At 42.1% G+C, this 72089-nt stretch overlaps 1 protein-coding gene and 1 long non-coding RNA gene across 2 annotated transcripts; one reads left to right on the plus strand and one right to left on the minus strand.

Annotated features, from left to right (window-relative positions):
• Nucleotides 1-45485: 45485 nt before the first annotated feature.
• LOC142445269 (uncharacterized) lies at nt 45486-55297 on the minus strand. Its single transcript, XR_012784002.1, has 3 exons — nt 52852-55297; nt 51476-51692; nt 45486-47168 (listed from the first exon to the last, which is right to left on the minus strand). It is a non-coding gene; the product is annotated as an uncharacterized LOC142445269 (long non-coding RNA).
• A 186-nt stretch (nt 55298-55483) lies between these two features.
• RAP2B (RAP2B, member of RAS oncogene family) lies at nt 55484-57981 on the plus strand. Its single transcript, XM_075546944.1, has one exon. The coding sequence runs from the start codon at nt 55966-55968 to the stop codon at nt 56515-56517; it is 552 nt and encodes a 183-aa protein (XP_075403059.1). The 5' UTR covers nt 55484-55965; the 3' UTR covers nt 56518-57981.
• The last annotated feature ends 14108 nt before the right edge of the window (nt 57982-72089 follow it).

Raw genomic sequence — 72089 nt, forward strand, 5'->3', positions numbered from 1 at the left:
CGAGTATATATACACGAGGGAGCTTAAAATTTTCCTGGAAAAGTGTACTGAAAAGATCATGGAAATTTCCCATGGATTTTCCGAAGCTGCCTCCTATGAGAGGAAGTTTTGTCACCTAGTAAGGATGTGATATCTTTTTCTCCAATCTTTGTTTAGACATTATTTAGAGGACTTTTCTTCTGTTGTGTTTTCTTTGAATCACTGTGTCTTAATTTGTTTTCCATTTACAAATTGTATGAATTTAGATATTCTAAGATCTGAATTTCAAAATGCACGTTAAAAATAAGACAGCAAATTTATACTCAACCTAACACCACATAATTTCAAAGCATGGCATCTCTATTCTAGAGCTTGTAGGCTATTTTTGTTAGTAGGAGGGATAAAAAGAAGCTGAGATAGATGTGCCTTTGTACATTAAATAGTTGAACTTTCAAGCTTCAATACACTCTGCTATACAGGGTATGGGTTTGTAGGCCTTCCTTTAATTGAATTGAAATCGGAGTTAATTACAGAACATTGTAACTTTGCTTGAGTATAGGTTTTCCATAACACTGACATGAGGAAAACTGTGGTTCTTTTCCTAATAGGTATGACATCTCATGGGAAACTTCATGGGACTGTTTTAGATGGCAATAACCTAGTTTTATAGATTTGTCAATCAGAGCATACAAAGAATAATATTTTCCCCCAAAACTGAAATAAACATCTCCACGCCCTTCTTATATCCTTCTGTGAATATGTTCTGGTAAGCTGAAATTATTACATATTTATGGATTTTATCTTTTTACAAATGTGGTAGTTACATAATCTCCTATCAACTTGAGGATATTAAGGGTGAAGGGGTGGGGCCTAGCTTGTCAATCAGGTCACAGCCTGACAAAGCTTCCTTGTGGGTGTGGCCTTCTCATGAGGGTTCTGGGAATGTCCTCTTTTTCTCCTGGGAGGCAGACCACACTCTCTGCTTCAACATTCCTGTTGAAAAGCCATATGGAGCCTCACTGATGGCAGCCAGAGTCCTGGAAAAGTATCCACTGCCATTTGATCCACCGGCTTTCCAGCTACTGGCCTGTGATCTTCCTGCATTCAGCATCATTGCATGTGCTGCCTGAGTCTGAAGAGGAATTCATGGGCTAATATTGAACTTGTAGGTTAATATTGAACTTATGGGCTTGATCTAGACTGGGCTGGGATGTTTTATTGATGCCTAATCTTGACATAAAGTTCTCTCTTACACATCTCTGACACATCTATGAGTGTCAATGAGTTTGTTTCTCTAGTCAACCTAGTCTAACACAATAAGCTGCAATTTCATGAAATTCATTTGAGAGAGACAATTTAATGCTGTTGTGGTTGTTAGGTGCCATTGAATCAGTTCCAACCTATAGCAACCCCATGGTCAATAGAACGAACACTGCATAGTCCTGTGCCATCCTCACAAGTGCTCCTATGCCTGAGACCTTGACACGGGCACTATGTCAATCCACCTCGTCACAGGTCTTACTTATTCCCCACTCCTCCACTTTACCAAACATGATGTCCTTCTCCAGCGACTTGTCTATCCTGAAAATACATCCAAAGCCTTTCCATCTTTGCCTCTTCTTCCAAAGGAAGCACTTCTTCCAAAACCCATCAGTTTGTCCTTTTAGCAGACCATGGTACTAGCAAACTTCTTCTCCAACACAATTCAAATGCATCAATTCTTCTTCAGTCTTCATGATTCAGTGTTCAACCTTACAATCATCGGAAGTGATTGATAAAACCATGTTTGGTGATCAGGTGCACCTTAGTCCTCAAAGCAGCATCCTCGCTCTTTAATACTCTAAGAGGTCTTGTGCAGCACATTTGCCTAATGCAATGTCCTTTGATTTCTTCACTGATGCTCTCATGAGCATGGACTGTAGATTCAAGCAAGATCAATCCTTAACAACTTCCACCTTTTCTCCACTGACCATGATGTTGCACATTGGTCCACTTTGAAGATTTGGGTTTTCTTGCGTTGAGTTATAACCCACACTGAAGACTGCAATCCTTGGTCTTCATCAGCAAGAGCTTCAATTTCACCTCACGTTGAGCAAATGAAGTCGTGTCACTGCAAGCCACAGGTTGTTAATGAGCCGTCCTCCAATCCTGATGCCACATTCTTCTCCATGTAATCCAGCTTCGCGGATGATTTGCTCCGCATCCATATTGAGCAAGAATGGTAAAAGGATCTAACTTGGGTGCACACTTTTCTTGATATTAAACCATGCAGTAGTCCCTTCTTCTGTCCCCACCACCACCTCTTGATCCATCACAACTTAATAGGCAAGTAAGTTCCTATAAGAAACAAAGAAGTTGTGCATTTGTTATCTTAATACTGTACATAAAATTAATAATCAAATGGGAATTTTCTAGATGGGGTTCATACTAGGCACAAAGTTTGTTCCATAAATATAGAAGCTGTTGACCGAAGTTATTGTTCAAAACTCCGTTCACTGAGACAGCTATTTGAACTGGCTTAGATTTCCTTGATCTTCACATTTCCTGCTCAGTCTCACATCTGACCCTCTTAAAATCCCACATTTTCTTGCGACTCTCCAGTCATGGAGACTCAATGAACGGGGCTTCAGATTCTCCTACGTACTGCCTTGGCTTCCCTGAGCTAGCTTTTTCCCCAGGCCCCTTTACTGGAGGTCATTTCTAGAACATTCCCCTGTCTTCACTCTCTTGTCACGTGATTTCTCTTAGGTCCCCACTCTTTGCCTTGATGCTCTCAGCTTGTTACTTATGTCCAAATTTCTCTTTCTTTTGATCAGACCTATATCATATTATTCAGTCCCTCATGGGCTCAAATGCTCTCTAAAACTTTATCCAAAATTAAGTGGGCTACACACTGAGCTATTACACACAGAACCTGTGTGTCCAAACCCACCAGTCACTCCATGAAAAAAAAAAAGATGAGCTTTTCTACTCACATCAAGACTACAGACTTTTAAAAAAACCAAAAAACAGGGGCAATTCTACCTGTCCTATAGTGTCAGAGTGAGTCTGAAGCAACTGCAATGCAGTGAATTTAAGTGGCCTACTAGTTCAGACCTGAGTACCCCTGGTGAAGAACTATGGAAGGAAGAAAAGCTGGTGTTTGAAGAACAGCAGATAAAATGTGAGGTGAGAGGAGAATGGAAGGATATAGGATTGAAGAAGTAACAGAAATCCAAAATTAGGGAGGTGGTAGAAATAGTTAAAAAGCCTGGGTGATGCAAAGGTTAATATACAAGCATAGGCTCACGTGCAAAAAAAAGTTCACTAGATGAACCTCAAATGTCAAGTCTGGAGATTGGCTTCTGAAGTACCAATCATTAGAAGCTCTATGGAATACAGGTCCACTCCGACAGACATGGGCTCTCCGGATGAGCCTAACTCAACAGCATGTGTGCAACAACAAAGGACATGATTAGGTCTTTGGATATTATTATAAATATGATACCTGTGAACAAATGAGATCAAGAGAGTGAGAAGTTCTGGTTACATATGAAATAATCTCTCTGCGTATTAGACGGGAAAAGCAGGAAAAGCAAAAATAGAAGCAGAGAGAACAGCTAGTGTGTTAGTCTGGGTTGAGTAAAGAAACAAATCCAGAGACCCTCATGTGCGTATAGGAGAGAACTTTATATCAAAAGAGTAATTTATATTAAGAAAATATCACAGCTCAGTCCAGATCAAGTCCATATGTCTGATATTAGCTCATATGTCCAATATCAGTCTATAAGTTCCTCTTCAACTCACGCAACACCTGCAATGATGCCAAATGCTGGGAGATCACAGGCCAGTGGGTGGAAAGTTTTGTGGATCCAGTGGAGGTGGAAGCATCTCAGCATTTGTGTGGGTCCCCAAGTGGCTCCTCCAGGTTCAGAGCTCTGGCTTCCATCAGCATACTTCCATGTGGCTTGTCAACAGGAATGTGTAGGAACACAAGTAATCTAAAATCGATGGAGAGGAGAGTGTGGGAGACCTGGTAGGGCTTGATCAAGGGCAACGTAACAGAGGAATTACTGAAACCCAAATGAAGTATGAACATGATAGTGGCACAAGTAGAACATAAAAGGAAATAGAGGAAAGAACTAGGAGGCAGTGGGAAGTTATACAGGTCTAAATACAGGCATGTACATATGTAAATATATTTATATATGATGTCAGGGAAATAGATCTATGTACATATATTTATAGGCTTAGTATTAAGGTAGCAGATGGACATTGGGACTCTACTCAAGTACTCCCTCAATGCAAGAACACTTTGTTCTATTAAACTGGTATTCCACGATGCTCACCTTGCCAAAACTATCACTTAAGTCAAAGTGAGTGCATAAGCAAATATGGTGAAGAAAGCTGATGGTTCCCGGCTATCAAAGATATAGCATATGGGGTCTTAAAGGCTTGAAGATCAACAAATGGCCATCTAGCTGAGAAGCAACAAAGCCCACATGGAAGAAGCACACCACCCTGTGTGACCATGAGGTGTTGATAGGATCAGCTATCAGGCATCAAAGACCAAGAAAAAAATATCATATCATTGTGAATGAGGTGGGGAGTACAGAGTGGGGACCCAAAGTCCATTGGTAGGCAATTGAACATCCCCTTATGTAAGGTTCGTGGGGAGGAGATGAGCCCGTCAGGGTGCAGTGTAGCAATGATGAAACACACAACTTTCCTCTAGTTCTTTAATGCTCTCCCCCTACTATCATTACCCCAATTTTACCTTACAACTCTGACTACACCAGAACATGTACACAGGTACAGATAAGAGCTGGAAAGACAGGGAATCCAGGACAGATAAATCCCTCAGGACCAATATGGAAAGTAGCTATACCAGGAGGGGAAGGGGAAGGTAGGGGAAGAAAGGGGGACCCATCACAATGATCTACCACCTATAATCCCCTCCCAAGGGGATGGACAACAGAAAAGTGGGTGAATGGAAACATTGGTCAATGTAAGACTTGAAAAAATAATAATATATAATTATCAAGTATTCATTAGGGAGGACAGGGAGGGAGGGAAAAATTGAGAAGCTGATACCAAGGGCTCAAGCAGAAAGCAAATGTTTTGAGAATGATGATGGCACCAAATGTACAAATGTGCTTGATACAATGGATGGATGGATGGATTATGGTAAGAGCTGTATGAACCCCGAATAAAATGATCTTAAATAAATAAAATTATTTGAAGGGGAAAAAATAATTAAAAACAAACAAAAAAAACAAAAACAAAACAGGAATGTGTAGCAGGGAAAAAGTGGGTCCGGCCTCTCATGAGTCACTTATCTTTGTCACACCTCCAAATGAGGTCATCAGGCTGTGACGTGATTGACAGGCTAAACAACCCCTTAGCTCAAGATTATATAACTGCCATAGCTAGGTTAGAGGCCATTAAATACTTTGGGGGCCCAAAACAATAAATTCATAATAAAAATAAAGGCCAACTCACAATTAGCTATTTAAACCATGAGTAAAGTTGTTGATGTCTAATGAAATGAAAATGACAGTTTCTGTAGTCTTCATTAAATAGAACAAGAAATCGGTGGTGGTTAATATGATTTCTTATTGATCCTTAGTTTTGCTGCTGGTAATTTGAAAGAAAGTTTTATTAAAAGAAAATTTTGAATTATCTGGATATTTATAAGATGTCTGATGGAAACTTCTGGATACAATCAAGGGTTTTAGAATAGTTTACTATTGTTGTTACTTTAAAATTCATGCCTTTGTTTGTTTCACCGTGAGGGTGTGAGGCTTCATATCAGCATTACCATTGTCTTCTTACCTACGCTGGAAATGCAGGAAAATGTGAGAAAAATGAAGGGATTTTTCTATGTTAAAAAATAATTGGATTTTACCTTACAAATCTGGCTAGACCAGAGGATGTACACTGGTACAGATAGGAACTGGAAACACAGCAAATCCAGGACAGATGGCCCCTTCAGGACCAGTGGTGAGAGTGGTGATACCGGGAGGGTGGAAGGATGGTGGGTTGGAAAGGGGGAACCAACTGCAAGGATCTACATGTAACCTCCTCCCTGGGGGACAGACAACAGAAAAGTGGATGAAGGGAGATGTCAGACAGTGTAAGACTTGACAAAATAATAATTTATAAATTATCAAGGGTTCCTGAGGGAGGAGGAGGAGGGGGGAAATGAGCTGATGCCAGAGGCTTACATGGAGAGCAAATGTTTTCAGAATGATGATGGTAACGAATGTACAAAGGTGCTTTACACAATTGATGTATGTATGGATTATGATAAGAGTTGTATGAGCCCCCTATAAAATGATTAAACATTAAAAAAAAGAATTGGAATAAAGTTGAGGGGTGAATACAGTCAGAGAATATTGTGTACATTATAAACACCAGCTACAATGAAGTTAACTGAATTGTAAAAGTAGAAGATAGGAAGATGGAGAAGTCAGCTAGGAACAGTGTGATTTTTTTTTAATGACTGCATAGTGGGTGATTCACACAGATGGTGAGTGGAGCACTGCTGCAATAGGACAAATACACACAATTTCCAATTTAGAGAATCCTTACACTTGTGAACGTATTGATTTCAGATGGGATTGTCTTTCATCTTTCAAAGGTAATAGAATCCTTTCTGGAAGTCTAAAGAACCAACATTCCAAGCTGAATTTATTTTACCTTAATTAACAGGGCCAGGGAGTCTCCTTCTCCGGAGTCTGACATGTTCCCATCACACTTCATGTGCTGGCTGCTCTGGAGTAGAATCTGACCCATAGCAACCCTACGTACAACAAAACAGTACACGGATTGGTTTGCGCATCAATCGTGAGGGTGGAGCCCTTCTTGCGGCCACTGTGTCATCCATCTTGTTGAGAGCCCATGATGTCCTTCTCCAGAGACTTGGTCTCTCCTGAAAACATGTCCAAAGTATGTGAGACGCACGCCACATACATGCTAGCAAAGGATGGTATTCCGAGATCCACTGTTAAATTCTGTCATGCTTTAATGTGTGAAGCGTTCTTATCCTTATGAAATAGAATGTTAAAAAACATATCATTCTCTATTAACAATTCTCACAGTAGTTCTCTGCATTATTTGATACTATATTCCAAAGTGTGTGTGTAAGTGTCTCTGTGTTTCTACGTGTGTACAGGAAATGGATATGCCATATTCTTTCTAGACAGAGGTATTATCATTCAAACAGCCTCTATCCATGATTTCACCAGCACTGCATTTCAGGACTCTGCTGCACCAGTTAAAGCTTGACTGCTAACCGCTTAAAGGCTCCTGATTCCACGCAGGAAGGAAGACCTGGTCATCTATCCAATGATCGCTTTGAGCAGTTCTACTGCAGCACACGGGGTTGCTGGAAGTTAGCGAGCCCAGCAGCACAGAACAACCACACTCTGCAAGTAAAGCCAATAAGGACAGTGGACTGAAAGGCATCACTATACGGGAATACTCCGTGAAAATGCCACATGTATTTTAAAGGGTTCTACTTCACACATTCCTCAACATAATTAATAATTCATGCTAAAGTGGGGAAAAGGGTAAATACACACTAGTAACATAGGTCCTGTAATGGTAAGAAAATTAATCTGTTTTCAAAATAGTAAATGAAAAATCTCCAATGTTTTTATCTTCCCTAGCCAGAAAAATTGTGCTAAAAGCATGCTAGCAGAATTATACTTAAACATCATTTTTTCAAACACGATTTTTACTGCAGTGTGGGCAGGGCCTTAAATACATTTCTCACTACGGCATCTATTTTTAATCGCAAATTCAACATGGGTTCTTTAAGTTGCAGCCTATTTACAAAGGCTCAGGTGAAACACTAAGTTTTACTAAGTATTCTATTTGTAACTTTTCTTTGCTGAAGGAATAACACAGAAACTCTCTTGAAAATGTGATAGAGATACATCTGGTGCGATTTTTTTTTCACCTGAAATAAAGCATACAGGGTTTCTTCCAGTTACATTGTACCTTCAAAAAATGATTTGTTCAAATCCTAAACCCCCCGAGCCTGGGTATGTCACCTTAATTAGAAATAGGTTCTTTGCCAATTTAATTAGAGCAATTAATATCAGGTCATTTAGAACCTTGATTATGGATCCAAGTCCTTCTCACTTTCAGTAAGCCAGGTTGCGTCACCTGCGTATCACAGGTTGTTAATAAGCCTTCCTCCAATCCTGATGCTGCTTTCTTCTTCATATAATCCAGCTTCCCTGACAATTTGCTCAGCAGACAGATTGTTTTTAAAAATTGTGAGAGGATACAACCCTGACACGCACCTTCCCTTGTTTTAATGCAGTATTCCTGTGTGAGTTCGCACAACTGCCCCTTGATCCTTGTGCAAGGTCTGCAGGAGCACAGCCCGGTGTTCTGGAAGTCCCATTGTTCTCATGGCTGCTCACAGTGTACTATCATATGCACAGTGGAATGCCTTGGCATGGCTGCGCTGGACAATGGCAAGGAGCAGCCAGAGGCTGAGATTCAGAAATGGACGTGTAGCAGAGGATCTCATCGCTGGTGTCAGGTGAATCTTGGCTGAAAGCAGAGGATATCATTCCCATGTTTACTTGTGTTTCATTAAGCCAAAATAGTTGGTAGTAGTTCATTATAGCCGTCTTGGGAAACAACAGATTATAATAAATTCACATTCAATTATATATTCAAACTTAACATATAAAGTTGAAACTAAGACATCATTTTTAAAATTCTTTAACATTATATGGGTTATTATTTTATTTTTAGTGTCTTGGTTTCTCTCTGGATGACAGGTTTGGGATTTGTTGTTCTTAAAATAAAATGCAATGTGTGGCCACTTGGGATTGTGCCGGGTGACAGGGCTTTTACTTTTATTCATCTTGACTTTTCAAAACATGATGAGACTTATTTGCAAGGTTCCAAGGTCACCCGTGGGACACAGGTACACCTGTTGCAGTACACGAAGATGTACCATTTTCTTCCTCCCCAGGGGCCAGTGCGGCGTTTGTGTAGTCTGCTGCTGTTTCCTCGGGGTGCTCAGGGTGAGTAGGATACACATTCTACAAGGAGACTTGTTGTAAATGTTTTCTCCAAAAGCTCCCCCTGTAATTATTTCTGCTTCATGTAAACCACAAAGCAACAAATAAAGGGAATTATTGATGAAATTCTGTGATTTACTTTAAAACGGGACCATGCAAACCAAGTCTTTAATGATGAAAGTAAGAATCGTTATTACCTTGGGGTGGAGTAAGTATCTGATCATCTTTGTTCTGGGTAGGAGTGGATTCTTATGTAAATTCCTGATTGGAATCTTATGTAAAATTCATCTTCATGTACACTTAAGGTGAGTGCCCTTTAAAATGCGTATGATATATATATGCTAATAAAAGTGTATGTGTGTGTTTGTGTGTGTGTGTCTGTGTGTGTGTAGAGATCCATGATATTTACCAACAAAGCTTTAGGCTTTTGGATGAAAACTAGACCCAATTTGATTGTTGAGACACATTATTCTGAAGCAATAGTCCATTGGTCAATTTTTATTCAAAGTCAAAAATAACATTTGACAGACAGTCTGTTATGTTTAAATGTAAGTTTGTTAATCGATAATAAGACAATCTATCTCTCAGACTCACGCTCTCACTGCCAGTGTGTCGATGTGGACTCACAGCGCCCCTACACTATGGTGGACCTAGACTGTAACTCTTTATGGGGAGAGAAAGCCTCGTCTTTCTCCCATAGAGCGCCTGGTGGTTTTGATCTGCTCACCACGTGGACATGCCACCATAGCTCCTCAATAAAGCCACGTATGTTCCCATGAAGTTTCTTCTCTGAGTTTCTTTAATGCATGTGGGGAAAAGTTAGACACATCATCTACACAAGATGGTAGCTTATGCTCTTCTTCTTCAGTCACCATTTTGTCTCCATCTTCCTTTCGTGGATGCTTTCTCTCCTCAGCAAGGGCAGCCATTTTTGTTCTGAGAAAGGACCAACCTTCTGTTGGACCACAGTGTAAATTTTCCGTGACTTCTCTGAGGTAAATGCATTAAGACTACACGGTCTATCTTTTACCATCGGCCTTTATAATGTTCACAAAGAGTCAACACAATTGCTTTTATTTTTTTCTGTTGTGCAATAACTAGACCAGGTATCAACTAGATGAAAAACATCCCTTTGGGGCAAATTTTGAAAGTCTCTAGGCAAAGAGTCAACATATATCCCCTTTAAATGTTTCTAGGTGGGTTTTTTTTAATCTCATAATCACATAGTTGACCTTGTTCTCTTGACCTTACGGCCTCTGAAATGTGCCGAGCATGCTTTATAAATTTCATGATCTCTCTCCCCAAACAAAGCAGGGTCTCCCATAACAATGATAGTAACTCTCCCTGAAGGATTTTGTAATCTTGATATTAGAGACAGTAAAAGCTGGGGTTGGGGGGTGGTTCAGAGGGATTAGTGGAAGGAGGGGAGGGGACTGTAGAATTCCTAATTCTGAGGTGACTATTGTGCTCCATGCTTTCATATAAGCGCGAATTGGGGGAAAGACACGCATTGACAAATAATCGATGCATATTTGGAATAGAATGCCGATGGTGCAAATGGTGAAATCAGTCTGCTGCAAACGGAACATTTGGCGGATTGCATCCACCCAGAGGCACTTTGTAAGAAAGACCCATTCAGCTACTTCCGAGAAGCAGTCCTAGAGAGTCCCAAAGGGTGCAGTTTCTACTCAGGTACCGGTGAGGGCCGCAGGAGGTGGAGTCCAGTGGCAAGTGGTTTTGTTCAATTACAACTATTACCTACATCTTATCACATTTAATCTTGCGTCTAAAAGTTCTGAGGGGGAGGATACAATTCCTTTAATCCTACCATCCTTCAAAAACAATACATTAAAAAAGACACATTACATAAAAGTTACTTCTCTACAGAAGTCTTTATGGAGAGCCCATTACAAATGGAGCTGCCATTCTGCTAACTTTCTGCCTCTGTGCAGAGGGCTTCTCCCAGATAATGGTCCAGCAGCAAAGAAAGACGTTCCTTTTTAGGGCTGATTAGCCCCCTTAATTAGAGGTTCGAGCTATCACCAGTATAACATGGTGTGTAAGAGTGTAGGCTTTGGCATCAGAGACCCAAGCCCTGGCAGCTCCTGGTTATGTGACCTTGGGGAGGTCACTTACCTAATCCTCACACCTACCCGAGAAGGATGATGAGAAGATTAAATGAGATAATGTATGTAAAGCACTTAGATAGCCTTCTAATTATTATCATTATCTAAAATTATGGGAATTATCTGTGCATTTTGCTAGTCTTTGGGGCAAAGTTTTCACATCTGCAAAATTAGGGGGTTGGGCGTTGTTTCTCAGGTTCTTTTCAGGACTAGCAGCCCACAGTTTTTCCAGCTGAGTTGCCTACCTAAGTCTTTTTTTATTTTTTTAAATAATAACGATTTGAATTTACACAGCACTCTTAACTTCAAAATCCTTTTAGATCTATTATCTCTCTCTTAATTTTCAGCATCACTCGGTGAGGTAAGTAGGTAGGGCAGGTAAGACTATCCTCATGTGACCGATGAAGAGGTACTAAGAGTTGTAACTTGCCTGAATGAGTAGTCTTCGCAGTCCAGCCTGAATTGTGGTATTCGTCAAGAATATCGAATATATTGTGGACTGCCAGACGACCACACGAATCTGTCTCAGAAGCAGCACAGTGAGACTCCGCCTTACAAGTGAGGGGCTGGGAATCTCCTGTGCCTTGGCCATGCCATCAGGAAGATCGGCCCCTGGAAAAGGACATCAAACTTGGTAAAACCAAAAAGAGGAAGCCCCGCAGCAAGACGAGTTGACACACAAGGCTTGAACAGGACGAGCCTGTTTGTTTGTCCTTCTTTCCTGCGTCTTCCTGCCTTCTGAGTTCTGTGATGGGGCAAATGCTGGTCTGTTGTTTCCCATGGTTGGTGATGGGCAGCGCTATGGTCTGACATGCGCATAGTCGCTGGGAGTCTACGGACTGGGAGTCAAAACGAGAGGAACCTGACTCAGAAGGATCATAGTCGGGGCTTTCCTCAAGGCAACACGCCCTGTTGCTTGCTCTATTTTGCTTCAGCCTCGGAAACAAGAAAAGTAGTTAATGAAGTAACCACAACCCTGAACAATGAAACAGAATGCAAACGACATGGGCGGTTCTGCTTGAAACCCACCGGAAATAAGATGCAGATGACATCAGATTGCTGACACCCACCTGGAAAGGTCAGTTTAGGATGCACCTTGACTGCCTCATGACACAAGATGATCTTCTGATGTGCATTGATAACAGTGCTGTCTTGTCTCTGCGCTGAATATAACTTTCAAACAACAGGATGTGAGTAATTACTCACTTCATCAGTTTCTTCCTTGCTGTTGATTGTTTCCAGTTTCAGGCAAGGGTTTTTTGCATGGCGTGATTAGCTTCTTCGCTACTTTAATCAGCTGGCCTGTTTGGAAATCAACAAGGAGAAAGCATGTCCAGAGGAAATAGAGGACAGATACACAATTGTTGAGCTCCGACTGATGGTTACCGTGGGGAACAGAGTTCAGTCTGGATTAGGTCAAGGAGATGAAGACAATGATTTCAGCAGTCTCCTTCTGCCTTGTTCCTCAACTCATGTTCTATTAAGGGCATGCCTTCTGCAAAAAAGTATTACTGAGTCAAAATGTTGATGAAATATGGACATTTAATTGGCGAGAATATCTGGCCACACCCTGGCTCACATGAAGAAAGATTTGTGACAAGAGGTACAGTGGGTTAAGCCTCATTACTTTTTTAGTTGAGTCATATAGTTCTTTATTTATTTAGTTAGTTCTCGACCAAGGTTGCTATACCCGTTTCACAATATTTATTTGGCATGTTCTTCAGTTGCTAAATTCCTGTGGATGATGAGACAGCTTCCCCCTACTACTCTTAGAAGTACAGTAAAGCACATTCCAGCTGAAATATCCTGCTAGCTAGCCGACAGTGTGCTGAATTCCAAATGAGAGTCTAAGAAAACTTTTAACTCTGACTTTGCCTGAACCTTCTGTGTTTTTCAGCGTGAGTTCCAAGAGATTGGAACTCTGGAAACCGAAGTTTGCGTTAAAATAAAATTACCAGCAACTTATTACCATCTTAGGACTCCTGGGTCAAAAAATCCAATGTTGAGAGATGAGGGCTTTTTCAAGAGGTTGTTCCCGGAAATGTCCTGACGACCACTTTATTTTAGGTAGTCAACCTCGTTTCCAAGTATTGATATAAAATGAAAAGTCTAAATATTGATATGAACCTATCAAGTTGTTGTTATTAGACCACAGAGAATTTTGGACAGACAAAACTAACAGTTATCCACCCTCAAAGTGTAAAAGGCAACGTTTCCTCCAGGGTCAATTTAGATAGCATATTAAATTTGGAGAAATCTAGGGGTTTTTTTTTGTTTTCTTTATGAGGAAAAGAAACTTTAGGCATATTTATATACAATAAAATAGTCCTTTATTGGAAAACAATCACTGCGAATGGCACGATTTACCCATTTTACACATAGCTTTCTTTATCTTAAAGGTAAACATTTACAAAGCAAATTCGTTTTCCATGTGACTGTTGATCCACATCTTGTTTCCTAAAATTAGTTGCAGTTCCCTCAAAGTAGCAGCTCCCTTCCCACTTCCTCCCAGGGCCGCCTGTTTCCATGTGTCCTTTCCTGCGTTTTGTTTTTGGGCAAGAATGGCCCTTTTGATTTCATAGGGCTGATTGTTCTGAAGAGTACATTCCTCAAGAGGGCTGCTGGTCTGTGTCTTGGATGCAAGGTAACCCCCGGGAGTGTGGTTGGCACTACGTGCATGTAGGAGTCTACCAGTGACGGTACTGCAAGTATTCAATGAATAAATCCTGCACTGTATTAGGCTGCTTTAGTGAAAGACAGCCACCCCCCCCCCAAAAAAAAGGAATACCCCTTCTAATAGTTTGGAGGTTTCCACTAAATCCCAATGACCAGGAAGGGGCATACAGAAGTTTCCAATTCCCTCCCTGGGTGCTTTGGCCTGTCTATAAACTTGCTGGGTTGTGGCTCACACTGCTTTCACAAACGTAGAGTTTAATAAGTGCTTGTGCGATCAAATCAGTTCACTGCATTAATGAGGGTGAACGATGGCAGAGAGCGTATGTCCTGTGACCTGACGGATTCGTTTTAGGAAAGGTGAAGCAGTAAAGTACTTTCAAAGATCAGACAGACCCTCTTATTTCAGTGTTGGCACAGCTGCGGCTTTCCTGTGGTTGAGAGCAGCCGCTGGAGGCTTCTCTTCCCTGCCTTCCTTCTCATGTGCAGTTTCCTGTTATTGTGTGATATCAGAGTCTCCTTGTGACAACTTTGCCAAGTGACTCAAATGTGCCTGCATGGATAGCGTACGCCTTTTGTTTTTATTTTACATTGAGATGCAAGTTATAAAATACAAATTGTCTTTTATGCTCAAGGTTTGTTAGCGTCACATACGGGAGGGAACTTTGAAAAGTTTGTGGAAACGTGGAATTACACGACAATGGAATTTCCCCATGAACTTTCTAAATGCTCCTCGTGTGTGTGTGTGTGTGTGTGTGTGTGTGTGTATAACATTTCCCCAGAATGTTTTTCCCTGAAAGTCTATAGACCTCCGTCTATAGCAAAACTGTCCCCACTACACACGGATGAGTATTTTCCATTTCTTGTATATATCACAATATCATTCAGAAAAGAATTTCCCTTCCAGGCAGTCAGCATATATGTCTGGGTGCCTATATACACCATTTCCTAGGAATGAAATGACTGGAACCTTACTCTCTTAACATTTTCCAACAAATATAAGGGATCTGTAGGGACAGAATTTTTTAAAAAAAGAATGAATTTGTAAAATCTTGGCACAGACAAAAGTAGTCTAAAATATTGGCCTTGCTAACGAAAAAGATGCAACTACAGTTGGCAATAAGAAAGCATTTCTGAATGAGAGTCTGGTTTTGTATTGATCTTACGACACCCTGTATAGTAAAGTTTAATAGATGACTGTAAAGTTTAAGAAAAGGGCCTTGTATACTTTGAAGCACGTGAGTACTTTTGTTTTCTTTCCAGTTTAGTGCCGAGTCTCCTGGGAGTTGAGTGAATTTAAAACTGTAGTTAATATTGTTTCCCGAGACTGCCTGAATAGTGTTTTTATTTGTTTCGGTTTGATTGTGTTGTTCCAGGAGGCTCTTTTTCGTTTTGTTTTACCTTCCATAGATGCTTAAAGTGCATTTTTATTAAGGCCAAAGTTAAAAATCATTATAGAAAATTGATTCAAGGAAATTATAGGAAAGAAGATATCATAAGAACATACAGTCCTTTCAAATATGTTTTCAAAGCTCTCTTGAAACTGACATCTGGCAACTGTTGCATTTTTAACATACTGAAAATGCAGTCCGTCTTCACACATTGCCATATGCTTTTCTCTGTATTCCTTCTAATGGACAACACTAACCTACCAAAAGTTATGCAGTAAGTGTTTTGATACCTGTTTAGTGTCTAGCAATTTTACTCAACAAAAGCAAGCAATGTAAACTTAAGAGAATTGCATTTTAATACTAATTTAAATAGTTGTTTTGTTCTCTTTCTTCTTCCCTTGCAAGATGGAAAGACCTGATATTCCAAATACCCCTCCTTCCCTAGTCTTCCCAAATCTTTAGGCAGGGGATGTACACTTGGCATTTCATTTGGAAGGCTGGAACCTGCAGGTCTGCAGGATCATTAAGGATGAATAATCAACCCATTTACTGTAGGTCTTTGATGACTGCCTCACGAAGTACACAAATAGGATTTGCATATGTGAAAACAGATGCATAAATACATAGCTGACTAGATAGACAGATTTAAAGGAATCACACATGCAATGGTGGGGAATGCTGGTAAACCCAGAATCTATAGGTCAGGCAGCATGCGGAACATTCCAGGAAGGCATCTATTTATTATTCAGCCTTGAGGCAGAATTGCTGCTCCCCTGGAAAACCTGTTTTTGGTCACAAGTTCTTCAACTAATTGAATGAGCTCCACTTCTAACATTGAGGCTAATCTCCCGTGCTTAGGGTCAATTGATTGTAAATGTTAATCACATTAGAAAATACCTTCAAAGCAACAGCTACATTGCTGTTAGACATGGCCCCTGGGTACCATATCCTAACTTGACTCAGAAACTTAAGCCCCACAAAATGGAAAACAGATTCATCCTGACATCAATACATACACATACACTCACGCACACACATATATGATATATATATATATATGTTTATAAGGTATGGTTAGTGTTTTTGTTTAGTTGTTTGTTTTCTTGTTGAGTGTGCAATTAAAAAATCAAATCTCAAGATAGAGTTTGGTAAGCTATACCTCTCCTTTTTACATCTGATTATCTAGGTCTCTCACAGACAATACCATCTCTCCACCTCATTCCCCAAAGTGAACCTTAATTCCTAACTTTATTTCCCTAAATGACATATCATATTTTAGTTGGATTGTATAAATCTCATCCCAAAAAGGGCTACCCCAATTCTATTGATGCCTAGATTCATTCTGCAAAGCTTTTTCCTGTAAAAAAAAAAAATAAGCCTATGCAAAAATTTCTTAAACTAGAAAAACAAATGTTTTTAAATTGCCTTTCTTTTTTAAGTAGTTTTATTAGCATATAGTTCACATATCATACAATTCAATAGTTCAATCATATTAAGGAGACTTACACAATCCCACCACATCAATGTAGGACCTTTTCTTCTTTCTTGTACTCATTGTTATTCGCTCCCCATATTACCCCCAACCTTCTTTGCCATACCACCAAGAAATTATATACCCAGTTACTATCTCTATAGATTTATCTCTCCTGGATTTCAAATAAAGAAAACCAGAAAAAAAGAGAAAAAAACTAACAACAATAACAAAGTAAAACAGAGGAAAATCATAACTGAAAATAAAACAGAAATATTAAAAACTAGAACAAATTTAAAATGGGTCAAAAGGGAGATCAAATGATAAGGTATTAGATTTTAACCTAACGACATCTGTAATAGTCCACTTTCCAATGTCCTCTACATGAGAGAAGGCTAGTCACAGGTTTGGTCTACTGTCAGAAAGCGTTGACCCAAGATTTAATTCACAGGTGTTTGACCCTCCCTGTAAAAAGAAGTAGAAGAAAAACACCCAACTAACAGTTACAAAATGGGTCAACAGGGAGATCAAAATAAAGAGATACATTTGACCCTAACTATATCTGCCATCACCGACTTTGCAGTGCTCTCTGACTGATACGGGGATATTCATGTCCCTCAACTATGATCAGAGGGAACTCACCAGAGGCTTAATCCATGTGTGGACCTGCAAATGGATTTGGGCTTCCATTGTCATTCATAGCCTTCTCCAAAGTAGGTGTTCACAAGTTAAGTTCTGATATCAGTCCCTTATTTGGATTTGGATTTTTTAAATTTACATTCCTTGGATCACAGAGTCTGGTGCGCTTCTTCCATGTGAACTTGGTTAACAGCTCACTGAAATAACTCTTTGAAGACAAGCTTTTACTAGCCAGACACTATTCGTTCTGATAGCTGAGCACCATCTAGTTTCTTGGTCACACTTTACTATAGCACCCATATCTTCAGTGATCTCCTCATGAAGACGAGCATCAAGCAAGGCCATGCCATAAGAAATAATGATTCTTAGATTGGGGCTGGAATTAAGTGTACACCCCAAAATCTACTCATATATCTATGGTTTGTATATGTCTCTGGTTCACCTGAGAGACATCATTGTCATTTTATATTAGGGAACATTATCAATCATCCTCCTGTGGCATAAGGTAATTCTTTTGATAGTGTCATTAATTTAGCCAGTGGTATAAAATTTAAAACATTGTTGAGAAAAGGAAATTGAACAGGTATAGGCCAACTGTGAATCACATTATATGAATTGTGGACTTGTACAGATTAAACTCTTAGGCGACAGAACCCTATTAATACAAACAAAGGGGGTTGGTGATAGGGCAAAATTTCAGTAATACTCATCCACAACGGCAGAACCACTACCAGATGCCGTAATACAGCAAAGAGGACATTAAAATAGTAAGTCTATGGCAGTCCCAAGCCAGCCACCATTCATTTTGCGCTCCAGGCAAGAGAACTAAACCAAAGTCCAGGCAAACACCTGGCGATATCGGTCATCAGCTCCTTCTCATACCAGGGAGTTTCAGTTGTAAGTCCGAGGGCTATAGTTGAATTTGAGGCAAAGTCTAGTTCACTTGGTGAGGTTTCCACATTCTTCGGGTGTGGCCTATGAAGGGTATCGTCGTCTCGAACTAACAGTTTCTTGCTGTCCTCTCTGATTAAAATGTCTACTTACTTTCTGACCTTGGAGCAGCAGACCTGCTGGCATCAGGGCTAAACCTTGGACTGCTACTAACCGCTGGAGGCTCCATGATCCTGTCAAGGAAAGCAAGCCTAGGGAGTCACTAGTCTATGCTGTTCTAAAGTGTCACCGAAGTGACATTGATGGGAGTGATTTTTTTTGCCTTAAGTTGTAATTTATCTGCCATGCAGTTATCATAAGATCTAAGAGAGGAATCAAGTTTGGTGCCAGAGAGGGCAGATACAGAGAAGGATAAAAATTAAGACGAGTGAGGAATGCAGGCGGTAAGAGAGTCGGCTTTAGAGAAACAGTGATTGATGAGATGTGTGAGGGAAGCAGAGACGTGAAGATCTCGTGAAGAGATACATAATCAAAAGGAGAAGTAGCGTGGAATTTAATAACCGAGGGATCAATAGAGTTTACCAGTCACAATGAGTCCATGGACTCATTGGCCAACCCAAATGTAATGAACAAACTGTTGAGTAGTGTGCCAGCTCAATGCTAAGCGTTGTGGTGTTGTATCGGTGTGAGGAACCTGTTTGCATCATGTCTTCTCTATCCTGTCTTTCCATATTGGTTACTTAAACAAATGTTGCCTTTCAAATAAGAAACCTGCCATTTAGAAATACTGCCACAGGTCTGTGTTTGTTGTTTAGGTTGTTCTTGACAAAGCTGCTGGTCAAAGCAGGCCTAGCTGATGCAGACTCAGGTCTCCTGAAAGGAATAGTTAGGGCCCCTTTCCTCTACAGAGTTTATGTATATCTATGGAACACCATTGGTTTAAGTTATTTTTCATATTTATTACCTATGAACCAACAGACTATCAATAGCACGGTATGAGCGTTTTAGGGACTATATCTTGTAAAAATAAATGTAAAGAAATGAACACGTACAAAAACCTTTCTATTTGTGCTGCTTCTTTGTGGGGTTAGGTTTCTGATAAATGCTGCCTTTTCAGTAGAAATCAAACCTATACATTAAAACAGTAGTAAGGCAGACTTGATTCTTTCTCATTACTTCACATTGCAGAACTCCTTACCTTCAAAGTTTACTCTTGTAACGCTAGAAATGTTGCCAGTGATAGTGATTCCATTGAGTAGATATAAGATCCACAACCACATGTTTAGTTAGTCATGGGCGCCCCATGACAAGGTTAAGAAAATTAGGGGTTACAGAACATTTATCAAGATTAAGTTCTGCTTAAATTATTTTGTGATTATTATTGGATTTTGGTTTTGTATGTTGTTCTCTATAAGAAATGTATAGGGAGAGAACAGTGCCTGGATTAATGGTTTCTTGGGGTTTTAACAGGAGAACTTGGAAGGAAGAAATATCACTGACATAGCAACTGGATAGGACAGGGTAGACATGCCCTTGTGAGTTTCCAAAACTGTGACTCTTTTTGGGAGTGGAACGCCCCCTCTTCCTCTCATGGGGGGAAACGTGGACTCATAATGAGTGTACTCATAATGAGTACAATAAGGAAGAAAATGTTCCAGAATTGACTGTGGTGATGCTTGCACAATACTTGTAAATATGTTTAAACTACAAAACTGTATGATATGTGAATTATGTCAGCAGATGTTAAGAGCAATCTTAAAGGGGAAAAAAACCTACAAAGGCTCAATGTAGCCACCCAGAGCTCTGCATTTGTGGAGAGAAGATAGAGTGTTTTTCTGTTGCTTTGACTTAATGAACAATGTGCACTAGCACCTTGGTGCTACCTCGCCTCCAAATACCTGACTCCTATCAAAAGCATCTCCTACCCTGTTTGTCAGGGGATGCATCTATCTACCTGTCACTCTTTCACCAATAAAGTAGCAATTCTGCCTCTGGTCTTAGATCTGATAAAGAGCGATGAGATTTTATATGACCTAACTAATTCTCACTTCTAATTCCAGGTGTTGAAGAAGTGGCACTAGAAGTTATGCTCTGTGGGGTGGGGGGGGGAGGGATAGAAAAGAAAAAAAAAGAATATAAAAGTCCCAGGGAAGAGGAGAAATGTAAATGAAGCTTAAGGAAAAATTTTTTTTTTACATTTTATTAGGGGCTCATACAACTCTTATCACAATGCATACATATACATACATCAATTGTTTAAAATCTTTTAGAGACAGGCCTAATGCGAAGAGGAAATACTGGAAGCTGACCCAACTTTCAGAAAGGACTTGAGAGACAGGCCCTGAAATTTAACCCCCAGACAGTAGGTGTGAGAATGAGAGCAGGTAATTGCTGATAGGATCGGTTGTTACAGGTTCTTCCTTCTAAAGCCTGACTCTTTGCCTGGGGCTGAGCCAGTACTAATCACTGAAGAGGTCTCTAAGGCTCTCCGGGAGTCCCTGGGTGATGCAAATGGTTAATGCCCTTGCAAGCTGCTGCTAACCAAAAGGTTTGAATTTACCCAGAGACACTGTCTCACCTAGGCTTTTATCTTTTAAAAGGAGAGCTATCCGGGCATGTAGTGCAGAAACCTGTTTATAGTGTATTGCAAGATAATCATGACAATGCATGTTAGTAAGAACACACAACCTTCATTTAGAACTGCAGACTCAGACGTAAGGACTACTTTCACAATGTTTGCTCAGTAGTTAAAACAGTGCAAATCTTTAGACATCAGGGTTATTGGTTTGTTTGTTTTTTAACCTTTAATGAGAGGTCAAAAGGCTTGACTATTAATCAAACTTGTTGGGAAAATGAATTTTTTTCTTTTTAATTTTGGCAAAGGACCCTCCCAGGAAGGGTCCGAGGCCTGTGGCACCAGAGAGAATCTCAGTTCTGTCTCTGTCGTCTGTCGTCCAATTAGTAGAAATTTAGAGCGTCTGTGTGAGTTTGTCAGCTCTGCCCCACAAGACAGGGGCCAGTGGAATGCCAAAGACTAGTTAATATGTTATGCCTGATCTCCAGGATGGAGAGCTTCTCTTCAAGCTTAGTCATGGGGGAGATTGTGGAGATTTGTCTGGTTTTCTGGTGTTAACACATGCCAGGTGAGTGTGAACTTTAAAGTTGTTTACCTTCCTTACCTACTTCACAAACTTCCATGTTTCTATGTCTAAGTTTGGAAATGTTCCAAACCAGCTCTCTTATGACTTAAAGGTTTCTAATGACTCGAGAGACAAAAGTAGATCGATTTCTAAGTTCTATTAGGAGTGCTTACACATAGGGATTTTGAAAGCTCACGGTGACTCCTACATTGTGGGGTCTGAAAGCATCGCTTGGAAGAGAGAGCTGGTGAAAAGGTGCGCCTTGAAAACGCCAGGGAGCACAGGTGTACTCTGACACACCTGGGAACTGTCGTGAGTCAGAAGCAACTCAAGAGCAACCGGTTTGGTTGATCACTGGAACTTTGACTCATTGACTTCCCCTCGTTTGCCCTCCACTCTGTCCAAGGCCAAACATCTTCCTGCCTTCTGTGGGGATTGGGGCAGAATATGTGGAGGTACACGTAGGTAAAACCATGCACGTGGCTTGGGATAACCTTTTGACATCATGGCATAATTTTAAAAAAATCATTTTATTGGGGGCTCATACAACTCTTATCACAATCCATACATAGATCAATTGTATAAAGCACATTTGTACATTCGTTGCCCTCATCATTCTCAAAACATTTGCTCATGACCTACTTTATGAGACTATTGTCTAGGATATACTGTATGGGACTCATGGAAAGGAATTCTTGCAGAGAACTCTGGCGAAACTGCCCTGCCCATTTCCTCTGACACAAAGCCTGGTCTGTACAGAAACCAGTGGGTAGGGAAATCGTGACTCGGCAGTACCAAGCGGAAACTGGAAAGGAGGAAACCCCCTGGCATGTTCTGTCAGGTCAGCAGTCAGCCCTGCTGTAAACAATAAGATTGCAATGTTGTGAGGTCATTCCAGGCTGACTCAGTCCTTTATCAGAACATCTCCTGGGACGTTTTTCATGAATGTCCGTTGAGCAAATAAAACAGCTTTACAATGATGCCATGTTTAATGTTATTTCTCTGTTTATCCAAGTGTTCTTTATTTTATTTCGTTTTCTTGAAGTGGATCCAGCCATAACAGAAACCAAACAAAGGAGGAGATGATGTGTCTGCCTCGCTTTATGTCCCGGGCAATCCTCTACATAGTCACTAGCTATAGAAACAGATCCTTGGGAAAGTTCGCTGAGAGAGAACAGACACAGCATTGAAGCAGAAGCACTTTCAAACTCCGTTTTCAAGGCCCTGAATGTATAAATGAGGAAAAAGAAAGCACAGCAGTACCAATCTTAGCTATCACTTTGGAGGAAGAACTTCAATTCACATGCAAGTCTTTTGTTTCGTTTCGTTTTTTGTTTTTTTTTTTGGTGGGGGGCGGGAGAGGGATGCTAAAAATGTGCACAACAAAGTATCTGCCAATTCAACATTTTTATGTGTACAATTCAGTAATACTGATTATATTCATTCTTGGATGAATTAAATGGTATGAACTTATCATCTTTATCCACTTCCAAATCACCATACCACAAATAGGCAAAACTAAGTGCCCACTGTCCCCCAGAGAAAGCTCACCCCCTTTCTGCTCTTACTGTTATTAGATGTGTATACAGTCAATTACAACTCATAATGACCCTCATTCACTGTGATCGACTTGATGTTGACTCACAGGGACCCTACAGGACAGGGTAGAACTGCCCCTGTGATTTTCGAAAACTTTCGCTCCTTACGAGAACAGAAAGCCCCATCTTCCTGGTGGTTTCCAACTGCTGACCTTGCAGGTAGCAGCCCAACATGCAAGGGACCTCTACGCCACGAGGGCTCTTTGTTTGAGTCCACTATTGTAGCCCTTCGGCCAATTCATCTCTGTCACTTCTTCCGGTTTTTCTGACTCACAGTAACCCACTAAGAGAAGACAGAACTGTTTGGGGTTGTAATTCTTTACAGCAGCAGAAAGCCTCGTCGTTCTCTCAAGGAGCAGGTGTTTGGTTTGAACTGTTGACCCTGTGGTTAACAACCCAATTTGTAACCACGACACGACAAGGGTTCCTTGCTCTGAGTCATAAAGTGGTTGAAGGATCAGCCTAAGTGGAAAAACTGAACTCCAGTTAGGCAGGTTTTAAGCAATCACCCAAACTGATTTCTGAATTTAACTTCTGTAGATCAAAGTAGGAGAAGCCTGAGTCACATTGTCTGTCCACAAGAAGAAAACATTCTAATCCCGCACGGTTACAGAATACAAAGACGTGAGCCCTCTCCACCCTCTAAGCAGACACAGAATGTTCCATACTGTATGTTTCATAAATATCTCACAAATCATACACTCGCCTGTAATGTGAACATTGGAAGGGAAGTTGTTGAAAGCATTACACCCACCCGTGAGGGCACAAACTCGTCTTTTTTTCCCCATGGGCTTTAGGTTATAAAATTCCAAGGCCATGGAATATGCATGAGCAAATCAAAGATCTTCTCAGTTACCCATCATTCAAAAATGATTAGTCTGAATTCTCATAACATGCCAAGGATATGCTTGGGATAGTCTGCTTCCTATTATAATGCATACCTGAAATTCACTTTCGGGGGTCAAAGGGGTCATTCCAATTTACAGCTAGTCTCCTGCTTAGTTCAGTTGGCAAATAACTGCCCTCACCTCCACCCCACCCCTCTTCCCACTGAACACTGGAGACAGACATACCCTTAGTGTTAAACTGCTGCTGCGGACAGAGAAAACAAACATGCAGCAGCATTCATTCTGGAAGAGGTCATTAAACCACAGCCAATGAGTCATCTACATGCACAGATGGCTGCGAATATTCCGCCTATTTAATGAATTTAAATAAGCCGCTCTGGTTTGTTAGGCGCTAACTTTCCTTTGAAGTCCCTGGGTGGCTCAACCTGTTAACGTACTTATCGGCTAACTTAAATCTTGAAGGTTTGAATCCACTGAGAGTTACCACAGAAAAAGGCCTAGTGATTGCTTCCAAAACCTCCTCCATTGCCAACACTTTGCCGGTGTTCTGCTCTGACACACACGGGGTCACCATGAGGAAGAACTGACTTGATAGCCACTGGTTTTTGCCTTCCTTTAGCATGATCTTCCTTTGGTACATCTTTCAACCAAAGTGAGCATTCCATTCTGTGAGCCAGATTTCACCAAAACAGGGTAAACGCCATATTTATCTCATTATTTCAATGGAAGCCTAATGGAAGCTTGTTTCTTGGAATTGCTTAGCCAAATAGTGAACCCGAGCTGTGATGCTGAGATGCTACTCTGGGATTCTGAAACGCTAGGCTCTCAAAGTTGTTCTTCTCTCCGGACATAACCAGGGTGCAGCCCCAGCAGGGGGCACAAACCAGCAAGGTGCACACCCTCCTTAGCACAGTTCATCCCAATTAAAAATTGAAAGGAAGAGTGCTCTGGAGACATGGAACCAGGTAGGAAGTCTCTTGCAAAAGACTCACACGTGGACCACTACACCAAAAACCAAACCCGTTGGCACCAAGACCATTCCTTCTCAGACTCACTGCTGTTGAGTGCAGTCTGACTGCCAGCGACCGCACACAGGCCTGCTAAGCGGTACATCTTCACAGGAGCTCATGGTCTCATCTTTCTCCTCCAGAGCTGCAGACCCGACAGTGCCAAAAGGGCACCTTATACCACGGACTACGGTTAATATCTAAGGCTTAATTGAAAATGAGTAAGAATTCAAGACCTCTGACACTGCTAAGAGATAAATTATCTCCAAATAGCAGAAAAATTAAAGAAGTCAGGCCTCCAAGTGAGCAGAACCATGTAATCAATGAAAGGAATTGCTGGGAGGTGGGGGTGGGGAGAGGTGGCGGGGGGGGGGGGGATGCGGGTGGGACAGTGTGCTGGAAATAGACCCTGAGGAGATAATGCTTTTCCCTAAATTGGAAGTGAAACCACTGTAGAATCGCCATAATTTCTGTATGGGGGACAGGGACTAGCATTAATCCTACTCCAGAGGCTAGATACAGCCATACAGAACTTAGAGAGCTCATGAGTGAAAAAGAAAGAATGCCCATAAAGCACAGGTTATGTTCTTGGGGAGGGCAGGGTCAAAGCAGAGCCGTTGTTTGTGGAGCAGGGTTTCTGTCTGTGATAAGGGGACATTTGTCAATGATTATAAGTTCCACAACATGATTCATGCATTGAAAAAATGTTGAATTAAGGTGAATGGATAAAAAAAACTGGTACATACATACAATGGAGTATTACGCATCCCTAGAAAGCAGCGATAAATGTATGACGCACATTGCCACATGGGAAGAACTGGAATAAATCATGTTACGTGAAGTAAGCCAAGCACAAAAGGACAAATACTATATGAGTCCCCTGATGTAAGCTTAAAAAAATGGGGCATAGAGGAAAAGCTACTATATACATACATTCCTGGGGTGAGGTCCAGCAACTATGGCAGGGGCCTAACCCAATCCAGGGATACATATAGCAGCCAACTAAATAGGAGGGGGAAAGAAAGAGAAAGAGAAAAAAAGATATGGGTAGAGGGGTAGCTGGGCACTCACCCACTCAAGGGGAGGGTATTGTTTATATCTCCACAGGAGAGGGAGAGAGAGACCAGGCTTCAACCCAATGTGCCAAGACATGAATACAACATACTGGCATGTACCCGGAACCAATAGAGAGGCCTGCTGGGAGGGCCCCAATCCCAGCTATGTGGACACCACCACCACCACCCCAAAGAACACACCTCAGAGGACAGCACTGAAGCTACAGCTTGGGGAGAGGGGCACGTCTGATTAGAGCACACAGGAGAAACTACGAGGGATGGAGAGGGAGGAGAGGACATCCAGGCCCACCAAGCCCTGAGGACGATATTCCTGCTCAGAGCGCACAACCCACTGAGAGGACCATGAGACATGACATCCTTCACTGAACCATAGTGCTATGGGGGACAACAATGGAGACACAGTGCGGGAATTATGCCCAATCTGACCCCACCACACTGGGGTGAATAACTAAGGGTTATTCATAGAACAGCAAGGGGAGCAAAATGATGACATCCCCGGGAATACCAAAAATAGACATTGGAGACAGAGTGTGGCAGCTCATCAGACTCAACTAGAAAACACTCGTAAAGGTCAGACCTTGAACTATTTATAGGCTTTTCCTCTTTGGTCAGTGGCTTTCGTTTTGTTATTTTGGTTTTGGTGTTTTTAGTCATTATTATTTTGTTGGTTTTGACTTCCTTTGTTGTTTTTGTTTGGCTTTGCCTAGTTTTTGTGCTTATTAATGTCTCTGCATGTCTATCTAGATAAGTTAGGCGGGATAAACAATTCAGCGATGAAAAGAATGGGACTGATGGTTCCGGGGAGATACAGGAGAAAGGGAGGTGGGAGAAAGGAAGGGGGGAGGGAACCAACTCAGGACAAGGGAACAACAAGTGAACTAAAATCAATGGAGAGAAGGGCGTAGGAAGCCTAGTGGGGCTTAATCAAGGGCACTGTAGCAGCAAGGAATTACTAAGCCTGAATGAAGGCTGAGCATGATGGTGGGAGAAGAGGAAAGGAAATAGAGGAAAGAACCAGGAGGCAAAGGACATTTATAGAGCTATAAATACAGGCATGTACATATGTAAATATATATTATGAGAGGAGTAGATCTATGTACTTATAGCTATATGTTAAGAATTACGGTAGCAGATGGATATTGGACCTTGACTCAAGCACTCCCTCAACACAAGAATACTTTGTTCTAATAATCCAGCATTCTGTGATGCTTCCCAACATGATCACTGAACACATAATGGGTGCGTAAGCAAACATGGTGAAGAAAGCTGATGGTGCCTGGCTATCAAAAGATACAGCACCTGGGGTCTTAAAGGCTTGAAGATAAACAAATGGCCATCTAGCTGAGAAGCAACAAAGCCCACATGGAAGAAGCACACTAGCCTGTGTGATCATCATACCCAATGTGAATGGGGATTGGGGAGGGGGGGCATGGAGTAGAGACCCAAAACCCATCTGTAGACAATTGGACATCCCCTCACAGAGGGGCCACAGGGAAGAGATGAGCCAGTCAGGGTGCAATATAGCACTGATGAAACACATAATTTTCCTCTAGTTATTTGGTGCTTCCTTACCCCACTATTATGACCTCAATTCTACCTTACAAATCGGATTAGACCAGAATATGCACACTGCTACAGATAAGAACCTGCAACACAGGGAATCCAGGATAGATAAACCTCTCAGGGCCAACAATGAGAATAGAGGTACCAGGAAGATAAGGGGAAGGTAGGGGGAGAAAGGGAGAATCAACCACAGGGATCAACATATAACCCTCTCCCAGGGAGATGAACAACAGAAAAGTAGGTGAAGGGCAATAGAGGACGATGTAAGATATGAAAATAATAATCTATAACTTATCAAGGGTTCATGAGGGAGGGAAGGTGGGGGAGGGAGGGGGGAAATGAGGAGCCAATATCAAGGGCTCAAGTAGAAAGAAAATGCTTTGAAAATGATGATGGCAGCCTATGTGCAAATGTGCTTGACACAATGGATGAATGTATGGATTGTGATAAGAGATGTAAGAGCCCCAAATAAAAGTATTCAATTAAAAACAAAGAAAAGGAAAAAATGTTGAATCGGTAAATGTTGTGTTATAGAAATCAAGAAGCCCTAAATAGTTCTGTTCCATTTCTAGCAATATACCTTTCTGTGTATAGGTTATCCTTTTGTAACTTTCGCTCTCAATTATAGCAAGAAATTTTGCTATATTTGTTCATTTTGTTCTTTCTCTCTAAACTATAAAGATAGGGAAATAAGATAAGGGCTGTGACCCCAAATGCTGAAGTTTCATAATTTATAGCCATCCAACAAATACTTATAAAGTTCCTCCAATTCACCAAAAAGAAGGAAAACCCAAACTCAATGCCACTAGGTCAAGTCTGACTCGTAGCAACCCAACAAATAGAGGCAAACAGTCCTGGCGGGTTTCTGTGACTGCAAATTCTTATGGGAAAGAAAGCATCACCTTTTCTCCAAGGAGCGGGTGGCGAGTTAGAACTTTTGACCATGTGATTGGCAGCCCAACACGTAACCCAGAAAACCCTCAGGGCCCCTCCTATTGCACCAGCTACTTACCAATCTGGGCACTGAGGGATTCACAAAATCCCTCTTCACATTGTATCTATAAACGAACAGGTAAATTAATAAATAATACACGTACTCATAAATTTGGTGAGTAAAATGAAACAAAGTAAATACTATAAAATATCCAAGTTACAGGATGACAGACTTTTCTGTGAATGACAAGAGGACAAATATTTTTTGTCAGGGACCAAATAGACTGTGTGTGGGCCTTTCAGTTTCTGTTAGAAAGACTCAAAATCTCTCTTGAAGGATAGTGCTATCTGTGATAGAATACTATTTATGCATTTGCAATGAAGTCCAGTTAATACAGCTATCACTCAGATTTATTCACCAATCCTAAAGTTAGTGATGAATTCTAGAAATTATGCTAACTTCGTTAGTCTGAAATTGATCAAACCACAATCAAGATGCATTGATAATCATTGGCAAGAGGAATGCAAACGCTGGAAACAAATGGGAAAGAATAGTAGTTGGAAAATATAGTTTTGATTAGGGAAATGAAGCTGGAGATTCCTTCATAGAAATTTTTATGACCAATGAATTCTTCATGGAAAATAACCTTTTCAGCGACATAAACAGAGACTGCACAAAGACGGAATATTCAGGAATCAAGTTGACATATTTGTGGGAAGAGACAATGGAGAATCTCAACATAAGCAGCTAAAATCTGTGGAAAAGGTCACCAACTGCTCATATGTAAGTGAAGATTGAACTTGAAGAAAATTAAATCAACTCTACGAGAGCCAAAATACAACCTTGATTATATCCCACCTGAATTTCAACAGCATCTCCAGAATAACTTTGAACCGAAAATTTCAAAGCTCAGCTCCCGAAAACAAAGGAGAGACTTATAATGAAATGTGCAAAGAGTTAGAAATCCATAAAGGAAGAACACACTCAGCATACCTCAAGGTGAAAACACTGGGGAAAATTCAAGGCTGGTGCAATTTCTAAGGATTTTATGGGCAAAATATTGAATGATAGGTTGCATCAAAAGATACTGGAAGGAATACACAGAATCGCTATACCAAAAAGATCGGTTTAAGAGGTAGTATACCATCAAGAAATGGTAATACTGAAGGAACAAGTTCAAGCTGCACTGATGACCTTAGCCAAAACTAAAGCTCTAGAAATAGAACACTAATGAACATGTTGAAACAAGCTCATGAAGCGCTGGAAGCACGCACTCTTCTCTGCTAACAAATTTGAAGTCAGTTATTGGGCCAACCAACCGGAGGAGATCCATATTTGTGCCCATTCCAAAGAAAGGTGTCCATTGTTGCAAAATCAATTAAACGATATCATTAATACCACATGCAAGCAGGATTTTTCTGAGGCTCATTCAACAATTGTTGCAGCAGTACATAAGAGAACCGCAAGAAATTCAAGTCAGATTCAGAAGAGAACATGGCACAAGGATATCACTGCCAATGTCCCATGGACCGTGCTGAGAGCAGAAATGGTAGCTAGTCCACTTGTGTTGTATTGACTATGCACAAGTCTTCAACTGTGTGAATCATAAAAAACTATGGATTACATTAAGAAGAATGGGGATTCCAGAACATTTTATTGTGCTCATGTAGAACTTGGATCAAGAGAAAATCCTTCCAGTAAAACAAGGAATATTCAGTGATTTAAAATCAGGAAAAGCAAAAAAACAAATTTTAAATCAGGAAACACATGCATTACAGTTTTATTCCTTCATTATACTTATTCCATCTGTATTCTGAGAAATAAATCTGAGAGATTGGACTATCTGAAGAAATACTTGGCATCTCCACTCAAGTACTCCCTCAATGCAAGAATACTTTCTTCTGTTAAATTGGCATTCTATGATGCTCACCCTCCTGACACAACTGCTGAAGACAAAGCGGGTGAATAAGCAAATGTGGTGAAAAAAGCTGATGGTGCCCGGCTATCAATAGAGATAGTGTCTGGGGTCTTAAAGGCCTGAAGGTAAATAAGCAGCCATCTAGCTCAGAAGGCACAAAGCCCACATGGAAGAAGCACACCAGCTTGCATGATCACAAGGTGCCGAAGGGATCAGTTATCAGACATCAAAGAACAAAAAATCATATCATTGTGTGCTCACCTCCATGATACGATCACTGAAGACAAACATGTGCATAAACAAATGTGGTGAAGAAAGCTGATGGTGCCCGGCTATCAAAAGACATAGCATCGAGTCTTAAAGGCTTGAAGGTAAACAAGTGGCCATCTAGCTCAGAAGCAACAAAGCCCACATGGAAGAAACACACCAACCTGTGCAGTCACAAGGTATCAAAGGGATCAAGTATCAGGCATCATCAGAACAAAAAAATCATCTAATAGTGAATGAGGGGAGGAGTGCACAGTGGAGAACCAAAGCCCATTTGTAGGCAACTGGACATCCCCTTAAAGAAGGGTCTCAGGGAGGAGCTGAGCCAGTCAGGGTGTGATCTAGCAACAATGAAACATACAACTTTCCTCTAGTTCCTAAATGCTTCCTCCTCCCCCACTATCATAATCCCAATTCTACCTTACAAATCTATCTAGACCAGAGGATGTACACTGGTACAGATAGGAACTGGAAACATAAGAAATCCAGGGTGGATGATCCCTTCAGGACCAGTGGTGTGAGTGGCGATACTGGGAGGGTGGAGGGAGGGTGGGTTGGAAAGGGGGAACTGATTATAAGGATCTACACATAACCTCCTCCTTGGTGGATGGACAACAGAAAAGTGTGTGAAGGGAGACGTTGGACAGTGTAAAATATGACAAAATAATAATTTATAAATTATCAAAGGTTCATGAGGGAGGGGAGAGCGGGGAGGGTGGGGAAAAATGAGGAGCTGATGCCAGGGGGCTTAGGTGGAGAGTAGATGTTTTGAGAATGATGAGGGCAATGAATGTACAAATGTGCTTTACACAACTGATGTATGTATGGATTGTGATAAGAGTTGTATAAGCCCCTAATAAAATGACTTTTTTTTAAAAAAAAGAAATATTTGGCAGTAGGATCAGAGGAAAGTTTATTAACAACCTGCAATATGCTGATGGCACAACGGAGCTTGCTGAAAGTGAGATGTACTTGAGCACACGATGATAAAACTCATGACTGCAGCCTACAATATGGATTGCAACTCAATGGGGTGGGGAACCCTATAAAATCCAAATTAGGTCAATAGGCAACATGATAAATGAAATGATTGAAGCTGTTTGAGACTTTCCTTTTCTTGGATCCATAATAAATGCTCATAGAAGCAGCAGGCAAGAAAGTAATCATAGTATTACATTGGGCTAATCTGCTCCATGGAGAGGAATATTGTGGAATGCTGTGGACTGCCCAAAGAATAAACAAAGCTGTCTTGGAAGAGGTATGCTCCTTGCAGGCAAGGAGCCCCATGCTCCTTGGTGGCCAGGATGGTGGGACTTCGTCTCACATATTTTAGGCATGTTGTCAGGACAGACCGGTCCCTGGAGAAGGACATCACACTTGGCAGTGAAGAAAAAGAAGGCCCTAGAAAACAAGGGTTGACCTCGTGGCTGCACTGATGGACTCAAAGATAACACCCATGAGGAGGCTGGCATGGGAGCGGGCCAGTTCATTCTGCCGGAGGTAGGACGTCAGTGAGTCGGAACTGACTTGCAGGCACCTGACGACAACGATAACAACAACAACCATCTGCTCCACAAGACCTCTTTCAAGGGTTGAAAAGCAAGGATGTTACTTTGAAGGATAAAGTGTGCCACATCCAAGTAGTTTCAGTGGCCTCGTATGCATGTGCGAGTTGGGCACTGATTAAGGAGGACCGCTGAAGATTTAACGAATTCAATAACAGGGCTGGTGAAGAATACTGACAACGCCGTGGACGGTCAGAAGAACACACAACTCTGCCTCAGAAGAGGGACAGTCAGGACGCTCCTTAGAAGCGAGGGCGGTGAAACGTCACCTCACATCTCACATACTTGGGACAAGTTCTTGGGCGAGACCAGTCCCCGGATAAGGACACGATCCTCGGTCAATGAGAAGCTCAGCTGAAAAGGCCCTGGATGAGATGGTGTGGTTTCTCGAAGGAGGTTACATTCTTGAGAGGAAGTCAGCTGTGGGAAGAAATGATGCCAGGCCATGGAAGGAAATGAAGGGACCCCAAAGCAGCAAGAGCCCCAGGAAGCACACATTTCCACAGAGCAGTGCTTTGAACGGCTGGCGCGGAAGTTGGGAGCCCTGGTTGCCTGTGGTTAAGCACTCAGCTGTTACCAGAGGCCACCAGTTCTAGCCCAGCAGGCACAGCGTGGGGAGATGTGGCAGTCTTCTTCTGTAAGTGTGCAGTCTGGGAAGCCCTGTGGGGCATTCTAGTCTGCCCTGGGAGACCCATGCAGGATCAGAATTGACTTTCCAGGAGTGGCTTATGTTTCAGCTTGGTGACAGAGATTCTACAGGTGACTACAGGTCGGAAGGAGTTTAGGTGACTAGGAGTCTGAACTTACAGGCACTGCGCGAAGGGAAGGCTCTTTTGCTGTGGACTGTGGGGGCAGTTCTTGTCTCAGCACCTGTACCTTGACGGTTTGTTTCAGTGACATCTAACCCACCAACCACATGCCCAGGCCTGCATTTCAGTCTCTGTGTTCATGTGGTTCCTTGTAACTCAGAAGTGATAAGATTTAGGACCCGCTCAACACTAATATGGGCTCATCAATATAACAAAAACCTATTCCCAAACAGGATCATATCCACAGGTATCGAAGGTAGGATTTCAAGGCATTTTTGGTATGGGGAGACCCAATTGAATCCATATCAGAGGTTAATTCAGAAATAGATTAGTTAGAAAAAATTTAAATTATAGAAAACCTTGGTGTTACAACAATTAAGGAATGAGTTTCTAACCCAAAATGTAGCCCTTTGAACTCACCGATCTGCTCTGCCCTCATACAGATTACAGCCAAGAAACCCAATGGGACGGTTCTCTCCACTCCTCCATGTGCGGTTGCTGTCATTCTGAATTAGCCTGACAGCACCCAATAACCGCATGGCAATTGAGGGCATTAATCACCAGCCATTGGATGATAAAAGCTCTACAAAGAGATGGCTTCACTATGTGGAAAATAATCCTTTAAAGAGTTTTCACATGTTCTTACTCTGTCTATGGCACACACGCACACACACACACACACACACACGTTTCTTTCCCTTGTGTATGATTACTTGGCAGAGTAAAAGAAGAATCCTTTAAGATCTTTCTGTCTATTAAAATGAATTATCTTGTACGGATGGAAGGCATTTTCTATTGCATGAATCTATCGCATGTCTATTTCCTATAAACATACGTTTGCCAGCCAAATGTTATAATTCACTCAGGTATAGGCGCTGTGCCGTAAGACTATGTGTAAAGATGAATAAAACATATTTATTTGTAGATACATTTAGAAGTATCTTCGTTGGTCTTTTACTAGTATATAAAAAGCTTTTATGTTACCATGGACTTGTAACCTTGCCACCTGGGTAGGATGATTGGAGAGCATCCATAAAAATGAATGATGAAACGAAATGTCCAAATACTGCTTTATATAGTAGTTTTTCTGAACCCATACTTCATTTGTGATTTCAAAGCTTGGCTTATAGGAAAAGAAAGAAATAGAAAAAAAAATGACTTGCAGAATCACCTTATGTGTGTGTGAGAGAGAGATGAGTGTGTCTGTCTATATTTTAAATCTGTGACAGAACTCCAAATCTTACCCAGATGCTGGCAAAGGGGAACATTTTCTTCATTTTAGAAATAATACCCCGAGAACACGTCCATCTGTCTGTTGTAAGGAAATGTCCAAGTCGCATGTTTATAAAAAGAACGCAGAGTGTTAGGGAGAGCTAAAATTTGCCAAGAACAACAAAAAATACATACATCCAAGATCAGAGTGGAGAAAGTGCCTCTGCGCAATGGACAGACCCTGTGGCTGCAGCAGAGGGCTCCAGGGCAGCACCAGTGGTGAGGAGGCCTCCGGGGCTGGGCGGGGTTTGCTCCGTGGTCCATGGGGTTGCTAGGAGTCAGAGCCCACGCGATGGCACCTCACAGCAACAACAACAAACAACAACACCAAAATGCGTTTTGGATGAGAATGGGGTCTGAGGTGCCCATCCGCATAGAGAGTACCTTGTTAAATTTAGAACTGTTTAAACAGCACTCTTAAGGACGTTATGAAACAGACAAATGTTGAATGATATCAGGGAGATTTTCTACCACCGGTTTGGTTTTTGGTGAACGAACACATGTTAACTTCGCAGAGGAACACATACCTTTGCTACCCTGCATCAGGATGTTAAGGACTTGCATTAGGTAGGGATATTGAATGCTTAGGGCTTTTTTTTTAATGGACTTTTCTGGGGAATTAGGACAATATTTGGATATAACTTCAATTAAATGCCATAATCAGTCATCTACTCTTGTTATTAGCTGCCAGTAAGTTGGCTACCTATGCATGGTGACCCCAGGCACAACAAAACAAGATGCTACGCTATTCATTGGCCGATGTTTTATAGAAATAAATGACGGGTCTTTCTTTTCAGTCATTCTTAGTATGGATGCCAGATGGAAATCTGAAACATCACAGCAACATGAACATCTCCAAGTTACTGAAACCCGAATGAAGGTGGAATATGACAGTGGGACAAGAGGAAGGTAAAAGGAAATAGAGGAAATAACTAGGAAACACAGGGCATTTTAGAAGTCTGAATACAGGCAGGTACATATGTAAATATATTTATATATAACAATAGGGAAATAGATATGGACATATATTTACATGTTAACTGTCAAGGTAACAGACAGACATCAGGTCTCTACTCAAGTACTCCCTCAATGCAAGAACACTTTGTTCTAATAACCTGCTATTCTATGATGCTCACCTTCCTGACAGGATTGCTGAAGACAAAATGTGTGCATAAGCAAATGTGGTGAAGAAAACAGATGGTACCTGGCTATCCCAAAGATATAGCATCTGGGGTTGTAAAGGCTTGAAGGTAAATAAGTGGCCATCTAGCTGAGAAGCAACAAAGCCCACATGGAAGAAGCACATCAGCCTGTGTGATCATGAGGTGTCAGTGGGATCAGTTATCAGGCATCAAAGACCCAGAATAAAAAAAACATATCAATGTGGAAGAGGGGGAGTGCAGAGGGGAGACCCAAAGCCCATCTGTAGACAATTGGGCATCCCTTTACAGAAGGGTCACAAGGACGAGACAAGCCAATCACACCGTGCAGCATAGCATCAAAGAAACATACATCTTTCCTCTAGTTCTTTAATGATTCCTCTGCCCTCATTATCAAGATCCCAATTGTACTTTACAAATCCAGCTAGACCAGAGCATGTACACAGGTACAGATAAGAGCTGGAAACAATAAATTAATTAATTAATTAAAAAATTTAAAATTGCTGGACACACAGGGAATCCAGGACAGATATACTCCTCAGGACCAATAATGAGAATAGTGATACCAGGAGGGTAAGAGGAAGGTAGGGGGTAAAAAGGGGAATAGATTACAATCTACATAAAACCTCAGTGCTGCCCTTCACTGCAGGCTAGACCGAGTATGTACACAAGTACAGACAAGAGATAAGAGCTGACAACACATGGAATCCAGGAATAGGAATGGGAGTAGCAATACCAGGAGAGTAGAGGGAAGGAGGAAAGAGGAGGGGAGGAAGGGGGGAACCAATCATGATGATCTGATCTACACATAACCACCCCCCGCCCCCAGAGGGACGAACAAGAGAAACCATGGGGGAAGGGAGACAGCAGTCAGTGTAAGATATGAAAATAATAATAATTTATAATTTATCAAGGAGTTATGAGGGGGAGGGGAGGGAAAAAAAGATGAGCTGATATCAGGGCTCAAATAGAAAACAAATGTTTAGAAAATATTAATGGCAACATATGCACAAATATGCTCGATACAGTTGATGTGTAGATTGTTAAAAGACCTGTAAGAGCCCCCAATAAAATGATCTTTTAATTAAAAAAAAAAAAAAAACTAAAACGGGTTGGTCTATCAGATCAGGGGATCCTTATGTAACTTGTTTGCGCTGAGAATTGTGGACCAACCTAGTTGACACATACTTAGGGGGTGGGGGTGGGGGAAGGCCAATTCAATTCATGGCAGTATATAAATCATAAATGCTCAATGGCAGGATTCTTTTCTGAAACAAATGTCTACATGAATCCCCTCCTGACAAGTAAAACAAATAAGTACTAAGCAGAACTCCCCAAATGCTCAAACCGGAGAACGTCTGCGTGGGTGTGTTGATTGCACAGTTGCTGAGGCCTAGCACTCTCATTGAGTCCCAGGCTTGGTTTAGTACTTTTGACAATTGCTTTCTGGAAATTCTTAATAATTTTAAAACAGGGACCTATAATTTTGACAATGGGCCTGATATTACATAGCTTCTCTTGTCCCAACACATTCACATCTGAATTCTCACACACGTCCCCTCAAGGCTCCCACCGACTGGGCCAATCATGATCCTCTGATTTTAATGATACACATGCCTATACAAAACAGTTTAATTTTGCTCTATATGGAATATACATATTTGAGCACACATGCACACTTGTATAAGAACCCAGAAAGTATGGATTCCACTGTTTTTCACTCAACATTATGTATTTAATAATCACCTATTATAGCTTATTAATCTTAGTTTTTCTCTTTCTCCTTTCTTTTGTAATGATTTCTATCTTCTAGAATCAGGAGCTCTGGCCGCACTGGGATTTACACATGGGGCTGCTAATTGGAAAGTCAGTTGTTGGACAGGAGGACAGTAAGGTCGTCTGCTCCCGTAACTATTTACAGGCTCGGCGACCTTGTATAGGATTGAGGAGCCCACATCCTCGCAGCAATTGGGAGCATGGTACCGGACGAGGCAGGGTTTTGCTCGGTTATACATGCGTGGTATGAGGCAAAACGGACTCAACAGCACCTAATCGTAAAGACTCAAAGTGGAATTGACTGGCCAATGGGTTTTGCTTTATCTTCTAGAACGGAATCCCATGTGGAGCAAAAGATGAAAACACCCGGCTGTCACCTGAAAGGTTTTCAGTTAAGTCTACTCAGAGCATATTCCAAGCAAAACCTGAATAGCTACATCCCAAAATTCAGTCACTGAAAATGCGATGGAGCTGGGTTATCCTTGGACACACACAGGTCACCGAGTGTCAACTTCAATTCAGTGATTAGTGGTCTACCTTTAAGCACTGCGTAGGATTGGCCAGTCCATGGCAGATGATACGGAGAAGGCAGCAGAATTAGAAGCAGGAAGATCACTTAGGAAGTTTGGCTAGAAAGCAATGGCAACGTAGTGTCAGGACCCATCAAGAATATCACAGGAAAATCTGTTCTCTCTGGAAACCAGTTTTTCAGAACCCTTGAAATTTCAAAACTACTGTACCTGCAGAGCAAACTCCAAACTCCAGAATGACAGCAGTGATACCTGTTTGGGGACAAAGAAGTCGGCCCTGAGCATCCAGCAACAGATGAGCATGCTGACAGTTCAATGAACCAAAACGTGCTCCCAATATACGTTGGCCAAGAAAAAAAGGAATCTTCTTATAGGGGAGAGCACATACACAACATATGTATACACATATCCAAAGCCAAACTCACTGCCATGAATTGATGCTGAATCATAGCAACCTTTTAGGACAAGCAGAACTGCCCCTGTGGGTTTCCAAGACAGTCACTCTTTAGGGAATAGAAACCCCTGTCTTTCTCTGGAGGAGAAGTTAGTGGTTCGAACGGCTGACCTTGCAGTTATCTACTAGCATGTAACCACTACACCACCAGGGCTCCATATACATATGTATATACATAGGTGTGTGTGTGTATGCATGTGTACACACACACACAGGGGGGATTCAAAAGTACATGGAAAACTCCATTATCATTCAATTCCATTATTTCCATGAACTCGTTGAAGCCCCTTGCAACATAAAATAAAAAAACTACACCAACCCCTTTCCCATCCAGTTGATCCCCACTCCTACTGAGCCTATAGGACAGAGGAGAGCTGTCTCACAGAGTTTCGACAGCTGCAATCTGTACAAAAGCAGACTGCCTCATCTTTCTCCCGTGGAGCCACTGGTGTCTTCAAACCACCAACCTCCTAGCTACCAGCCAAGTGCTGTATCACCAAGAAATAAGAACTACATTAATTTTGTAGAAGTTAAAAGAAGCAGCAGCAGGAAGCATGTAATGTTGTATAGCAAAGTTCAGTAACTGTGGTCATGGGGTTTGGGGTTAGAAATGGACAGGGTATAAAAAGGGCAAAGCAATAAGGGAAAAGTAAAATGAGATTGAAGACTGCATTGTGGGGGGCAGACTGTAGTCTTCACGTGTACTCCCTGCACCAATGATTCAGTAATAGGCGTGCATTCCCCTAGGGTAGAGTAAAATCACCTGAAGGGGTCTCATGGTTTACATCAATAGGGCAATATGTTATCTATTTGGACGCCCACTAAAGAATATCCGATGCTGCAGTTCAGGAAACTGGGAGGAACACTCACTATCAAATACAAGTGACCTTAAGTCATAGAATCACACTGCATTGCATCAACAGGTTGCCTCCAAGGTGAGCCCTCGAGGTCAAGCAGTCATCAGACTGTCCGTACGAGAACCCCCATGAGCAGCAGTAATCTCTCCATGCCTGCTAGGGCCATCAGATCTGATGGAGTTGCACATAAGACACACACATCATTGGCTAGTCAATGCTGCTTCTTTAAGAAAGTATCTTACTTTCATGGACAGCTAGCATCCGCCAAAGAAGCCGTCCAAGGATCAAAGACCAAAGTAACTGTCTAGCATCCCTGACCCATTCGTTTTTTTTCTCCTCTGTGCCTCATGTTTCTCTGGTATGAAATTGGTGCAGTGAAATATCAACTTCCTTTCTTTGGTCAGTCCAGATCCCAGCTACCACACATAGTCCTTTCTCTCACTTGGGGCCAGGTCAGCTGGCAGCAAGCTAGAGTCTAATACATCCCTTCTCACTGCAAGGCAGCTGGTACCATTGATGCCTTAAGTTTCAATAATTTGTTGCAATGACTTCCCAACTTCTGGAAAAGGGCTCTCCTTAATTAGCAACGAAAGGATCCAAACATATAAAAAAAAGTAAGGTCCAAGAGAGATCTCTGAGCGGAGATCATCCTGTCCCCAGAGACATGTATATCATCAAGCCTGAAGCTCTGAATAAGCTCCGAGGTCCAGGGTCCTTTAGAATGGTCCTTGGACCTCAGTGGAGTCACCATTGGAGCCTCATTAGAGATCTGATCAATATGCATGCTTAATTGCATCATGACCACCTCTCTGCTTGAAGGTATTTTCCGAGTGTGGTCCACTCCAGTTGCACCTTGTTTAAGAGTTGCTTGACTGTTTTATGCAACAAACACACCTGCATTGCTGGCAATGGTTAGTCTCATGAAAGCACGACAAAACCAAACCAGTTCACCATGTTCTGCTGGTCATATGGACCCCCCCACCCCCACCCACCCATCCTGTGTGAGGGGACCATAGAAGATGGTGACTTGCAGGGGCTGAGGTTGCTTGAAACATTTTGGAAATGGGCTACCATAGAAATTAAATAAGTCGTTCAAATTTTTACCACCAGAAAGAGATAAGCCAAGACTGGAAAGTTTTTCAGATGAAAATTCAGTTTCCTTTCTACTTTGTAAAGGAGCCCTAGTGGTGTAGTGAGTACTGCATTGGACTACGAAGCTCAAAGTTGGCAAACCACCCATCCTTCTGAAAGAGAAAGATTTGGCTTTCTACTCCCATGAAAATGTATAGAAATCCATCGGAGAAGTTCTACTATGTCCTATAGGAGCGCCATGAGTCAGAATCAGCGAAATAGCAGTGAATTTGGTTTGAGTTTCTACGGTGTAAGAATGTTGGACATAAGTTAAAAAAAAATTAAAAAGTCATTTTCTCTGTAGATATTTGTGCAAACCAAAGTTGGGTTAACCAAAACATCATATTACATAATCAGATTTGGAAAAAATAGTCTTTTAAAATATTATTTTCAAAAAAATAAGTAAAATGATTTTCGACAAAAATAAAGAATATTGTATTTAACTTCCACCCCATACTTACTAAAAAGCATGAAAATTGACAACAGGAAAATTCTGAGTTTCTGAAGGATTATTTGGTTTTTGAGTAGACACTATACTTTCTCCCTCGATTATAGAACCTGGAAAATCAAAATTTTTTCCCCAGTCTCTTGTACAGCTGGGAGAGTGTTTAGCACAGTCCTGACCAAAGAAACAAAAGGGAAAACCTTCTGGACCTCCCCACCACCCCCTCCTACCTCTACCCAACAACATGGGGAGTCTGGCTTGTACACCCTTCTCCCTAGTCCCATCTTCTTCTTGCCACAAAAGAGGACAGGATTTCTGGGATTGCAACTCTCTTCACTGAACTACTGAACCAAGACCCCAAACCAAGAACATAGAGTCCATTTCAACTTAGATCCACCCTAGAGATCGGGCCAGGTTTCTCATGTTGTAAATCATTACGTGAGCAGACAGCCTCTTCTTTCTCCTATGGAGCACCTGGTGGGTGCCAGCTGCACAGCTTACTGTTAGTAACACCATTTTATACCAACCTCCTGAAGCAAGGCCCAAGCACTCTGATCCAGGCCCCTCGCAAGGTTAGAAAGAAAGTTTGTTTAGCCTTACCACCCCTTCCTTGGGTTTCCTGGGAAGTGCAGCCATAGCATTGCTAATTCTTTCAGTGTGAGGCAACTTCTGAAAACATCAGGGGAGAAAGAGATGTCAGCAAAGCCTGGGAAGATGGGGTTGGGGCTGTGGCTGGAACTGGGGTTAGAAATTTTTTGTGGTTTGTTGAGAAACTTATTTTGAAACAGTCTCGTGTAGCCTAGTTTCCTACATGTGCTGGGTTGAATTATGTTCCCCCCAAAGTACCTTCAAATCCTTAGCCTTGGAACTCGTGAACATGGCTTTCTATGGAAATAGGGTCTTGCAGATATAATCAATTTAAGATGAGATCAAACTGGATTAGAGTGGGCCTTAAATTCCGTGTCTCCCGTGTCTTTGTAAAAGGGGCACACAGACATACAGAGAGAAGCCAGCCATGCGGAGAGGAAGGTAGAGATTAAGGTTCATATTATTGCAAACCAAAGATTTTGAACCACCTTCCGAAGGAAGAGGCACAGAAAGATCCTCTCTCCGAGCCTTCAGAGAGAACATCGCCCTGCCTATATTGTAGACTTCAGATTTCTGGGTTCCAAAATCGTAGAGAATATACTTCTGCTGTCTTAACCCATCCAAGTACGTGATAACTTGTTACAGCAGTCTTGGAAACGAATGCACTGCATTATGCCAGCTAAGAGGTTGAATGGCTTGCATTCACAATCAATGCTCATGGAAGCAGCAGCTGAGAGGTCAAGACGTGTTGCATTAGGTAAGTCTGCTGCACAAGACCTCTTTAGAGTACTGAAGGGTATGGATGTTACTTGGAGGACTAAGGTATGCGTGACCCAAACCATGGTATTTTTGGTGGTCTCATGTGCATGTGAAAGTTGGACTTTGAATAAAGACCGATGACGAATCGATGCGATTGCACTGTGGGGCTGGAGAAGAATGTTGAAATACCGTGGACTGCTAAAATAGCACCCTGATCTGTCATGGAAGAAGTATGGCCAGAGTGCTCCTTAGAGGTAAGGATGGCGAGACTTCATCTTATATACTCTGGACATGTTGTCAGGAGAGACCAGTCCCTGGAAAGGACATGATGTTTGCTAAAGCAGAGGGGTGGGAAAAAGAGGCAGGCCCTCAGGGGATGGATTGGCACCATGGCCGCAGCAACGAGCTCAAGCACAGGGACAATGGTGAGGGTGGCTCAGGACCGGGCAGTGTTTTGTTCTGTTGTGCATTAAGGTCGCTATGGGTAGAAGCCGACTCCTTGGCACCTAACAACAACAACAAGATGCAGAACAAACACAACATGTGTTGTATTTTTACTACTACTTGGCAGAAAGCCCAGATCTTTCCAGTTCCCTGTACCGCAGCCTCAGAACCCTCAGCAGCTTCTCCCTTGCTCTGTCTCTGGATGCTCATTTTTTGGACCCTTGGACCATTGGATCAACTATTATACTCTGCATCTGCAACAGCTTATGATACTGTGTTCTTTGTTGCGCTGCCAATGTTTAGTGTTTAACTACTAGTAGCCACCGGAGGAGGAGCCTTGGTGGCATTACAATTCAGCACTCGGTTGTTAACCAAAAGGTTGGGAGTTTGAACTCACATTGTGGCTCCAGGAGTTCTGCTCATATAAAGATTAAGGTCTAGAGAACTCAGAGGCAGTTCTACTTTGTCACATGAGATTCCTATAAGTCGGATTCAACTCAAGAGCACGTAACACCAATGAGGAGAATACTGGCCGCTGTGGAAATCTATTCCAGGGCCCTCTGTGGCTGCTGCAGCCCCAAACACTGCAAATGCTTCCACCCATTTTTGCAGGAGCGGGTGGCCCTTAGGAACCTGGCACCCTGTGATCGCCACGCCAAAAGAACTTTCCTGCTGATTCATCTCTTTCTCATACATAGTCTCCCTGGGGCAGTGCTCATCTTCTAAGATAAGCCTCCACTGCACAGTTGCCTCCCTTTGTGGATGAGCTCGCTTGTCCTCCATTCATATTTATGCATCTCAAATATCTCCTTTCTTACCTCCCAAGTCGTAACTTGGTCCTCCACAGGCCGTGCCTTCGTTGGCTTGATTCGCCAGTCCAGGCCCTTCCCTTCTTGGATTGCCGCCATTGTGGGATGAAGAAAATTTAGATTCAGGCAGTAATTCTTGATACATGAAAGTCATATAAAATTGGTCTAACTGGACAACAGAAAAGTGGGTGAAGGGAGACGTCAGACAGTTAAATTATCAAGGGTTCATGAGGGAGGAATGGTGGGGAGGGAGGGGAAAAATGAGGAGCTGATACCAAGGGCTCAAGTAGAAAGCAAATATTTTGAGAGTGATGAGGGCAACGAATGTACAAATGTGCTTGATACCATGGATGGATGGATGGATGGATTGTGATGAGTTGTACGAGCCCCAATAAAATGATTTTAAAAAGAAAAAAAATTGATCTAACTGAACTTGTCGGTTCCTCTCCTAATAAAAGTTTACGTGAACTAAATAGAATCAGGATGGACTAACATGTGAGGGACTACATGGTCCTATAGCATTGGTGGGACCTGTTGCCGAGAGAATACAAATGAATCTTGAAAAGGCAAGTCCCTTAACCCTCTCACCGCCATTTGAATCAACCCCAGTGTTGGTTACATTTAAAGATATTTTCTGAACCACTTGATGACAGAAGGATAACAAAAATATTCTTTGACACAATCATTTAGCTTATCCAGAGGCAATATCGCTGTAAACATTATGTTTACCGTCCAGCCACAGAATGTGAACTCTGGGTCGGCCTAGGTTGTTGTTGTAGTTGGTAGGTACCATCGAGGCAGTTCGGACAAACAGCAAGCCTATGCAGGATAGAGCAAACACTGCCCGGTCCGGAGCCACTCTCAAGATTGCCCCTGTGCCTGAGCCCATTGCTGCAGCCAGTGTCACTCATTCTCCTCGAGTCTTCCTCTTTTTGCCACCCCTCCACTTTACCAAGCGTGATGTCCTTCTCCAGGGACTGCTCTCTCCTGACAACATGTCCAAAGTATGGGAATGAAGTCTTGTCATCCTTGCCTCTAAGGAGCACTCTGGCTGGACTTCTTCCAAGACAGACCAGGCAGCTCTCTTAGCAGTCCTTGGTATTTTCAGCATTCTCCTGCCGCACCACAATTCAAATGGAGACAGTGTTATTCGAGAGAGGAAATTTTACTCCGTGTAAAGTTTAATGCGAAAGAACATTTATCAAATATGCAGTACTCAGGACTTTCCATTCCTTTGTTAAAACAGAGGTATGGTTTTAAGTATGGTGTATGCCTGGTATTTTATTTAAACCAAGCACTGAGAAGAGATTATGGAGAAAAATTTGGCCTGAAACCATGCAAGGATTAATTATCTTTGTTTAGGCTTTTCTCCATAAAATCTTGTGGCCATGAGAATAAGTTATTTCCCATACAGGCTAGGACACATTTTGGACCGAGCAAAGAGATTTCTTTTACGCCTCAGATAAAAAATGAGATGGAAGGCAGGGTGGAAACTGACAGAGAAACCACAAATGTGTTGGTGATGCGGAAGTCACCAGGGTGCTTGACTGGTGCTGACACAGCAAAGGAAGCTGTTTGCAACCCAGAGAAAACCATTTGGGAGAGACTGCAGCTCAAGGCCTTGCAAATTGAGCCCACAGGCAGCCAGCAGGGTTTGCTGCCTAAGAGGTCATGACCCTGAACATGCTTCTTCCCACCTTCAAGAGAAACCCTCCTTATGGGTGCTCGCTAACTGAAAAACAGATCAAACTCACCCCGGACTCTGCCGACTCTGCCAAGAAAGCTACTTCCTGGGCACCTTTTGGAGTCAGCAATAACGGTAGCATAAGAGATACAAGTGCTTTCATGAAAATTAAAACAAACAACAGTAAGAGGAAAACCTTCCCTAAATAGTTACTGAAATGTCTCTCTTAATGGAGCATGGCTTTTTTGACTAGGAGATTAAGGTATAATTGAGGCTTAAATTGAGCTATAAATTAAAATAGTTTCCAAAAAACTAGAGCTAGTGGAACATTTTAAATAATTCTATGATTAAAAAAAACAAGGCCATTAATCACAATGTGACGTTTTACTTTGGGTTATTTTTATTCTTTCTGTTTTCATACATTCCAAATGTATTACACTGAGCATATAATGCTTATGAAAAGAATATGAACATGTTTCTTATTGTGACAGAACATGCGACACAAGAAAGGGTTTTAGACAAATATCCATCGCTTCAAAATAACTCATTTCTCGAGAATTCAAGTACGCAGTAAAGAGAGACCCTTGAGACTACCATGTAGGCAAGAAAGTTTTATTGAGTTCATTTAATTTCTTTTACAAATGGAGTTTTTAATTACATTAACCAGAGATTTTTGTGTATGCTTTCAATCAGGTTCTGGGTAATATGGAATCTATATAGTTAAATTTATAATTACTTATTTGTATGTGTTGAGTGAAAGCCTTCAAAAATTTCAAATGAATCTGGTCTGACAGACTTAAAGAAAATATCATTATTAATGAAAAAAATAAATAAGTAAAAACTGAACTGACATCTTCACAAATTCACACAACCCAAATTTAGCAACAGAGCAATGTCAAACCAAGTGCCACACACTCACCGTGAGAAATAGTTTTAATTCTGCTCAGATCCCCAAACCTACACCTGCCTTCCTTTCTCCCAACATGTGCCTCACCATCTTTACTTATGGAGCCAAAGTGCACATGGCTCTCTTGACTTTTCAACTTCTTAGCTCAGGCTTTTAGGTTTCTTGGCTCTTCTGCCCCCAAAGCCCGATTGGCCTTGCCACTTGATTCTCAGACACCTTTGCCCTCTCTTGTAGGGTACAAAAGAGATCCCAATCTCAAATATAACTTAAGGAGAACATTTATTACAACTTAAAAGAGACAAAGACACATCATTTACAGGAGGGAGACACTAGCACGAGGTCAAATGGCACCTGAGGATCAAGCCAGCCGGGAAAGTAGATAAATGGAACATGGAAAAAAGGGAACTGTCACAAATTCATGATTGGTGACAGATCAATACATCACAATTGCAGGTGGGACTGCAGAAACAGGAAGGACGTACTATTGGGACATCTACATAGTTAGAAGAGCTTACAAAATTGGTCTAGGGCCTTCCTTCTGCGCAATGCAGCCACAGGGTGAGACTGATAGTGCAGAATTCATGACTGGGTCACCCCCTGGACTATCCCCATTACGGTGACCTCTAGAAAGGTCACACCCAAGCAAGTCCCTGAGATTGCTCTTTCCTGGTCTGGCTGGAGTCAGGTGGAGGTAATCTATTTTCCAAAGGCACTCTACCGGAAGCCAAGGTTATGCACATCCTGGGTTAACGATCAGAAGGCGTTCAGTGGACCCTGCAAATGGACTTCAGGTGACACTGCCATCCATAGCCTTTTGCAAACCAGAGTGCTCAGAATTTAAGCTCTAACACACCTCTCTTCAGAAACCCCTATGCCGGTGCCATTCTGGTACTTGGATTTGGATTTCTCCATCCACACAGACATTCTTTTCCTTTATCTTAATTAAATGCAAGTGAAAATATAAACAGAAAAAAACGCTCAAACATAAGATACTGTGTTAATCTGGGTACTTTAGAAGAACAAATCCACAGACACTTATGTAGAAGAGAGAGTTTTATATAAAGGTTAAGTGTACATAAAAAAAACCCCAACCTAGTGCTGCCCAAGCCCGCATGTCCAACATTAGTCCACATGTCCAACATTAACCCATATGTCCAACACCAATCCACAGAGTCCTCCTCCATCTCACAGAACATACACAGTGATGCCGACTGCAGGAAGAAAGCTGAGTCAGTGAATGTGTAAGCATCTCAGCGCTGGCAGGGGTCTCCACATGGCTGCTCCAGCACCCAGGGCTGCATCAGGGTAGGTCCATGTAGCTTCTCCTTGGGAATGTCTTGCAGGAAGTAAGATTTGCCAGCTGAAGCAGGGAACTGGCTAAGGCAGCTGCACCCTGGTCCGACCATTAGAAAGCAAGAGACCTGAGAACTAGAAAGGCGAGGCTCACTGAGCTGTTTATCTCTCCACCCTTCAGTTAATCCCACATGTGTTGTTGGTCAGGTTGGCACAATAAACCTTAACTATCTCAGATACATAAACTATCTTGGTGTGTGAGCGTATTTCTATTTGTGGCATGTAACTCATATGTCAGGAAATAAAAACCAATTTATTCAAAGCATGAATATTTTAAAGTTTTGGTTTATTTTTACTGCATCGATGAATAAGTCCATTGGGCCTATTAGGTCCCAACTATCTACACCTGCTAACGCCCAGTGAAGGATGAACCCTTAGTTACTAAAATAAAGAGCACAAATAAATTCAAAGACAAATAACAACTGATCAAATTAATTGCAACACATTTGACTCAATAAGCCTCAATTCACTACCATCAAGTTGAGTCCCACTAGAGTGGCTCTAAAAGACAGGGCAGAACTGCCCTTTTGGTTTCCCAGGCTGTCAATCTTTTCAGGGGAGTAGGACAGACAGAGGACTAATATTCTTACGCATTACAAAACACAAACATAGTAAAAACATCAGCAATCATTAGAAAGAAGGGAGAAACAGATACACAAGCCAATTTTCAAAATGGCTATCTATAAACTATTGAGGGTCAATTCAGTTTATTTGTTTTAAAAAAAATCATTTATAATGAAGTGAAGACACCTTAGTGGCACACTGGTTAAGTGCTCAGCTGCTGACCCGCCAGCCAGGCGATCTGCAGGAGAAACTAACTAGACTACAACTATCAAGGTGACCCCCATTCATAGCAACCCTACAAGCGGGTCCCAAAGCTGTTAAATCATTATGTGAGCAGACAGCCCACCTTTCGCCTAGAGAACCGCTGGCTGGTTTGAGCTGCCCACCCCAGCGCTTGCCAACGCTTCCCAGCAGCCCTAGCAGGGCTCCTAAAAGACCTGGTGATCTGCTCCCTTAAAGATTACCGCCTCGCCCCCCAGGGAACGGTTGCTCCCATTACTAATTCTGGCCGGCTTATCAGTCTTGAATTTTCTGCATGGAACGATTTCATCATAGAAATGAATAATTTCAGGTCTAACAAGCTTAAAGAGGTAAAACCGGGACCATAATCGTAAGGCGGGGTAATTATTAAAGGACTAGAGGAGAGTTACGTGTTTCATCAGTGCTGTAATGCCCCTGGATCTATTTTCCCTCTCATGGAAGAACTCAAGAAGAAAGAAAGTTTTGAAAACGACAGTGGCAGTAATTGTACAATTATTTTTGATCTAATTGAATTGTGGATTGTTATAATATCTGAAAGCTCCCAATAAAATGATTTAAAAAAAAAGAACACAGCTTAGGAAACCTGATGAAGTAGTTGTACTTTGTCTTAATTGACTCCATAGCACTTGACCAAAACATACAGAATTATAGCAATATTTGGTGAATGCAATCTATTACTTGAATATTCTTTAATATAGTGTGGCCAACAGTTATAGCTGAATCTAATTGCATATTAGTAGTTCATTTTAAGAACTTTCTAACCTCCAGTACGAAATGGGAATTATTCTCAAAATATGAACTCTAAAGTAAACTATGGAACCAGGAGCCAAATACAGCTCTCTTGCCATGTTTGTGAAGAATATTTTATCAGAAGACAATCACACCCATTTATTTGCATCCAATTTAGGACTGCCTTCCTCCTGCACACGCTGCAGCAGCCCAGTGGCGTGGCTGTGCTAGGCTACGCAGGGTAGAACCGTCCTTGTGAGTTTCCAAGACTAACTCATTATGAGACTAGCAAGTCCTGCCTTTCTCCCAAGGAGTGGCTGGTGGTTTAGAATCGCTGACCTTTTGGTCAGCATAACTGCTAAGCTACCAGGGCTCCTTTGAACTACCTATAAGGCATCAAATCAATGGCAGTGAGTTTGTTTTTTTGTTTTTTAACAGGCTAATTACAATGGTTAACAGAAAGGTAATATTCCTTTTTGGAGGACCTGGGTGACACAAGTTAAGAAGCAAAGGTTACTAACAGAAGGTTGGACGTTTGTGTTCAAAAAGAAGTTCCTTGAAAGCAAGGCCCGATGATAACCTTCCACAAACTGAGCCCTTGACAACTTCACGGAGCACACTTCTACGCTGGCAGGGATGGGTTCACCATGAATTGGAGCCAAAACGCCAGCAACTGGTGTCATTGAACTTTGTTCACTCAAGTTTTAAAAGTGATTAAAACCTCAGAGGAGTTACAAACATTGGTAGCAGAAGTATAGCAATCATAAAGTTACTTAAATGCATGTCATTTTACAATTTAGGGTCTCTGTGGAAGCCACCACATGAATCCCTTTCTCTACCTCGGGATTGTGAGAATGTGTAACTGCCAGTAACACAGAACCCCCAGAAGGCAGAAGCCTTAAACCAAGGAAACTTCCTCTTTCCCAGCATAGACTCTCTTTGTCTCCACCAGAACCACAATGTCAGGAAGACTCACTGGAACCACTGCCCCAGAAGGAATGCCTGGCTTCTATTGTGCATCTGGGCAAGGGTGGCTAGTTGTCACTGCAGGAAAAAAGAGGGCTTCTTTAGCACTGTGGTAGGGGGGAAAAGGAGAGGGTAGGGAGAGCTAAGAAACTTTTCTCATTCTTGCTGTATTTCCTTCTCTGGAACCTAAGGTTCTGAGGAGACAAATAGCAGGCATTCTGAGATTGGAAATTGAGCTGCTAACTAAGAAAAACAGGATCAGTAAGATTTCTCCAGACAGCATTCATTCGTCCATCCCAAATAGCTGTGTTACAGCCGGGTTGTGTACTTCCTTCTACAGGTCAAGATCTCAGGAAACTTCTGAGACTGGTCATAGAAGGTAAGATAAATAATTTATCTTAAATAGGAGGGGCTTTTTCTTCTAAGTGCATGTAAACAAATGAAAATATACAAACCATCTCTGATTTTAGGTAGAACTCAAATTCCCTGAGCATAAAACCAACAGTTGTCATTGGGTCGATTCTAACACTGGGTGACTCTGTTGATACAGAATAGAATGAATTACGCTCCTGTGCCCACGTTGTTGCAAGTACATCAACAAGTCTTCCTTCTGAGGGGAATCTGGGTGGAAACCAACTGCCAATTTTTTGGTTTCCCCATAAGCTCTTTAACTGCACCGCCATATAGATATAGATATCAGTAAGAGCCTCCAATAAAATATTTTTTAAGACAGAAGCAAAAATCCACTGCCACCACCTTGATTCTGACTCATAATAACCCTCCGTAGGGCTCCAAGGCTGTACATTTTCATTGAAGGAACTCTTCTCTCTCTCTCTGTTGAAGTGACTGGTGGATAGGAACTGCTGACCTTTGAGGTTACCAGTCCAGTGCTTACCCAGAAACACCACTAGGTCTTCTTTGGTATAACAAAATATAAAGTGTATTAATCAATTTATATGTCAAGATCATAAACCAATAAACAGTAGCTGTGAGATCGCAGCTATCTTGATTCTCCCCTGAGTACTTTGTTGTAGCCTATTAAAAATGTGTAGGATACACACAGGCTTTTAACATTACTTAACTCCAAATTTAAAACTCTGACATACTTTCCTTTGAAAATTAAAATTGGGGTGTGGGGGAACCAATCAGAATATAAGATTGGAAATTATAAATCCTAGGCAGACTATTCTCTCTTTTTGTTGTCCCGCTTAGATTTTATAAAGTAAAACAGATTAAGAAAAGTGAAAAAAAGAAGATATAAATAAAATCTCTTACGTCATTGGTCTTGTAAGTTGGCTCCCTAAAGTACAAAATGAATAGTATGAATCATATGAAATAATGATGTGGGTATGGTTGGCTTACAAAGTATTTTTAGGTGCATTATTAAAACAGATCTCTGATAAAGTAAATTATTATAAGCCTGCTAGAGCATGGTGGTACTTATAACAAGTTCAGTAAGGTAAGACTAATTTATTGAGAACTCTCCTAGGCACATTTAATGTTACCTTTATACTTGTTCTTTAAAAAGAATCATATAGGGTCACTATCAACTTATAATTAGTATTAACAAAATTAGAAGAATTTGTTCAGGATTATGTGTTGACCTACAAGTGACCCCAGTTAAAACAACTAGCCAGCATTATGAAATAAACCTTTACTTAACTTTGTGTAGATGAAGAAGGCAGGTATGTTCTTATTCTCCCGAGAACTTGAAGATTCCTGTTTGAATAAACCTTCTAATTCTCTGAAGGCCCAACCTCAGTGTCACGAGAGGGCCTTGGAACTGCCGTGTGAGCAAAGGTCAGGGACAGCAAGCACCCCGCATGCACAACATTCCGTTCCAAAGGTTACGCCATCCTTACCTGATAACTTTTGTTTTCCGTTGCTTCCCAGAAAGGCTTCCACATCACATCTTAAGTCTTCTCAGAGAAACGGTTTCTTCATTTGATGCTCTGCTACCTCTCCCAAGATAGCAATGATTCCATATTTCTTCCCACATAGGCTGTGATTACTCCATCTTTCCGAGTCTGGGAGAATGAAACACTGGCACTCATTTCTTCAGAGGATTGATGTTACAACCTGCCAGGGATAAATACGGTTAAGACAGTCTTTCACCACAAGCAGAGTCTGGAAAAGGAATCAAACATCCCCATAGACTAGTCAATGTAGCCTTACTGAGGGCCTCTTAGGGGTGGAACGGTAATATGTGCTATGTGAATAAAGGTGATTCCAAAGGCAAGCAAGATACAGAGGCTGACCTCAAAGAATGCACACAGTACGTAGAGTGACAAGATAGAGTCAAGTTCATGATGCTGGACCGGTAGTTGTTGAGTGGTACGGTAAGAGTAGTACCAAAAACGCCTAACATATTTCACAGGAGGAAGTGACCAATATAAAAAAATCTTAGAATCAACAAGTTCCATGCTTCATTTTGAATCCCAAAATTCCAATGACAAACTTTCTATGGGAGACTGTCAGAGTGTAATAAAGAAATGACTATTGAAAAATTCCTACAGGAAGTCCTGAGGTACAGATCATATTATTTATTCAATCTGTGACCTCCTTCTTGGTTCCAGAGGTCACCAAGGTTCACTAGTGTCCATTGACATGGCTGACCACCAGGTGTTTTTAGGATGGTCTCTTCCGGATGGGGCTGTCAGGCTCCCTGAGGCTGGGTAGTAATTGTCATGCACTTGGGGGATGCTGCACATCGCAAATAACTACAACACAGCTTTGAAAACACACAGTCATTCCTTATCTCTGCTGGCTGTTGATGGTTGTCTCCAAGGTGAGTCTGGCACCGGGAGAAGGGCAATCAGGACATCAGGGTTCTAATTCTGGCTCTCCAACTAATGTCCCCACAGCACCTGATGGACCTCCATCTTTGATCTCTCCCCTGTCAAACGAAGGGTTTAGAGATCCCTCTGAAGGGTTCTGTAGATTTAGATGGGAAAGGCAAAATTTGTTCTTGCTATTGTGTAGATAGGTAAACTAAGGTCAGCCTAAGGTCAAGAGAGCAGAAGGGCCTTCCCCAGGACCCTAGCTTATAACTCTCATACAACAGTCAAGAATAGACACTAGGCCCATAAAGAGAAAGCATCTTTTACTGTATTATCATGCACAGAACCACACAATGGTTTGTGGTATGGAATGCATATAAGCTCCCATAATATTCTATGTATTTAAGTCATAAATCAAGCTAACAAACTGTTAAATGAACCAGGCTCTGGTCTCTCACCTTGACAAGTACCTCTTCACAAAAACCCAGAAAGCCAGATGTGAATTAAGCATCCTTGACTCATCCAAGGTCCGGTGTGGGCAGTGACGGAAGGGAAAGGAGAGTTCCTGCCTGCACCAGAGAAGGTCCCCAAATGACCTCGCAGAACACAACCTGGTCTGAGGGTTCAAGGCCCACTCGGCCCAGCAAACAGTTTCAGAGTATCCGGGTCAGCACGGAAGCCCACATAGGCCCAGGATATCATTTGGCCTCGGATTTCAGGGTCCACAGCTACCTGAACATGGTCTCGAGGCAGTTTGCGTGGATCATCATCCTGACCATGTGCGGAAAGGCAGGGCTAGAAGGTGGCCCCAGGCGGAGGTTCTTCCTGATTTAGTTTAAGATTTGGTCCGACCCTATTGGCTGTAGATGGCTCAGCATAAGAAAGCAGAACACCTGGTAACTCCCTTGAGAAGGCAGTACTGTGTAGTGGTTCGGAGCCCAGCCACTGCCAAATGAATGGTTGGAATACTACCTCAGCTCAGTAAGCTCCGGCAAGTTACTGAGCATCTCAGAGCCTCGGTCTCCTACTCTTTAAAATAAGTACACATATTACGCAGAGTGCATGAGATCTGCACATAGAAAACGCAAGGCCGACTTTAGGACAGCGGTTCTCAACCTGGGGGTCGCGACCCCCAACTTCTAACAGTAGCAACAATACAGTTACGAAGTAGCAACGAAAATAATGGTTGGGGGTCACCACACATGGGGAAGCTTGAGAACCACGGCCTTAGAAGCTGATAAAAGTGTGCTTCTAGAGTTCTCTCTGGCTAAGCAGAATTGACTTGGGAAGATTTTGCTGGAGAATTATATAAGCGTAATTATACTCCAGCACTCAGAGTCTGGGTTCAGCTCCCCACTGCACTAAATGGCGGAGGCGGGGGTGGGAACGGGCACCGCCCACCCCGCCGGAGGCGCCGGGCGCTGCCCACATCCCGCCAAGTCGGTGCCCAGGCTTCGCCAGGCAGACAAGCTAAAGCCAGGGGTTCGGAGGTGAACTCGCAAACGTGGCCGTGAGTCACGGGGATTAGGAAGAGAAACCAAATGCAAGCCCTGAGCCTGGGGCACCCTTGCAGGGCTGGCGGTGAAGTGGCACCGGGTGACAACGGGAAGACTCAGATGGAGCCGGCCCAGGCTTTACAGCCCCTCCCCGCCCCCGTCACCCTAGGGCCCTCGCGGTCTTCAAACACGTCCTGACATCTCCGCTCCGCCTGGAACGACCGGGCCTGGGAGCAAGTCGGGGCACCTCCCTCGCACCTCCCGCGGGGTGAGCCCCACCAAGTCTGGCGACCGGCCGCCCCCAAACCGACACGTCTTTAAAACAGGCAAGCCCGGGCGGCTCCCCACTCCCTGAGGGCAAGCCGAATGCAAAGTGGCACATTGCTTTATCCCAGCCCCCTCGTCCTCTCCGTTTAAAACTTCAATACTTGTGTGCTGGTTCTGGTGCATCAGGCAATGTGATCAACCCTGTCTGCTCCAGCGAAAGGCCCACTGCGACTGGGCGCGGGAAGCCAGACTTTCTCTAAAACACCAACAAAGGACTATATTTAGTTCTGAGCTCTCCGCCTAAATTCCTCTTTATTTTTTCACTCTTCGCTTCCAAACGACAGGGTTGGGGAAGTGGGAGGAAGGGGGCGGGAGAGCAGCGGAGAAAGCACAGCTGTGCCTCCGCCTCTCCACTCAATCTCTATAAATAGCCAATCACAAGCGAAGGCTACTTTTTACCCAATGAAGCGCCCCAAACTGATAAAACCTTGGGGCGAGCCAATGGCAGAGCGCTTGGGGGTGTGAGATTTGTGCCCTGGAGCCAATGCGGAGCGAGACTGGAAGAAGTAATTCGAGCTGGAGTGTGGGTGTGTGGTGCAAAAGCTTCCTATTTCCAAGCCCGAAAACCTGCTCTGCCGACTGAGCATGCTCCGACTAGCCGCGAGCCCCGCCGAGACTTCAGGATCCGGGCTGGATCCGCATCTCCGGGTTTTGCACGGAGCCAACTGGGGTCCACGGAGGGTAGTCCCAGGCAGCGGCCACTGGAGGCATCCCCTTCCCTGCTGGGGGCAGTGTCTCAGGCCCCCTTTTCCCATTCTTTGTCCCGGGGCTGGTGGGGATGAGCTGCGGGAAGATTCAGCCAGAGAAGGCGGAGCAGTATTTCCGCGGCGCGAACTGCGCCGTGAGTGGAGCAAGTCCTGCCTGCCTCCGGTGCATTCCGCGGCTACCCGATCCGCTCGGGGCGTGGGAACCCGCCGGCCCGGGATGCTCAGAGTCCAGAGAAGTCCAGCCCGGCCCCGGGAAAGCCAGCGGCGCCCACGGCCTCCTCGCAGAGCGCCCGCTCTTGTGCCACAACCCCAGAGTTCTGAGGGACCATGGCTTCCACCCTCTCCTCTAAGTTTTCCAAAGCCTCGTCCCCCACCAAATTCACACCCGGTAACCACACCCTCCTAGCGTTCGCAGAGAGCCCCGCCCCTAGCCCCGCCCCTCGGCGCGGAGAAAGCCCGGAGTTGCGGAAGACCGGGCGCGGCCGGTGGCGCACTGGGCATGCTCAGCCGCGAGGGGTGGGGAGGGGAGGGGAGGGGAGAGGAGGGCCGGGCTGCGCGCGGCGAGTAGGAAGCCCTCGCCCCGCGGAGGCTGCGGGAGAGAGCGCGATGGGCCGCGGCGGTGGGCGCACGCTCCGCGGGGGCTCTTGCCACGCGCGTCCCAACCCAGCGCGCAATTAGCAGCCGCCTCCGCCACCGCCGCCTACGCGCCCTCCAGGGCTGCCGCGGCGAGGAGTTCCAGCCGTCGCCTCCCGCGAGCTGCTGGCATTGTCCTCCGGGGCCGCCGCCTGAGCTGCCGCCGCCGCCGCCGCGGGCTGCTGCGGGACCCCGGAGCCGCGCGCCAAGGACGCGTTGCGGCCGCCGGCCGGCCGGGCGCCAGGTCCCAGCTTGGTGATTCCCGAGCCCCGCGCGCCCTGGCCACCCCCTCCCGGGGCTTTCCTGCGGCGCCGAGGCAAGGGAACCGGGCGGCCGCCCAGCCTCGCCTTCCCCCGGCGCTCAGCCCCGACGGGGCCGCGGGCGGCGCGGCGCGAGCGCCCACGGAGCCATGAGAGAGTACAAAGTGGTGGTGCTGGGCTCGGGCGGCGTGGGCAAGTCGGCGCTCACCGTGCAGTTCGTGACGGGCTCCTTCATCGAGAAGTACGACCCCACCATCGAGGACTTCTACCGCAAGGAGATCGAGGTGGACTCCTCGCCGTCGGTGCTGGAGATCCTGGACACGGCGGGCACGGAGCAGTTCGCGTCCATGCGGGACCTGTACATCAAGAACGGCCAGGGCTTCATCCTCGTGTACAGCCTGGTCAACCAGCAGAGCTTCCAGGACATCAAGCCCATGCGGGACCAGATCATCCGCGTGAAGCGGTACGAACGCGTGCCCATGATCCTGGTGGGCAACAAGGTGGACCTGGAGGGCGAGCGCGAGGTCTCCTACGGCGAGGGCAAGGCCCTGGCCGAGGAGTGGAGCTGCCCCTTCATGGAGACGTCGGCCAAAAACAAAGCCTCGGTCGACGAGCTCTTCGCCGAGATCGTGCGGCAGATGAACTACGCGGCGCAGCCCAACGGCGACGAGGGCTGCTGCTCGGCCTGCGTGATCCTCTGAGGCGCCCCGCGCTGCGCGCACAAAAGCCAGACTCTCCGTGTGATCGCTCTGCTTGGCTTGGAGATTGGAGACGACTTTGCATTGGCCCAGGGGTCCCGGGAGCCCGGCTGGCTGGCCTGCTCCGAGGCCGGCTTGGCCGCCGCCGCCGCCTCCCCGGGTTCCAGAGGTGCCCGGTTCCGAGCAAACAAGACCCCGGTGGAAATGTAGCTCTTTGCAGCATGTACGTTTCTCATTGATTTTTGTTTGACGCATATTTCCCCCGTTTAAATCGCCTTTAGGGCGCTGTGTATTGGCAGCTTGACACCCGGCAAGCAAAAGTTCCAGCCTGGGGAAAAAAAATGGGGGTGGGGTAGAGGAAGTGGAGAATGGAGGCAGGGGCACAGCTCTGGCCCTCTCTTTCTCCCTTTTTTGTTTTCTTGTCAACGATCGTCTTCTAATTCCAACTTTTAAATACGTGGAAGGAAGTCCGGGAGAACCATATGAAGGAGCAGGAGGAGAGGAAGAAACTGCTTTTCCTTGTTTGCCAAGGAAGAGCTGGAAGTTGAGATCTGCTTCCTTTTGTGCCAGCTTGCAAGGGCAGCCCGGTGACTGATTGTGATTCTGAGGATGTCTATGCAAAGTTGGATTCTTGTGATCGTGTATCCAATCCGAAGTATTGCACATCTGACCTGGGACTGTTAACACTGAAGCCAATGCAGTGTGGGGTGACGGAAAGTGTCTGCTGATATTTGTGGGGGGAAAATCTATTTTGTTTACCTACTGTATCAAAGGGGAATCTGGGGGAGAATGGTAGTATTTTTTTTTAATCAGCTGTGAAAAATGTTACAGATCTGCACATTTTTGTGTACTATTTGTGTGTGTGTGTGTGCGTGCGCGCTTTTATGTTTTTGAGTTTTTGTTTTGTGTTTTTGGTTAGCAGTAACGGATTTTGATGCCTAGGTCTTTAAAATACAGTACAAAGACTTCCTAAATGTGATTCAGGGCCCCCAGCACCCCTGTGTCTGCAGAGTGCCTTCAAACTCAGCTGTTCCAGCCGGTGCCAACCTGTGAACTTCCCAGTATCTGCTCTTCTCCAAACCTCTTCCCAGTTTCCTTTCAGTCATCTTCCCAGAGCAAGCCAGGACAATAGGGCCTGTTGTTTGTGAATTTCTTTATTTCCAGCCTTTCAAAGGAATTTTCATGCCTTGCAAAAATTTTTGTGTGAGTGTGCTTCATTTTGTTGGAATGTTCGGGTATTAGCTCCCTGTTTTGTATTATTTTATATTTTGCTACTTTGGTTTTGTTCTTTTTTGATTTTTCTGTTCCAGAGTGTTCCCCCAGCAGCAAAGAGCAAAGTTTACCGTTGTCATGTACCAAGAGGATTTTAACTACTTGTAATCTTTAATTCTGGACATGTGTTTAATTGTTGTCTCTTCATTTTAAGACTTTTAATACAAATGTCATTTTTAAGAAACAAACCCAAAACTATTGTTTGTGTTTCTGTGTTTTCGTATTCAGTGACTTAATATATATAATAGCGTGGCTGAAGGAGACAGGGGCAGGTATATGAACAGGTCTATCCCCAAGAGGTGCCAGATTGTGAGACAGAAGTGCTCAATTAGGAGTTGGGTGACAAGGTACTCAACTCCTAAAATGTGGAGAAAATCCTAAAGCCTTGTGGGAGGAGGGCCTTATCAAACTTCAAGAGGAGCCGGTATCTATCTTTCTGCCGATGTGGAAGAGGTTGTCTCACTGAAGGTAGTTGGAAGAGAGACTGCCGTGTAATGCCTGACGTCTAGAATATTGACCAGTTACCTGACTGGGAACTCATTAACTTATTTTCCTTTTTAAAAAAGTTATGGCATGCAACAAGACAAAAACACGATGGGAAAGATGGTTTCCAATTTACAAATGAGGTCCTATCTTGTGCAGTACACGTATATAAGTTGTAGACTGGCTCTTCACCTATTTGGAAAGAGATTTCTGTGTTTAAAAAAATTAAAACAAAAACCAATAGACTTCAGATAATTATCATACTATTAACTAAATTGTGTGCATTTTTTATAGCATATTTGACCTCTTAAGTTTTTTCCTTCTGACAGTAGGAGGCAGTGCTAGCTTTTTAAACTTTTCTTAAAGAGGGCTTTAATCCGTAATACAACCTCTGTAGAAGTGTCTGAATATTTTGTACATGTGTGTACAAGGATGCTTCAAAAAGTTTGTGGAAAACGTAGTTAAAAGATAATGGAATTTTTCCACTAACTTTCTTGAAGAACCCTGGTATCTGAGAAGCACTTATACCTTTTTTAAAAAATATATGAAGTGGAGCTTTATATCTTCTGAAGGGTCTTCTGACAGAAGGATGTATTCCATCGTGATAAAACCCCCAAAAAGAAATTACAGGTCACTATTTTCTTTTAAGCGGTATCATCATACCTTGCCTTAAAGCATTATGTTCGTTGCTGAGTGTTTTGAACATGAGGAATTTAGAATTTTGCCTGAGAGAGTTCTACTTGACCCATTCTTGCGCTGACATAAGTGTCATATCAACCTCGGTTGGAAAGCAGTGTTATAAATGTAGAAATGGTTCAAATGTATCCTTTGTGGAGTTCATTCTTGTATTTAAGTAAATGTAGTTGCTTAAGTCAATCTGAAGTGTTGAAATTTCTGAAATATTGTACCAAGTACTCTTTGAAGGACTTTCAAAAAGGCATTTGGTGGCTTTCTTCAGCCTTTTGGGAAGCCTTTTGGTATAAAATGCTGCCAAGTAGCTAATTTAAGAAATGTATATACTCTCGATGGAATGTTTGCAGATGGAAAATTGGAAGTGAAAGAGGTTACCGGATGCGTTAACCACTTTCACACAGAAGTTAGTCACTTGCATGACTAAATTCTTTATAGATTGGGATAGCAGAGCAGAAGATTGTAATGCTTTTACTGAGTACTGTGAAATAAATGCTTTCTGGATTCTAAATGAAAGTAATTTTGAATATGTGCCTGCAGCAGGAAAATACTAGTTCTGAGTTTTGAACCCTTCTCCAATTTTCATGACCTAATTGTGTGTCATTAAGGATAATCTTTTTTTCCCCCTTCAAAAAAATTTTTTTTAACAATGTCATTTTGTTTGCTAGTAAGAACCCCTTCTAGTTACATGGTATGAAGAGATAGGAGCTTTTGCTTCAAGGTAAACGTTGAGCTAGCCAGTGGTACCAGGGAGTGAGGTAGGGAGGGGTTGGTTGTAAGGCAATCACCTGTCAAAACAGAAATTGGAAAAGGAGCCTTTATCTAGGGGGTGCAAAAGCTGACTTTTAAACTTGACCCCTGCTGGTTTTAACAGCTTTTCCATTTGTTCCCTGATTGCCATCCCAGTTTTATGTCATGCCAGGGATCTTTTTATTGGGGGTGTAGTGGGGGCGGGGGCGGTGCGGAAGTAACAGGGTCAGAAAGTACCTTACTTTAACATATGGTGTGTGAGTATTTGACTACGTAGGTAAGGCAATGTCCGTGTTGTTAGCCACTGAAATAGATTTTACTGGATCACATTTTGCGATCAGACAGATCTATTTGGGGATAAAATAGAAAGATCTCATGCTTCTATTTCCTGCAGGTGAGAATCTTAAAATTCATCTATTTGGACTGTTCAGGTCTTTTTATAAATGTTTCGCCAGTATGCCTTTGGGCACCCCCTTGTGAGTTCCATTCCAAAATCTCACAGATGTGAAGAGAAAGCGAAAGGAAGTGCTATGTAGCAGCTGGTCTTGAGAAATAGATGAAAAATGCCTGCACCTACATTTCTTGAAACCATATATATTTTCACAACATCTGGGATAAATTCTCATATGAAAGAAAGATTTAATTTGGATAGCGCCACTGTGAATTGAAATGATATTACATTTTTGTCACTGATTACAGAAAGCTTGTTCATAAAACTTTTACTTTGTGAAAATGTGGCAAATTTGTAAATGTTACCAAGAGAATGTGATCTTGATTCTAGTGGGTTATTCCACACTAGGAATGGTTATTTACATGTATCTTGTGAGGGTGCCCTGGTGGTCTAATGGTTACGTGTTGGCCTGTAATCCCCCATGGTGGCCACTTGCAAACCACCAGGGCTTCGGGAGAAAGACTGCTTTCTACTCCTGGAAACAGTTACAGTCTCAGACACCCACAGAGGGTTTCTTTGCATGAGTCAGCACTGACCCGATGGCAGTGAGTTTGGTTTGGGTTTTGAGATGATGATGCAGTTTTTGAAGAAATACTTGATTCAGTCACAACAGTAGGGTTTTCATGGTTGGAGGTTTTAGGCGTCTTCTATCACGTTGGTTCTCAAATTTGACGATGTATCAAGTTGAGGTGGAGGGAAAAACGAATTGTTGGGCCCCTCCTCCACTGTTTCCGGTTCCGCAGGTCTGGAGCAGGGTTTCTTAAATATCATTTCTAACAACTTTCCAGCTGATGTTGCTGCTCAAGGAATGAGACTTGGAGGACTGCTGAGCTCGTCCAAGGTAGCCTTGGCGCGGTGGTTAAAGTATTCTGCTGTCAACAGAAACGTCAGCATTTCAGACTGGTCACTCTGAGGGAAACAGATGTGTATGCTTTTAAACAAGATTTATAACCTTGGAAACCTAATGGATCCCCTCTGTTATATAGGTTCTGTTTGAGTTAGATCCAACTTAATGGCAATGAATGGGATTTTGTCCAAATCCCAAAGGAGTACGTTGAGAGAGCCCTATCTGCCCCGCCGAGGGACTCTCATGGGTTATGCATTGAGCTACTAACCGTAAGGTCAGTGGTTTGGATCCATCAGCTGCTCTGTGTGGGAAATGGGAGGTTTTCTCCTGTAATGAGTTACAGGTTTTCTCCTGTAATGGAAACCCAAAGGGGCAGTTCTACTCTGTCCTACAGGATTGTTACGAGTCAGGATTGACTCGAGAGCGATGAGTTTTGGGTTTTATATACTATACAACTGAACCCCAAACCCACGGGCCCCAGTTTGATTCCAACTCAGTAATCCTATCCCACACAGTCATCGGAATCTGATCTTGGTTAAAATTACAGTTGAAGATGATACCATTTTCACTAATAAAATAAAACTATAAAATGTGAAATGGGGTAGACACTGAAGGTAGAGCTGTTAACCATATTCAAACTCACATAAACTCTGGGGCTGAAGCTTTACTTTTAATTCAGAAGTCGATTTAAATGAGAAAATGATATGGATCGGAACAGATAGGGCTTAAAAAATGCAAATCCATACCCTCAAATAAAAAAGGGCAGGTGTTTTATACAAGTGAACACTTTAAGTATTTCTGTCATCTCATTGCTTCAAAGTTAAAAGGTTCTGAACTGCCGGGACAAACAGACTTGTCCTATAGGAAGTATAGCCAGAATGTTCCTTAGAAACAAAGAGGGTCAAACTTTGGGCACGCAACAAAGAGAAACCAATTCCTGAAGAAAGTTATAAATGTGTCGTGGTAAAGTAGCTCCAAGCTCACTGCCATCGAGCTGATGCTGACTGAGAGACCCTCCAGGACAGGGTAGAAATGCCCCTGTGGGTCTCTGACACTAACTAGACAGCCTCCTCTGTATTCCCTTTGGTTTCAAACCGCTGACTTGTGGTCAGCTGCCCCACAAGTAATCCATTATGCCCCTCGGGCTCCTTTTGATCAAGTAGAGGATCAGTAAAAATGAGGAAGACAGTAGCTGGATTGACATAGAGGCTGCAACAATGGGCTCAAGCAAATAGAGGAGTGATTGTGAGGGAGGGTTCTCAAAGGGTCCCTGTGAGTCAGAGCTGATTCAATGGCACCTAACAAGCAGCAAGGATTTTCAAAGAACTTGTATGAGATGATTTAAATTCTCAGGTCATGGTTGGCATATATGCATGCCTCTGTAGGTTTCTGTAAATACACTCAACAGTGCTTAGCCCGACTTCCCAGTTGCTCATCAGTTTCGTCCCACGTTGTTCTGTTACTCTGGGAATGTGAACGCGCCATGGGTCCTGTTTTCTCCTGTAGCTTATTTCCAGTGGAAATTCTCAGGACTCTAGGCGAAGATCTGGCATTTTAAGGAAGTTTGGAAGTTTTTAAGTGGAGTAGAGATCTTTTTACACAGTAGAATATAGCACATTAAAAAATTCTCTTACAAGTGCAGTTCAGAACGCTGAGTACCAATTTATAGGCCGAGGAGGTAATAATAATTATTAAGCTGTTACAGGGTAATCTGACTACATGAGAACTTTACCGATTTTCAATATTTTCTGGACTTGATTATGTTTACATTTATCCTGATAATAATAATAGTACCAATAAATATTTTTCGTGAAAGTATTTTCTTTTTCTACTTAGTTCCTTTCTTTTTTTTTTTTTTTTAAACATTTTATTAGGGGCTCATACAACACTTATCACAATCCATACATAGACATACATCAATTGTATAAAGCACATCTGTACATATTTTGCCCTAATCATTTTCTTTTTTTTTTTTTTTCTTCTTTTACATTTTATTAGGGACTCCAACAACTCTTACCACAATCCATACATATACATACATCAATTGTACAAAGCACACCACTACTTTGTTCCTTTCTTACTGTTTTCATAGGACAACTATAGTTTTCTTCAGGAGTGCTGGTGGCTGAATGAATGAAAGATGGATTGCATAAGTCAAACTAGTAGATGATAAATGATTTTGATTGCAGCATGGTACATTTTGCCACTGCTACTCAGGTTAGAATTATTAAGACCGTCTTTAGCATTATGTCTTTTATCCAGCTACGTAAAAACAAAATCAAGGATATTTTTCTTTTTTTCTTAAGTTTAGTTTGTCTTTCTGGTAAGAACATTGCTACCAGTTGTCTTAAGTTTCATTGGCTAATTTTTGAGGTCTATAGAAGTTTCGAAGGTCTCTTCATTTAAAACTTATTTGTGATAGTACAGTGAAACTGACTTAAGTATCATATTTTTATCTTGGCTTTGATTTTTATGATTATTTCCACAGATGTTCATTTGGATCACTACTTTATTTAAAATGTTTTTCTGTTAAAATTATATTTACTTTGAAGGTATATTGTCAAAACACCTCATATTTTGAAGTGGCCTTGCCTAAAGGACACATATTTAGCAGTTCACTCTAGCATTGGTTAAGATTCATCCGAACTGAGCTGGTTTACGTTAAGAAAATGAAAAGTGGAATTACAACAGTTTACAGCCGAAATAGTGAGGTGGTCTTGAGAAGCAGAAATGGGTAACCTGGTGTAGACATTGAACAAAATGGCCTTTGGCATTTTGAGCTATAGCCGTTGATAACTCTTGTTTCTCATCTTCCTCTGGGGGTAAAAAGTCTTTGAGGGAATGTTTTTTTTCTGTGGATAAGTGGGTAGAAATTTATGCTTTCTTGTCTAATTGAGTAAACTTATCAATTTTTTCAAGTTAATTATCTTGCTAAATTTTGTGTGGCTAAGTTTGCCAAAGTTTTAAAATCCATGGTTGGTGGGTTGGTTGATCTGTTGCAATTGTGAAACATTTTAAAATGTTGCTAATTTTAAAATTTAATTAGAAAGGGATTTGTTTATGCGTTGGGAATATCACAGGTACTTGAGAGTTTTCTTTGGTTGTTACGAATGTGGTTGCAGTTGAAGTTAGTAAACAGCCGATGTTCATTCATGATTCAGCAAGCATTTATTGAACATACACTTAAAGCTGTGGTGTCCAGATTCATGCTGAAATGAGTGAGTGTCCAGCAAAAGAACTACTCAGGGCTATTATTTTCATAAACTAAGAGAATGGCATGTGGTCGATCACTAAGTATATATGGAAAATCACAACTACATCTCACCTTTGTTACAATACCGGAATCGGTCTGGCATGAAATAGAGTTGATAAATATGTTGAAAAAGTGGGCCTTTTTCCCCTAATAGGTATAAGGATATTGAACGTAAAAATGGGCCCTCTAAGTTTCAAATAAAGCCCTGGGGTGCACTTGTTAACCACATGTTTTTACTCACCAATAGGTTAGTAGTTCAAGCCTACCATCTGACCCATGAGAAAAAAGATGTAGAAGTCTATTTCCATAAAGATTACAGCCTTGGAAACAGATGGGGGTAATTCTTCTCTGCCCTTTAGGGTCAATATAAGTCAGAATTGACTCAAGGGAAGCTGATTACTTTGTTGTATAATTCGGGTTAACTAATACTCCTGAGCTGTATATTACTGCGTAGAACTGTGTACAGATACGACGGTGTCATTGGATTTAAGTTTGTGTATCGTTGCCAGCTTTATTTTTAATGTTCGCTAAAATTGAACATACAAATAGATGTTTGCTTGCTTATTTTCACGCCAAATGGCAGGGGGAAAGATGGAGGGTAAAAACTCATTAGACTCATGTACTGAGTCACAGGTATGCACATTCACTCACGCGGGAGAATCAAAAGTATTGCTGCAAAGTCAGAGACCTCTAGTAAGCAAAAGTAGAACACGTGAAGCTCTTATTTGTTGACATATCTTCCTTCAAGAAGGCAGTGTTGGTGTTCCCATCTCTCAGACCCTCCCCAAGAATTCTGTGCACGCTAATTTGCACCACGTCAAAAGGCAGTTTTGCCATTGTTCAAGAACTTAAATCAGCGTTCCATGAAAATGTTGTTGTTGTTTAAATTTGCGGAACTAAAAGAAATCTAACAGTCAAGATCAAGGATGTGGGATGGATGAGGTAAAGTTTCCCAATGAAATTCTTGTAGGAAACAGTGTTACCCTGGAAGAATGAACAAGGGCATTGAGATAGAAAACATTCCTCAGTGCAACTTTCCTAGCCTTTTTCTCAAAGATGCCATTTCAATTTTCCTAAAATGTCTTCATAATGAGCTCATGTGGTGCTCTTGGGAATCCCAATCAATACTCACCATAAATTCTCTGCCTTGAAATTTCACTGGCCTAGGTGATCCCTTCAGAAGCCACTGTTTTGTTTGGACCTTTTATTCGAAGTCACCCTACTGAGAGAAGTATTACTGAAAGGCCTCATGTCCAGCCATCCACTCATTGCAGAAATATGTTTAAACATATTCTAAATAAGCCAGGCCTAGGAGCAATATATTTTTACTTTACAGCAATGTATTTTGGCTTTATTTTTGTGTTTGTAAGAAAGAAAGAATTGTGTTGGTCCAGTCTTTTTTTTTTTTTTGGTTCTTCATGTAAAGAAGATTCAGGGCAAGGTGTTTTGAAAAAGATAATCTTCTAATAATGAGTTTGCCAAAGAATTAAGCTGATGTTTTACGTTTGCTAAGCTTATAGTGAGCTTATGCAAAGACTTGCTCTCCAGGCTTCAGTACTTATCCGAAAAAGGCAACCAGCTCAGAGAAAGAAATGTCGTGTAGCAAGCTTTTAGAAATAACAATGATAGTAGTTATTGTAAAACCATTTTAAGGGAAAGGTGGAATTGTGATTCTTAACCACCTGTGGTTTGCAAGATGACATCTGGTGACCATTTGGGGTAGGCTATCTCTTGAATTTTCCTTTGTACGTGTGGAAAATTACAGAGATGGCAGAATAGTTCGTGTCATGGTCCTTCAGTTTTCCTTTTTTAAAAAAGCAGAGTACTATAAAACCAATTATAGGACGCACATTTATTACAGTTTTGTGATTTGAGTAAAGGTTTAATGTTTGATACCTGTTGTCTGACCATTTAGAAAAGTTTCCAAAGTGTCCATAAACTCAAGATATTTTAATAGTGCAGAACTGTCTTATATTTTGAGTCTCGCGAATTTAACTAGTGGCTCTCTATTAGAGGAGAATATTTGTGTTTCCCTTCTGACAGACTTCTGCTTTATACAAGTTCTAGCTTTTACAGGCGTAACTGTATTTATATATTAGTAATAATATTCTTTTAACTTTTTATAGGTTGACATTTAGGCTAATATCCTATTCAAGAAAATAGCCTCTATAATTCCACAAGAATATCTTTTATAGTAAAAATGCTTTACATAGTTAAGAATTTCATATTTTTAGAAAATAATAGCGTTACAAGTATATTACTCAGTTTATGTCCAATGTCACCCGTCTACTCGCGAGAAAAAGCATGAGTTTAGAGGTCTTTACTATTGGGATTTCAATGATCCTAGTGTTACGTATGCATATTACCCGCTTTTTCCCCCTTTTATGTATCGTTTGATTCATCCACATCTAGTTTATGTAAATCTGTCACCAATGTAATCCATTTTAATTGGTACAATCTAAAAACAGCTAGGCTGAGGCCATATAAAGTGTTACGTCCAGTGAAATAGTGTAAAGGAAGAAGGTAAGTATTTTTCATGCTCTATTCGAGGTTTATACTGAAGCAGATCTAACTAGTTGGAGACTATTGCACATTAAACTGATACTTTTAAAAAATCACTTTATTAGGGGCTCATACAACTTATCACAATCCATACATACATCAATCGTTTAAAGCGCATTTGTACATTCATTCTGATATTAAGTTCAGATATGTTTTGTTAAAAAAATTGGTAAGTGAAACTTTTTAAAAATGGATTTGACTGTAGAAATATCCATTGTAAGACACGTAGAACTGCCTAACATTATTCCTTCCTCACTCGTCTTGTGACGGCAGAAAGGGGAAGTAGCTGAAGCATTCCCTTTTTGTACAAGGCTTTTACACCATGGAGAGATGTCAACAAGAAAAGCTCAGCTTTTAAAAAAAGAAAGAAAAAACTAGCTTCAAAGCAGGCAGCTTTTATTTTGATATGAAGAACAAAGTGCGCTAAGTGTAATGAGATGTTTCTCTTTAATCACTTTGGCAATGGTCAGCAGGTAGGCTCATTGCCCCCAGCAGGAGAATGTGAGGGCGCTGAGAGGGGCAGAAACCGGGCTGGTGAAATTGCTCTTCCCCTCACAGGCTGCTCCATGTTCCTCCTACCCCAGAGCACTTCCCAATCTGCGAATGTGACTCACTGTGACTCGGGATTACTCAGACTGTGTGGGCCAGGGCTCAAGGAGTCTGGGATAGAGCAGTATGCTGTGTAATACATTTGACTCCACTCAACACTATTAACCTGTGGGGCTGGGTCATTCTTGCTTGTGGAGCACTGTTTCGTGCATTGCAGCCTGTTTACCACCCAGGTGTAGGTACCTTTTGCAAGAATGTGCGAGGGCAGAGATGCACCCTAGTGATGACAATAGCAAATGGTTCCAGGCCAACACACATCCCCTGAATGTTGGAGGTGGTGGGCTGGGGTTGTTTACCCTGGGTGAGAACCACTACTTAGCTTCGCTTGCTTGACCAGGAAGAGGCTTTCGCTCCCAGAGGCAAGTTGAACCTAGAGCAAATAGCATAGTTAAGGCTTGCCATAGGCGCTCTGATGGCTGCCATGGGTGAGTGTTCAGCCTGTAGTGTGAATGGCCTGCTCATCCTTCTTTGAAAGAAAAAGACAATGCTCTGCTCTCCTAAGGATTTACAGCTTGGACACTGCATGGGGGCAGTTCCACCCTGTTCTGTATGAATCACAATCTGTTCTGTGGCCACAATTTTGGTTTTAATGCTTTTCCTACTCAAAGTAGTTCCCCCACATCCCAGAAATTAGGAACTTGGTTAGAACAAGTGTTTCTCTTTTAAAATACACGTGGTGCTTATGATGCTGAGAATAATATTTTTTTTGATCAGCTAACTAAATTTGCACCGAAAGGGAAGTTCCAGTTTTCAGGGACTGAGATTTATTGGCCATTTGAGTTACCTGAAAGAAGACGAACTATTCACAGCTGTGTGTGCTCTAGAGGATGATAAACTGGGTGGCCAGGGAGCACCTCCAGGGCATCCTGGATGAGTTAGAGGAAAGGCCCCCAGAAGTTCTACTGGGAGAAATCCTGAAAGGGAGGGTAAGGGCCACAGGGCTGCCAGTTTCTTTACTTCCCTCTCCCCCCCCCCACCTCCATTGTGAAACAAAGGGGAAAGCTTTCTGCTTACACTCAGCTTCCTTCCATCCCCCCCCCCCCCTGCAGTCTAACCCCATGCCCCTCTCCAACACCTGCCCTCTCACTTTGTGGTGGAGGGAAACACTGCAGACACATCCCAGCCCGTCCCCTCTGTTTTCATCTTTATGAAACATGCAACCTTCAGAAGAAATAGCTCTGGTTCCTGACCTACTGCTTCGTGACACACCCCTACCTGCGCTGTGAGGCACTCTTGAAGGGGGTGCCTGGCAGAGGTGACTAATGTAATTAAGTGCCTGTGGACTCCAGCAGCCTTGAGCTAGCACATGTGCTGGGCTGCCAAGCCTCAGAAGACAACAGGAAGAATCCTGTCAGCAAGTCCATTACTGGGGAATTAACACAACGACCACGGACCTTTAATTTACTCTGAATTCGGTGTGGTGGTTTTGTTCTGAGGTGTTAAATGAAGTAGATATCTCAAAATGTGTGCCGCATGCCCTTAAGCCGTAAGCAACTAGAGTATAAAGCACCCTATCGCCTCGTGGGACAATTCTATTTTCACAGTTCACAGTAGGTGCCTGTGTTACCTGAACAGCCCTCAGCAAGGAGGGGATGGAGCAGCTTGTACATGAAGGAGAGGCAGCTCCAAACCCAACAACAAACATTCAAACCATCACAGGGATGGGGGACTGTTTTTTCTGCCAAAAGCCCTTGAGGTGTTTATAAGAACATCCGTGGGCCATACTGGTCAAACATTTAATTAATTCACTTCTACTATGATGACCGGAACTGCTGCTTCTTGGTGAGGTCATGGTAGCTGGTATCTTTCATTTCATGGGGGCTTTCCCCATTCTGGAGAAAAGTCTTTATAAGCAGCATGGTAGTAAATACAACAAGCAAAAAGTACTGTTTAGGGAAAATGGGTAAGTAATTTGGATAATTGAAACTTGCTTTTCAAATTTAAGAACAATCTTAAGTCAGAATAGAAGTTGATCAACATAGTTTATTTCTGTAGAATCTTTGTATTAAATTGAAAATGTAAACAGATTGGTTAATATGATCACAGTTAAGATGGGAAACCCAGATATGATACATCTAAATTCCCTAGGGTTTTTTATACAGTCTGTTTTCATCTTTTATGACCATCGGTACTGTTTGGTTACTTCTTTTTCCCTTATCTCTAGATTTTATTGGCTTTGGACCAATAAGGTTTTCTTTCTAATTAAAAAGTTTATAGCGAGGGGAGATAAGCAGTTGTGAATCAATGTAGCTAGGAGCCAAGAAAATTCAAGTATTCACAAATTTCAACATAAATTAATTGTGCAGGATATTTTGTAATGTCATTATTTACATTTATATTTAGAGCACAATCATGATTTTGAATGTAACATGATTAATAGAGATGAAACTCATATTTTTGATTAATTACTCTTTGATTATTACTTGGAAATAATTTTTAAACTACTATTATTAACTTTTTATATTTTCGGTAGAAATGACTGTCATTTTCCTTTTGAAAAGTGTTTTCCTCAAAAGAATACCACTTTGTGAATAGGAAAGAACATATATGAGAATTACCCAACAGTCACAGAGTAATTTGTCATGCTGGTGGTAGCTTTGATAAAATCTGCCCTCTTAATTAAACATAATATAATTGATTTGTACTGGACCATAACCAAATGCCATTGAAATCATTTTGGTTCATAGCAACTATGTAGCATAAAAATGCACACAGAGTTAGACTATAGTGGCATTTTGGTGTTAACAATTTTGGATAATGAATAAAACAGATAATACACAAGAAGCAAAATAAAAAGTTGGAAGGATTTTAATCAATTTTGACATGAAAATTTTTTAAATGATTAAAATGATCAGTAGTGGTAATAAGACTGCTGTCCAATGGGAATCAACTCTGATATGTTTTTTTTAATTCCAATCACTTAAATTATTTTATTTTTTATCTTTCCCAAAGCTGGCCCATTTTGATTATTAAAAAAAACAAAGTATCTCATTTTCCAGAGAATCTGAACAAATTTTGACTGCAATGAGTTCCAAATTGAATTTAAAGTGTTATATGTCACAGCTTTAATAGATTATAGGAATCTGGTTTACATTTTTCAGTTGTAGAATAAAAACATAGATTGTCGCTTCATTAGTCAGAAGAAATATTAAAAAATAATCAAAGGCTATCATGTAAATAATGTATTATCAAAGTTCAGTGTCAATATCCATGTATCAAACTTTTATGTTTTTACTCAAATTTTCAAAGCAGGTGTTTTCTTAACTATTCTACGTACACTTAAAAAGTGAAGTCTGTGCAATTGGTTCTCTTAAAATTTCATTTTTCAACCTATTTTTTCTCAGTATTATTTTCAAAATGTATGTAGTTGACCCGAATAGATTTGAAGCTTTTGCCCACAGAATGCAATTCTGTTTCCCATAGCAACCATAATTTACTCTTTTCTGTAACTTCCTGTTTCAGGCCAAGGCGAATACATGCAATATATTTCTAATTGACTTTTATGCTTCCTTAGATTGAGGGTATGGTTTCTGGGAAGAGAAAGTTGAAGAAGGGAGCAAGTGATGAAGTTTTTGTAGAATCTGCAGATTGAAGATGAAAGGATTGCTTTGTAACAGAAGAAAATTTTCCTTAGGATTTAACAGTAATATTGTTCATATACTATGTTTTGAACAGATAAAATAGCTTATTAAATTTGTTATTTAAATGAATGATGGTAAATACTTGAATGAAGTATCTTGATTCATTAATATTAATATACAGGACACACCCCAATTTAGAGTCTTAAAAAATAAGTATCAGCAATATGTTGTCATTGGTGTTATTTGTTAATTAACCTTCCCCCAATCCTGCTGCCACATTCTTCTACATATAATCCAGATTCTCTGATGATTTGCTAGGGTTGGATACGGAATCAGTATGGGGAGTGGATACTACCCTGATGCACGTTTACATATTTAAAACCATGTAGTATTACCCCGTTCTGTTCACGTCACTGCCTCCCGTCCCATGATCAAGTTCCGCATGAACACAAGCCAGTGTTTTAAAATTTCCACTGTTCTCAAGGCTCTCCATAGTTTGTTATGATCCGCACAATTAAATGCTTTGGCATAGTCAATAAAACATCTTTCTGGCATTTTCTGCTTGCAGTCAAGATCCACCATCTGACCTCAGTAATGATACCCTCTGTCCACGCCCTCTTCTGATTCTGGCCTCAGTTTCTGGTATCTCCCAGTCAGCATACTGCTGCAACTATCATTGGATGATCTTCAGCAAAAGTTTACTTGCATGTGAAATCAATGCTATGGTTCTGTAATTTATGAATTCTGTTGGATCACCTTTCTTTGGAATGGGTGTAAATATGGATGTATTCCAGTCAGTTGTCCGAATAACTGTATTCCAAACTTCCTGGCATACACAGTGGAAATGTTTCAATTGGTACTTCATCAATTTTGGGGGTCTTGTTTCTGGCTGATGCATCCAGTGCAGCTTGACTTCTTCCTTCAGCACCGTCGGTTCTTGCTACCTTTGGAAATGATGGCCTGTCAACCAGTTCTTTTGAGTACGGTGACTGTGCATTCTTCCCATCTTCTCTTGATGCTTCCTGCATCATTCACTATTTGCCCTTAGAATCTTTCCGTAGTTCACTTTGAGGTTTG

The sequence above is a fragment of the Tenrec ecaudatus genome, chromosome 4, assembly GCF_050624435.1.
Source record: "Tenrec ecaudatus isolate mTenEca1 chromosome 4, mTenEca1.hap1, whole genome shotgun sequence".
NCBI lineage: Eukaryota > Metazoa > Chordata > Mammalia > Afrosoricida > Tenrecidae > Tenrec > Tenrec ecaudatus.

Coding starts and splice junctions, on each gene's coding strand:
- RAP2B (XM_075546944.1), top strand. CDS start 55,966: ATGAGAGAGTACAAAGTGGTGGTGCTGGGCTCGGGCGGCGTGGGCAAG.